The sequence below is a fragment of the Anopheles marshallii genome, chromosome 2 (assembly GCF_943734725.1).
Source record: "Anopheles marshallii chromosome 2, idAnoMarsDA_429_01, whole genome shotgun sequence".
Taxonomy (NCBI): Eukaryota; Metazoa; Arthropoda; class Insecta; order Diptera; family Culicidae; genus Anopheles; species Anopheles marshallii.
This window is the reverse complement of record NC_071326.1, coordinates 85,058,781-85,130,869: the sequence shown is the minus strand read 5'-3', so window position 1 is coordinate 85,130,869 and position 72,089 is coordinate 85,058,781. Positions and strand designations below refer to the sequence as shown.

The window sequence follows — 72,089 nt, the reverse complement described above, 5'->3', positions numbered from 1 at the left end:
TTTGCAAAGTCCATTGCCCATTTCCCGCCGTGTCCCGTAATAGCTCGCCTGACCCCTGATGTGTTTGTGTGTGTGTTTGGTTACGTACGTGACCCATGGGTGCCATTGCCCGACCACCGGGGTTGCTGTGTGTGTGTGTGTGTGCGCGCTGTCGGTGCAAATGACCGGGAGGATAATTGTAATACTCATTATCCACGGCAGGGCATCCATACCAACCGTTACGGCATGAGTGGGAACGTTGTAGGCTGGGAGTGTGAAGCGTATTGGGCGGTGGGGAAACATTGCCGGAAGCTTTCAAGCACCGCCGTTCCATCATAAACGGTGCCTGTTCTGACAGGGTGCTGAAGCATGCGCGGTTTCTGACCGCGACAAAATATAAAAAAAAAAACCCTAAGCCTAGCCGGACCGACCGGCTAAGGGTCAAGTGTGCTTCAGCTCACATTATGATATCATCCTAATGAAATGTATTTTCATTATTATTTTTCACTTTTATGCTGTAAATAAACGTTGGCTATTAATTTTTTCTCGAGTGGACAGTATAGGTGCTGGTGACACTATGGTGAGCGTAAAACTGAACCATTTGAAATAGTTTTTCGAGCGTATCCTTAATATACTCAACGTAATCGCATATTGATGATGACACGGCGGATGACATTAGACCTGGTTTTTGTAAAGGTGTAGAGTTGTAAATGACACAATTATTGTGCTGATAAACGAAAGGTTGGATTCGTTTAATGGCTCACAGTGTTCGATTAAGCTTATTTCTTGCAGTTCGATACAATCCTTCGACTTCATTGGCGTTAAGATCAACGTCTCTAGGAATGTTTTCTTCGAATGTTAAAGCCTTCACGAACCATCTGTGAGTCAACACCAAAGTTTCCTATAAACATCCGGCTTCCTTCCTAGATCGGTATCCAACCTGCCAATATCGGTAGTTGACTCGTCTAAACCATACAGGCAGTACTTCCCTTTTCACCCTCAGTGCTCATAGTTTCCTATTTGAGTGTCCAGGAAAAAATACTTTTCACCGAAATTTAACCGAGCCAGCGTCAGTCGCCCAGTCATGTTGGGTTAGCCGAATCGTTTATTTTTCGCTCGGCAACTAGAAATTGGAATTCTACACGAAATTTGTGATGCATTACTTATCTGGTATGCTTGTTTATCTAAACATTATTTGCTTGCCTTTCACCGAAAGCTTGCGTTTCTTTTCTGCGTTTGTCTGTTAGGAAATCGGAATATAATTGGAACAGATTTCGATCGATTTTTCTGCGATCTTGGTTAGTTTTAACATTTTTCGAAGGAAAATGCTTGCATTGGATGGTACTCCCCACTAAGTTGATGCTAAGTTCACTAAGTATTTGCTTTGCATAGAGTTGCCATTTCCACTCTGTGTTTCTTCATATTTTTAACTCACTATAGAATAAGACTTGCCAGGGCTGGTCATGTCATGAGAATGACACTGGACGGTCCAGCCCGCAAAAAAGATGTTTAGTAGCGAAATCACAGAAAATGTTTCTATAAAAAAACCTGTTATTGTTTTTCTTACATTGCTCAGTGTAAACCATATTTGGGTCAGTGGCATAAATGATAAAGATGATAATGAGACAAGAACGGAACGTTACAAAATCCCATGCGGACCATTACACCATAAGTAGTATTTTTGGTTGATCTATCTCGCTCAATTCACCTTGGAAAAGGCAGAAATGGTGACAGGTCCAACCTGTTTTCAAGGGTTCAGTTGCTAAAAGGTAGTCCAATAATATAGCCCAAAGATGCAAAGATCTACGCTTGGGGGGTAAATGTCAAGAGCACACGGGTGAGTTTGTTGGTAAACAGCAAACATTCAAACCAAATGAGCAGTATAAATGTAATTGCAATCGAGAGGAAAAAGAGAAACAGGGGCAACAGCAGCCGCAGCCACAGCAAACAAAAAACCGCCCCCCAACAGTAATGGAGCCCCAGCGAAAGAAAAAAAAAAAAACCTTGCCGCTTTTATTTCATTAGCATGTAAATCGTTTAATTAATATGTTTCCTTTCGTTTGTGATTTCCAATTGGCACTTCGGCTGTGTTCCCCACACACACACACACACAAACACCCGCCATTTATTGTACGAATATGCTTTATTCTTGCACTTTATTGTTTATTCCTTTTTTGTCCTTTTTTTGTCCTGTTGCAAATGCTTGCGGTTTTAATTTCGTTCGCGTACGAACGCATAAATATCCGCGCACTGGAATCACTTATCTGCTTCCGATGTAAATGCACCCATTGCAGAATGCAATGTGCGGGTGGCAGGGGCATCTGTCCTGTGTGGTGGCGGTGGAACGGTGGCACACTGCCTGAATAAATATGTTTAACCACCAGAAGAAAAACATTTATCAATTCGGATGATGGTGGGGTGGATAAAACAAAACCTTTCCCAGGTAGCGTAACATGGGGTTTAATGAGGTTTTCTGTTTTCTGGCTGCCACCGAAAGCCGTAAGCCTTGTCGCTTAATGCTGTTGTGCTCATTTTATTGCGCTCGGAAGGTACACGTGCCGAGAAATGGCGAGTAAAATTATTGTCCACTCTGATTTGTGAGTGTAATTTCGTGGGGATGGGGGAGCGTATTGCAAATCATGTCGCTAGCCGAATACGCGCGTAACAACATTTTCCGACCGGAAAAAGCAGTCCCCATACTGTTGTGCTGTTCGTTTGAAAGGAACATTCGGCGTACAGCGTGCGACATTCGAAAGTTTTTAATTAAATCTTTTTATCTCGACAAATCAAACAGAAAACTCTTTATTTTTGCGGGATAAATTATGCTAAGCGGTGGAAGGCACCAAACAAATTCGTAACAAAACTCCTGGCCGGTGTCGCGTTCAGGTGTGTGACACACTCACCACGTTGGTAAAGTTGGACGTTTTGGCGAATGTTTTAATCACTCAAATGTGGCCAAAGTGGTTGGATAAGAAAGTAATTTCCGTTCCTTCCCAGCTTCCCAACAAAACCCCGACTGCTCCGACGAGAAACAAGCGAAAGCCATTTTTCCATTCCATAATCCCACGAGTCTTCCCCAGTCGAGACAAAACTTTAGCCTACCCAAAAACCGACAGCTGGTTGGCGGTTGTTCGAAGTCCATCTTCTCACCCAATCGTTTCCTAAACGGTTCACGGAATGTGTTTCGCGCTTCCGGCACCCACTCCCAGGTAGCTGGGCCGATTAGTTGACGGGGTTTTTGGCAGATGAGTGGCGCACAGCTCGCTGTCGCAGCTTAGGCGAGGGTGCACGACACGGAGCGAAAAGAAAACTTCTAGCCCCTAAACGGCACACAAAACGCACAGCCGCACTTCGTTTGCATAACAATCGGTAAATTAACCCAAAAGCCCGGTGACGTTTGTGGGTAGGCATGTTGCTGTAATGTGTGCAGCGACACCAGGAAGGACTGAACTGGGCTACACTGTTGACACTGCTTAAACGGAACGAATGGTTGGATGGTGTTCGAATTTGAATTTTGGTTTCGAGATCGGTGAGATGGTGGATTTAGAAACAATATTTTTATACAAGATTTGTACACTTTGAGTGTTCGAGAGCAGGATTAGGAATTAGATAGCATAATTTGAGGCTTCCAAATCCTGGGGGGGGAAATTTGCAAATTATTACTATGCATAAATTGGTATAGGTTTCTTGCTGAGTTAAAAGCAAACATTTTTTTCTCGAACTTTTAATGTAATATGCGTATTAATTATTGAACCACACTTTATGATACACACTTTAAGTTTTTTTTTTATTTTTTTTTAAACCATAAAGTGTGTCAACAAACATTTTGTTGAAGTCTTCTAGTCTGCAACAAAATGTTGTTTAGGCCAGCACCTCAGTGCTCGGTTAACGTCTCGAATCAAAGAGTCAAGCATCATACAAATGTACAAGGAATGTGTTTGATGAGAAAATGACTAGATTTTCTAACCATATTAAGTTAATTTTCATTTAGAAATTTTAAGACGCATGTTTGTTAAAGCATATTTTATGGAACTCAAACTAAGCTCACTTTTTATGCAAAATGTAACAGGATAAACTTATTGTTCCAAATGATCTTTAAATAAACAAAAAAAAAAACACCACTTAACCACTAAGCCAATTTCTTTCGGGCTCATCTAATGATCATGGCAATCACGATTTCGATCATCGACACCCAAAATTGCCTACCTTATGCACCTATAAAAAGGCCAATACGTGCGTACGGAACCCACCAACAAGCAACAAACAAAAAAAAAACAAAGTGGTAAAAGTTTGGCGCAAAATAATAAATTTCAAACAACATTAAATTGCTCGATACCATCTCGTAAAACGGTACGCAGTAATTATTTCGGGCCCGTTGCAGCCACCCAGCAAATCACCACAAGGACAACAATCTTCTGCACACAGCTGGTTAGTTCTCCCTCCCCACCTCCCTTTCATCCCGTTCACCTACTCCTTTATGGTAACCTCTTTCCCACCCATCCTTCCATCCATTTCCAGCTTATTTATCATCGCTAGATTGAAACAGATAGCAAAGCCATAAAAATACGCAAAACAGGCAGTAAAGTTAATTACTTTACCGAAAACAAAACCAACAACAACTACAACAAAAAAACGAAGAAGACAACTTCCGCCCACTGTCCGTGCCCGGCCCGGGTGCTGGTGACGGTTGGAGTGTATAATTTTTCATAAATATTGCAACCATCCCCAGCTGTGGTGCGGGCAACTGCCGCTTTTCTTCTCGAGTGTTACTTCTTAATTTATTCCTAATTGTAATCACACCGAGCCCGTTTCCTTCCTGCTTTTCTTTGCGTTTCCCCGGCAGCATCTTTCTTGATCGTGCGCGTGCTTCTAATGAAACTTCTCACCCAAAACGGCCCCCCGACTGTCACACAACCCGACGAAACCGTCGGTTTCGCCGTGGGTTGTTGTAAAAACTGGCTCAATTTCGTCGTGGCAGAGGCTCGTGATTGTATCGATGTCTCACTTTTTGTTGATGCTCGTTTGGCTTTTTTTGTGTTGTCGACACACGAGGTATATTCAGTGTGGATGAACGCGCTAGGCAGTTGACAGGAGACCACAAAAAAAGCATCCAAACTCCACAGAAGGAGCTAGAACATCTTAATTCCACTTCCGGTGGAGGGTTCGAACTGGAACGAATAAATGGTGGCAAAAAGTAGGCACACCAGCCAGATATAAATCGGCTGCACAAATCTCGGCACCTCCAGCCCCTTGTTGGTGTAAGACACCTACCCCTACCCCCATCCCCTCCCTCCACCTCATCCGCAAAAACTTCCATATTCTCATCATCATCAACCATTAGCTTCCGAAACGGACCATGCCTTTCCGTGTCACCGTGTCATTTGCCGGAAACGGGTGGCTTCCCATCCGGATGATTTTCCCGCCCTCCGACCATCATCACCATCATCCACCATTTCTTCTTCGGTCTCGCCGCACGGTGAAAGTCTGGCCCGGCGTGAGATGGAAAAACTTTGCCAGATATTGCCACATTTCGTCCTATTCGCTTACCCCGGGTGACGGCACATTGCTTTGATGAATTCATTCGTTTCGCTACCACCTTTAGAACGGTTTGGTGCCGTTTTTCACAGCACATCTTCGGCTGAATTTGTCCCGCATTCGTTCTGCCCCGCACTCTCCCGCTGCGAAAAGGCGAGGATTTTTTCATCCTCATTTTCGCATTACCGAAGCGTCCCTGGAGGAGGAGCATCCCACCGAGTGCACGGAACTGCGACGGAAGGCATAAAGGTGAATTGAAACGAACATTCTTCCGTTGTCTCCCGTTGACGTAAGTTCCAGTCCCATTGCCCGTCCTCTTGCTCTAATCGTACCTAATTCGCTTCCAGCAGAAACCGACAAAAAAAAACGGAGGCGCTAAAGGCGTTTGTCTCTTGTGTGGGAACACGTTGACATCCACACTCCACCGTGGAGCAAGATACAACCAGCTACGTGTAGTATTCTTCTTTCCCGATTGTACACCCTCATCCATCATGCACGAGAGCGCGCTTGAATGTACGAACGCACGCATAAATTGTCCCTGGAACTGCTCCACAAACCGAAGGATCCATCTCAACAAAAAAGGTTTATCTATACGCTTTTATTCAAACACGGGGTAAGGCTAAACGGGAAAAGTAGCAGCATTAGAGCCTCACCGAAAAAAAAAACCAGCAAAAATAACCCAACCGATAACGTACACACCGGGAACGCATCCTTCTTCAGCGTTGGTGTAAAGAATTTTCCCGATAAGGACAGTAAACGCAAGGGCGCGCGCTGGCCCGAAATTCAGATCCACGTGGATTGTTACACGTGCGTGGCACGAAGACGATGAACAAGATAACGAGGGAGAAATGAAGCGACACGGCACACGGATGCAGGAGGTTGCAAGAACATTCATCAAGAAAATGTCACCGTCACACAACCCCGTGTGACATTACCGTTTGTGCGACCCGTTGGTACGGGTACGGGTGGTTGGGCAAATCGAGTGCGCGAGAGGTGTAAGAAGGCATAAATATTAACACACCAACTGTGCGGTGGAATGACGATGGCGGAAACGGCGCAGTTGGAGGATGGTGGAGGTGCACATGTGGAAGTCCAGATGCTGCGCGTCAGTGTGCGACAATAAGGATAATTCTTCTTCCACTCCAAGCTGCGTAGGTGATGTACGTCTTGGGAGAGGCCAGAGTGGGAAAACACTTGAGAGAAACGAGCATTTTCCTTTACGGAATATGCAGCCATTTCTTCGCATCCAAACTGAGCCAAGAAAGAATAAGCATCAGGCAGGTACGGAAGAAACAGGTCATGCTGGTCTTTTTTTGTGCTAAAGTTGGGAAAACAATCTTGCATCGAAAGACAGCGGGGATTAGCGGGGTTTCCACGCTGTACCCAGGAGACTTTGTACGACCGGAGTTTTAAGGTGATAGTGTGACAAAATTTTGCAAATTTCATGCTTTGTTTAGTGCCAGGGCGTGTTAGGGGAAGTTACATCCCAACTTGGATGTGGCAGAAAATGCCACCATGAAGCTAATTGTTATTCATGGTGGATAAAAGCAAATTAATTACCACGTCCTTCAAGCAGTTGGAAAGTAATGTAACGCTTGTAGTAAGCATGCTTGGCGTGATTTTAATGGCAATACGTTGCATACATAGTATACCAAACTATTGATCGCTGTCCAAACCATTTTCTGACGGTTGAAAAGAACTTCTCAAACAACAGCCAGACGCTTAATGTTGATAACTCTTATGCAGTTTGGCATTGGGGGATTCGGAGCAAAACATTCTTGCAATTCCGCAGATAAAAGACATTAAACAATCATTAAAGTCTTGTGAGCTCCATAAGTTTGCTGATGACGCTGTTATGTTTATCTAGCATAAAGACATCAAACGAGCTGATTCTCTCATTACGATTTAGACTTCCAAGTCGAACAACTGAACAAGCTTGAAACTCAACAAGCTTACAGTGAGCAATAAGCGTCCAAGTACAATGGTAATGTCTTTGGGTGGACTGCATAGCCTTTAGTCTACAGTCATTAATTCGCAACAATCCGAGAGAATCAGGTAAAATAAATACCTGGATTTCTTACTGGATGACAAGTTAAATGATAGACTAATAGACTTTGTCATTGGTTGCCAAAAAGTTGGGAGTTCTAAGTGTTTTCTCAACGAATGACTCCGTTTTTGCTATTCTGAAAATTTACCACCATAAATCGATGTTCGGTGGGCAATCTTAATTCTTGGCAGTAGAAGTCAAATGACTAGGCTAGAGAACTTCTCCTGCATTCGGGTTCTCCTGGAGCGGAATGTAGCCCTCTGAGACGTTGTCGAGTGTAAAGAATAAATGGTGGAATTCGGTGGATTTTATAGAATATTTTTTATTTGCACTAAATCTCGAATGTTTAATCGAACATTTCCACATTTATTACGCAACAGTGTGAAATACCTTTCTGATAACTTCGTTTTTTCAAACATGTGGTGGTGTATGAAATTAAACTTATCATCATCGTCATCAGCATTAAGTTACCTGCCAAGCATCTTTCCCATTAAGAGACGCCAAGGTGGCAAATCTATTTAATTTCAAAATTTAATTTAAACACAAACTTCAAAAACACCACATTCACCGTTCTTAATACGCTTCTTTAAACCAGAGTTGTAATCGTGTATTTGACCTCTTTGTTAGGGTTCACCCATTACTTGGAGAGGATGGCATCTTCATCATCCTCCCCTCCTCAGTAATAACAATCACGAGTGGTTAGCAATTTTACGACCTTGGCAAGGTGTAACTCAACGCTGCGGGAACGTGGCGAAAACTAAGAAAGACAAACCCCCTCTCGCATACAGTAACGAAACTAAACCGTTGGTAACGGCGCCAAACGGAAATAAATAGATACCGGGAAAAGCCGTAAATTATGGTTGAAATTTATGCAAATTATAATATTCTCCGAACACCAAACCAAACCCAGGGCAGACCGGATGAGGTGGAAATGGTATGCTGTCTCACTGCCTTACGCTTCACACGCGATAACCGTCCAAACTAGCACAGTTTTTCATCGAATGAAGTGATTTTTTTTCTTCTTTGGATAAAGGATAAAAGGATATAATCATTATGCTTCATGACAGAGTTGAACGATTCGGGAAGTGAATCCAAATCTGTAGTCCAGCGGAACGAATTACAGTGCGGATTTAGTACCGTGAAAAGTTTCATCATCATCACATCTCACCAAGTGAGAATTTCGCAGCTTCTCGCCACAAAACGTAACTACCTAACACCCCCACACATACGAATACATTGATTAACGTTGTCGAGCAGAACGCTTTTGGTCGTGAAACACTGGGCGTCTCCATGGTTACGGTTGCTGCCTTCATCAACACCGCGCGCAATATGATTTAATGCACTCCGCTGATGTTTTTTTTATGACTCAACGCACCGTTCAGACGTTATACATTTTAAACTCGTTATTAACACCTTTAATGAGCTTCGGCATTCCTTTGCCAGCTCGTGGAGATGTGGTACGGATGGAGTTTTGCATAACTTGCCCACAAAACACTTTAGCGCGTGGGCAGAATGGAATAAATATTTTCAAAAAAGCAAAGGAAAACCTCCGAACCATCAGTATCATCATCCGCATAAGTGAAGCTTACGGCAGCAGGACAAAAAATGGTAACGAACATGTGCGAGAGAATATAGAATTTCATTTTTCATTCTTCGCCTTCACCATCGGGCGGGGTTTAACCCACACGCGAATAATAGTTGCAGTTTCATCGCCATTCGCTCATCTGCAGCTGGGTTGGCGCGGGATGGCATTTATTTATCGTCGTTAGGATTCATATAAAATTAATTAAAATACTGTTCCATTATTTATAGCACTGGTGCGAGTGTGATGTTTGCACCTCATCACCGCAATGTGATCCGCTCGCGGGCTCCATATGTATCCGTAGCCAAAGGACCAAAGAGCGCTCCGTGCGATGGAGCGAATGAAAACAGCGGGAAAAGTATGTGTAGCAGAAGGAAGTAGCCACCTTTTGTTGTTGTTGTTATTGTTACTGTGGCGACAGGCCACCACCGTGACGGGTCGATGAGATGCAATGACGAGATGGGCAATAGGATAGCGAATAAAAAGAGAACAAAAAAACAAGCACCACGTAAATATGTGTCCTAAAAAATCCTAAAACCCATCTACGGACACACAGTGAAACCATCAACTTTATGATCCGTGTGAGTCGGATTTGCCCCTCCCGGTACGGTTTCCGTGGATCGTGTCCCGACCGGACGAAGGGCAGGTTGTTTTCATGCACCCAACCACCATCACCTCTTCCCTTTTTGACCCACCCTTTCATCGTCCAATTTTGTTGTCCCTTTTTTAGTTCCTCCTTACAACTAGTAGCTATTTTACTGGTTTATTTTTATGTTCATCTTCTGGATTTTGTTGTTGGACAATTCGGTTCGCTCTTTTGTATATGTGTGTGTGTTGCTGTTTAGGTGCACATACACACATACACGTATGTTCTGAAAAATCCAGTTCATCCTTCCCGTTACAGTGATCTGCACACTTTCGAGGGCTTAACATTCGTGCTAATCCACCCACAACACACACACACCCAACCCGGGGATTTCGCATGGATGCAACAATTTTTATGCTGACAACACTTGGTCACACACTTTATTACAAAGTGTTCGGGATGGGACAACAGCACGGAGAGAAAAGGGGGAAACATACAACCGAGGAAAAAAAACACACACACACATACACAGAAACGGTCGACCCCAAAACAGCTCGGGCTTTTATTGCCCTGACCTGACTACGCACCCTTCAACAACTTGTCCCCTCGCCGAGCCACACACGTACGAACCGATATTTTGCAAACTGTAATAAAGAGAAAAAAAAGGAAGAAGGTTGGCCCCATCCTGCAAAGGAATGTCCACTCACATGGACAGCTTTTTATATGACGTTGTATTATTTTTCGCCGAACGGATGATCTAGTGGCCATATATTCCGGGGGTTTTTGTACGAGCGCCTGTCCAGGACGACCATTAACAGCTGCATTCCGGTGGCCATTCTGTGGCTGACCGTTGTGCGATGGAGGGATGCTCGAGGGGGAAACGGGGGGAAGGCAGACGAGGGGGAAAATAAACTAGTTATAAGATTGATGGTGCACTGCGTTACACGGGTGTAACTCTTTGGTGAACAGCCATCCGTACACCGATGGCATACATTGAAGCACTGGGGGATTTTATGAGCTTTTGCAACGGGTTTTCAATGCGAATGGGATGCGTATTGTGGTTTTTGTGATGTGGATTGAGAAAAAAAGTGTACAACAACATTAAGGGTATTTAAAAAAAAATAGACAACTATCATAAAAATATTTGATTGTTACATTGAAATTTGCATTACACGACAGAACGTTTCAAAATAAATTGAATATTTTTAAAATATTAATTATAATGTTCCACAATTAACAACATAAATAAATAAATAATCTATAAGGACTATGAATGTGTCGGTGGTCTAGGATTGTTATGCAGTAAAATGATTTTGCCGTGCCTATCGGCGTCGTGACGGTTGTTTTTCAAACAAACCACTTTTAACGCCAGATGGCACACAAGTACAATAAATTAGCAACGACGTCTATACAGAAACCTCACGAACTTATTTAAATCCCTAATAGATATAAATGTAGATAAATCATAATTTTTAGAATAGCTTTAAAACTGTATCTTTAAGTAACAACCAACTGGGTCATGGCTGCCATTGTTGGCTTACTAGACTTGTTTTACCACGTGGATAGTTAACCCATGCTACGGTCCTGTCGTCTGTCGTCTGCAATCAAATATACCACGATGCCTGCACAGGTCAGCATTAAATGTGCTAAAAAATATTTAAAAAAAAACCCCTAAAGATTCCCTTCAGTCCATTCTCGCTTGCATTAGAAGTGACCCAACGACAAGTTTGTTTAATTGGACGGTATATTATTCTACATTTTTAATTTTTATTCATCATCGTGTCTGACGCTGTTGAAACCCTCATTATAATTTGACCATTTCGCTGGAGTGGTTAAATTCAATCCCGACTTTAGCGGGTCAAACCCAAAAAAAATACATTTGAACCAAAGAGCGTGGTAAAAAGGGAGTAAAATTCATTTTTTTTTAAATTCGCAACCCGTGGAACAATAAAACTGGAGATGATAAATTTGGAAAAAGAAAAACACAAACATAACGTCAACTCTTATCGTGTCCTGCTGCAACGGACGGAGTTGGGAAAGAAAAAGACGAGCAAAAAGAGAAAAACACGCGTTAGTGCGCTGCGTAACACGATACTCAAACTCAACTGAACTGAATCGCAATTAAATTATAGAAAAATACAGATCAAGTAAAAGTCAAACGATGCGACACCGGACGACAAACCGAAAACACGCCGAGACTAGCTGATGGGATAGCGAGTGCTACACAAGGAAAATCATCCTTCACCCCAACGGGAACGGGAAAAGACAAAAGCTGGAAGAAAAATACTCTTCCCCCGCGCGTTTCCGCCACCTTCCATGTTCGCTCCACACTTTGTTTCGCGTGAAAGTTTGCCAACTGCAGTACGGGTGGAAGAAGTAATTAAAAAACCAAAGCACTACAAATGAGCAGTCGCACCAGGCGCTGTTCTGGCGAAAACATTTGGTGATAAAAAAAGCGCTGAATAAGAACTCGTGGCGCGCGTGTTGACACGGAAACAAGCGGACAGGAGATATGTCCCTGGCGCAACATCTCAAACCAGCCGAACGGGACTACATAAAGGCCACTGTTCGAAGTGGTGTGGTATTGAATAACAACAGCAGCAAACGTACGGGATTGAGTGGAAAAAGTTTCTCACCCGAATCCGGACGAGAGTGTCCTCCCTGTGCGGTGGAAAAAGTTGCCCGGGTTCGGTTTACGTTTCCATAATTCAATTGCACTTCGGTACGTCACGGTGGACAAACGAACGGTTCATTCGAATTGCAGCGAAATTTACGAAACCCTCGAACACTGTTCGTACTCGGGAAATAAATGAAACTGAAAACGAGTAGCAAAAAAAAAACACATTGAAAGTACAAGATGGGAATGTTTCTCCCTCCTCGCTGGTGGACAAAGATAATCGAATACAATTAAGCACAAAACCCGGTAACTAATCCTACTTTTCCTTTGCCCTTCAGTGAGATTTTACTTCAGCACACCAATGCCCGAAGCGTCCTTTTTATTTTGTTTTCGTTTTTGCTGCCCTCATCACGGATTGACGCACCAAAGTTGGTTTAGTAATGCTGATACTGCTCGAACGAATATTTATTTTCGTGTTTAACCCAAGCACGAAAAACTAAACCTAAAGTGTCCCAAACTAAAAGCACGTCAATCAATCGTTTGGTGTGGCGCGGGGCGGGTGAACAGAAAATACGAAATAAAACCCAAGCTGCTGGGGCGATATCTAATTCCACCGTAATCCATCTTCGAATGGTGCTCGAAATGCTCTTTCGGGTGGAAAAATCTCGTTTAAACCGTTCACCGCGAGAACAAAGCCTCAGCAAAAAAGGATTTGGTGTTTTTTTTTTCTTGCTTTCTGCTCCCCGATCATTGAACATTCTTCAAGTTTTTCATCCACAAATGAACCTTCAGCATTTGTAATAAAGCTTCTCTCGCATGCCTTTCGTGAACTTTGCGCCACAGAAATCAACACTTTTCCAACCTAAACGCCTAAACACCCACACCCCCACACACACACACGCGCGCACACACATATTTCACATTGTTTTTCTCTTTTATTTACTTCGCTGCATTCAAAGCTATGCGGAAGCAAAAATCAAGATACCGATCGCCAAAAAGGAAGAATCCTTTCCGTTGTTGGTTGGTGTAGTGTGTGCCTTCGAACAGTCCGTAACGATCGGAGAGAGATAAAATGGTTTCCTGGTCTGGAGCATTTTTTTCCTTATAACCCCATCCTCCCATTTCCGGTGATGTCTTATCGAAATGAAAAGAAATCGAAGGAAAAATCGCTTTTATTTACTGTGAAAATCGGGCCTTTCCCTCAAATTGTGCGTTATCACAATGCCCAATAGTTGCCCTTTTCCGTGTTGGCGGGGTGTTCGTTATTTTATTGCCATGATCATCCTTTCTGCTGCCCGGCAACCAACCCCCTTCCCCGGAGGTCGTAATCCTGCCCAACAGCAAAAGCCTCCCGACGATGCTTTAACGGTGGATTTTACGGGACAGGGACACGGATTGTTCGGATCACAGCTCACGAGATGCGTGCGCGCGATGACACGGAACTCGAGATCGACGGTACACGATACGATAAGAGTGCGGCCATTTTCGCATGCCCGCGGTTTGCTTTGTGGGAAGTAACCAGTCACAGCCCAACAAAGAGCTTTTTTTTGGCAGGAATTGGAGCACTACAGCGTCCGAACTGCGTGCCCGAAAGCTGTCTAGTATTGGGAGTACAGGGCCAGAACCTTGGGCTTACGCTCCTAACGCTCACCCGCCAAAAGCTACTTACACGTGCAACACTCCAATAGCCACGCAAAAAAGGTTCTCTTTGGCAATAAAACAAGTTTGTGATAAGGGCCAACCCGGGGGGCAAGGTCCAAACAGCACAACCGGGGGAGATGGGAATTGAAATGATTTCTTCGTGGTCCCGTAGCGAGGTTGATAATGTTGATAAAGTGGCGTATTTTTTGAAGAATCTCGACTTCTCAGCCCATTCCCGAGCAATCTTTACTACCTATTTGCTGACACTGGGAGGGTATCAACTGCTATCTCTCTCTCTCTCTTTCTCTTTCACTCTCCCTTCTTGCGTAAGTGTAAGATGCCGTGAGCTTTCGTACCCGAACGGGAAGAAAATTTATCGTTCAACCTTTCCCGGCCAGCGTGGACGTGTTTTTGCCGAAGTGGATGGGATTGAATCCGGAAAAAGCGAAATCCCGCCCCGACCGCGGTATAGGCTTTTACCATCTTTCGCTTTCAAATTCCCAAACGAAGGAAATCTGCCTGGAAAAAAGTGGCCCATCAGAGCATCCAGTATGAAGTTCCGAGGATGTTTGGCCACCCACAGCACGCGTCCACCTCCAAAAAAATAAACACTAACGCCTAGACGAAACCGTCCACCGTCCAAATCATGGTGGAGCTGCGACAGTAAGAAGATTGATGATGGGACTCGCTGCGAAAAACCTACGCACGTTTACATCACGTGCCACCACGTGTGTGTGTGTGTGCGCGATCCGGAAGTGATGTGGAGAGCTGAAGGTGAACTGGGTACGATACCTCCCGGCCGTAGTGGGAGGCAACATAAAAATGGAAAAATATTCCAAAAAGGCGGAAAATTTATATCCTACAAATGTAAATCCTGCACACAGGCTGATGGTGATGGCCGCTTTACCAGGGAACGTTTCACGCATTCTCGCAAAACCATCGGCTGCCTGTGGGGCAAAATGTGTCGAGAAACGCAAAAGCAAACGTGTTACGTACTAATTTTTCACCTGCTACTCGGTTCCGGGTCGACCGAATTATTCTAGCACCCGTATCGGTACCTTAATCATTTTCCGTTCGTTTCCTCCCATTTGGGTGGATCGGGAGGAGCCAAGGAAGACCAAGTACCCCACAGGAAGGATGGCAGCCTGTAATGGCTTTAATTTTGGCCACTAAACGAGCCTCGTTTTGTTTGGATGCTTCAGCCTTGGGGTGGTTGCTGTTTGTTTAACCATCTGCTCAACCAAAATGGTGGTCCGTTCGGCATGGTTGGGAAGGGTGGAAGGTTGGTGGTGGTGTTGCGGTGTTGGCATGCCCGTTTCCGGTTTGTTCGATAAATGTAGCAACGCATTTGCCTGAGGCGGTGGATATTCTCCGTTTTAAGAGTGTGTATAGTGTGTGTGTGTGTACAGGCAAAAAGTGTATAATTTCGGACTATGGTATATAAATTTGGAATTGACCTTTGACCGGGTATTTACACTTCACTGGTGAAAGACGATCCCACGTGCGTGGGTGCGCTTGTATAGGTGGATGTCAAGCGAAGAGAGAATAAACGGGATTGACAGTTTGATGTTGAAGGTTATTGTACTTGCCCAGACGATACATGTTTAAGTTTACTCTGTTTGTGTTACACACTTTGCCAAATAATATTTTACTCGTTTTTGGATATATACACCTCTTGGTGCATCCTTCCAAATGCCTTGAATTTATTCATCTGCACGCAGGAAAAGTAGGCTCGAGAGGCAAGCATTTGTTCTGCAAATTGCTTGAATTTATTTCTTTGTACAAAATTAGTGCGACAGACAAGCCTTGCATACAGGAAAATAAGAATCAAATGGGATTTGATACCAGTGGCTGTGTGTGTATGAAGCTCGGCGCTCTTACCCCTCCACCACTGGTTTCCCCGAGCTTAAGATTAAAGCTTAATGCATTAAATAACATGGGCAAACTTTGAACGACGATAAAGAAATATGAAATACAATTGAACAAAATTTAGGTCATTTGAATCCTTAGTTTAAAAAAAAACTTTAGGGAAAATGCTTCTAAACTCTATTGGACGACCAAACGCCAACTGGATGGGACTTTAGGTAACTACATTTTAAAAATGTTAAGATTTTTTATTAGCATTTTGGTTGGCTTGGCTATTAACTATCAGCCGGTGTCGGGGTCAAAGTTATTGGTTTTGGTTCTATGATTTACGCTTGCCAAACAAAACTATATTCACCGTCTCCGAGTGTCATTAAGAAGGTTAGCTATCTACCTGAAAACGTCGTAATTTACTAGTCTTAATGTGTTGTTTTTACAAGTCTTTCTTACTTGAAGATAGCCTGTGATCAGATGCGACTTGTCTTGACAAACACTATCATCCTGTTCAGGCACTTCTTCGCAGTTTAGCCTATTGCTTGAACTTCCAGCGAAAGCAGAGTAGTGTAGAGTTAAAACCCTTTTTTCCGGATTCAGATTAAGTCCGACTTTGATACATTCCCGGATCAACTCCACGATGTTGAATGAGCGGGGAGAGGTAGACGTCGAAAATTTTACCAGATTTAAAGATGACGTGATGACTTTACATGAATTATTGCATGTCTGTCTTCTCCATTAGTAGTACTGCAACCTAGAGAGGGTTCGGGTTGCTGTTTCTGACACTAAGACTTTGTTTGGGTGCTCTGCTTAACTCCGGAATATTTCGGAGTAAGCTCCAAAGTAATCCGGAGTCGGGAGATTTTTGTTTTAGCGGAGTTGCATGCTGTCACAATTAACTAGTTTAACATACTTTTGATTCAAATTAGTGCTCACTGTAACCTTGTTAGGTATTTTAATTTCTTTGGGTTAAGTAGTATAATTTTAATCACATCTTTACAGGACATGTTGCTTAAAATCCTGTTAATAAATTGTTGTTATTGTAAACACGTGCTTCAGACATACCTTAACTTATTACAGTTTTATATAGTTAATATAATATTCATTATATTACACATCTGAATATCTCTGCCATCAAAACCTCACACACAAAGACAAAGAGTTGTCAATGTACATTACCGCTGCATTGACCATTTCCATATGCTATTGTGAAAAGTGGATTAACATATTACCGTCTGACTTCTGGCAGTAGAATGCTCACCATCCTTTCAGCGCGCGTCCAAGAGTTCATCCCTCAAGCACATATTTCATTTTAATTTGTGTACCGTCGTGGTTTTTCGCTATTTGAATTAATTTGTTCCCCATCAGTGCCGGCGACCGGGGGGGGATGGACTACGGTTTGGATCGGAAAGTTTGCCGTTCTTTTCGATTTTTTATTTGTTTATAAATAAAACGAAACGGAAGATGGGATTACTGTGAGTGGACACCGTCGAATAAATGCTTAATAGTGGCTTTACAGATTGTCCAGCAATGTTGTGCGCGTTTGTGTGTGTGTGTGTTTTTTTTTTTGGAAAAGGTTATATATTGTCCCCCCCTATACGAGCTTTTTGATGTGTTGCATTGCGCTTCGACATTATTGGTTGGTTATTATGATTATTGTACCTTCCATTGTTCGGTGTGTCGTTTATTTTTTTTTTTTGTGATGACCGTTTAAATGTCAAAATAGCATATAAATAAAACACGGCCACGGTTCTGTTTTACCCCGAAACAATTGCCAATTGGGTCGAGCTTTTCATTATTTCCTGTATGTGTGTGTGATGATTTCCTTTTCATTTTTTGTTAGCTGAACGCTTAACGTACGATGAGATGCCACTCGCGTGGACAGAAATGTAATTGCTTTAGTTGGGGAAGGGGTGGCGGAGAAAATTGCCACCCCCACAATTTCCCACCTCTTCTCACAGTGTGTGACTGATTTTGCCACTCGAAAAGCCTCATCCAAAAGCCCGAAAACAGAAAGTTGGGCAAAGTGTTCGCATAATAAAAAAAAAAAAAAACATAATACAAACAAATCGCACTACAGAAATGAACGCCAACTTTAGTGGGGCATTATAATAATTTTAAGTTGTTTCTTTTTTTTTATTTCGTACCACTATCAACTCTGCTCCCAGATTGCATTTTCCAAATATAGCAAAAAGGAGCGAAGAGCGAATACAGTCCGAAATTGTAATTTGCAATAAATGCATGCCGGTGTGTACGATTGGTTTTTTTTTCTGCGGGGAAAGCTAAAAGAAAAAAAAACGTACAAACCCAACACAAACGCACCCAAAGCACAATTTACCACAGGCATTGCCCGCCCGTTTGCAATTATGCACCCGTGTGGCACCCCGTTTTGCCGGCGTTGGTTTGGCTCGTTTTGTTACGCCTTTTTGCCGTACTTGGCAGCGGATTGCGTATGGTGTTGATTGTTATATTTGTTGTTCCACTGCTGATGCAAAGAGGGGGGGCCATTGTGGGCCACCGACCGTTTTGGTACCGTCTCCTCGGTCTCCTTGTTTTCCAATCCCTCCGCGTCTGCCACCAATGTTCGCGTGCACACTTCATAAAATCAATTTCCGATTTTATAAATACAGAAATTAATTCCATCAATAATTGATTAACACACTCACGCGTTTGGGCATCGGGAAAATGGCCACGCCACGCGCAGTCGTAAGCGGCACACGAAATGAACTCTGAAGTCCGGTGGTCCGGCAATGTGTGCTGTTTTGTGTTTTTGTTTTATTCAATCGTAAAGCACAGTAACATTGAAATCCCCGCACGCTCACTCTCCCTCTCTAGTTCACGTTGAACATTTATAGTTTAACACCGGTAGAATGAAACGTTAAAAACAGCAAAGCATCAAACAGAAATAAATAAAACAATGCATTCCAAGTACGGGCCACGGTATAAAGGATAAGAGCAAGGGGTATGGGTTGTCTGCTACAAGTAGCTTATTAATGGCTCTGGAGCTTGTGTGCTTTCACTGGCAGCACAAAGCGGTGGTACAATGTGCATAATTTTTCAAGTGCCAGTCGAGCTGTCAGATTGTATTTTAATGATGATGAAACACTTGCTGCAAAAATGATTTGCTTGCCGGAGGACGGAATGCGTGTGTGTGCATATATGAAATGTTTTTTATTTTTATGATTGCTGGTTGCATGTTGAAGGTGAGTTGTTTGTAAAATATGTTTTGAATGCGGCAGTTTAAAAAATCTTACTTGAAAAAACACACATTGCGAAGTGTCACAGTGTAGTGTAGAATTTACCCTACAGGTGCCAATGACAGTATCAACCAGCATTTTTTGTATGCGGTTCTGAAGTAATGAGATTCAAACGCTACTAACTATCCATTTAAATTACAGGGCATCTAACGTATTTAAATTTGGTTATTTCCCAACCAAAACTGAAAGGTTCTTTCTGTTGTTCGACAAATTACAATCACTGCTTTTCTACTTTATTCTACTTTAGTTAATGAGTTTTATATATCTATTCTACAGTACTAGCAAAAAAAAAGCATATTTAAAAATTGTTTATAAAAAAAACATAGATAAAAAGACAAAAAGATCTTAGAAGGTAGTTCTAGTGTTAATCCAACATTAACACCATGATAAGAACGATACAAATTAAAGCAATGGCACAATGGTAAAATCTTATTTTTATAATTTCAAATATTTTCTTCACATTACCCTTGCATTTAACATGTTGAAGAAATTCGCCATATAGTGACTGTATGAACCTGTATATTTTGGAATGAATATTTAATAAAATTTTACATAACTTCCAACCAGCAAATTGTTGCACGTGCAGTCACACACAAGAATTCAATTTCCGACGGCCATCCGAACATAAATCGTACGTCCGAAAGACAACCGTACCATAGCCGTAAAAATGCATTCATTTTGGGCGAACCAATAAAGCCCAAGTGCAATTGACGTGTTGATAATTGTCACTTGCTCGTTTGCGAAATCGACCCCGAAGACCCGGGAAACCGTTACGGTCGTTAGAATTTGGGGCGCATAAAAATAAATAAAACTGCTCGCATTGCTGTCCCGTGTGCATGGGAGCACCATATCACCGTGCAGCGAAAGATGGAACAAAAAAAAATAACATGGTGGGTGGACACGGCTGCTGATGAAAATTAACAGACAGCAACAACAGGCAACACCAGCAGCGAGATGATGCCACTTCCATCTCCCCCCGCCGAAAAATGGTTGTTATTTCACTCTCTTTTGTTTTTGTGCTTTCTTTGGGGTTTTTCGTTTCGCCGCTCCACTTCGGAAGGGGAACCGAATAAAATAAAATAGAAATATGACCCAGAGTTTGGCCGAGACAGTCGTATTACAGTGCGCTCAAGAGCGTCCTGTGCGGGCTGCGAATGTTCCGGTCGAACGGAAATAAGAGATTCCGCTAAAGAACGAGAGCGCCAAACAGAAATACTCTTCCAAAACAAACACTCGCACGATAGAAGAAGAAAAAACACACAGCTCAGTGGGGAAACAAACCCCTGGACCATCGGAATCTCGATTTCCAAACACGACGAAAAGGCCCATATTTTAACCAGCCAGAGGGATGGAAAAGACCGGGGAGAACTTTTTTATATAAACACACACACACACACACACTCAAACACATCCTCCTGACCCAATGAAAAATGTATCGAAAGACATGCGGAAGTTCCAGCAGGATGGGCAAAGGCAACATAAAAATGGAACTACTGTATCGAGTGCACCAAAGAAAAAAAAGCGAAATCTCCGTGGACGGAAGCAGGTCCACTGGAAAAAAGGGGAGCAAAGTAAAGGAAACATAAACAAGAAGGAGGGTAGCTTTCCCGTTACGGTATGCCGAGAGCAAGCATAATATGTGAAGAGCATGTATGAAGAAAAATGTACAACAGTTTCACTCACTTTTAGTTGCGAACGTGACCGTGGCTGCTTCCCGTTCGGTCCTTTCCGGGGCTGGACGCAAACCGATGATGATGATGATGCAGCTGAGCTGCCGATGCTGGTGGTACTGGGGGCACCGAATGCTGATTTTCCACCAGTCTCCAGACTGTTTTGCTGGCCGGCAAACCACAACATCATTCTCGATGACCAAAATCCCTGCGCGCCACCGGAACGGTGGTGCCGCTGGCTGACTTAACCTGGCTGGCAACAAACTCGGCCAAAATCAAGCCTCCACATCCCCAACTACGGGGGAGGGAGGAACGGGCGATGGCGCTCCAGGAATTGGGACGAGAAGTTTAGTCGAGCCTGCATCGCACGCTGCTGCTGCGTTTAAAACGTTCGCAGTAGCAAACGCCCCGAAAAACATGGCATTCGAGACGGCAGTGGCCAAGAGACAGCAGGAAGGAAAACTTCCCTTGTTAAACCACAACACCCGCTTACACTGGCAGGGTGGTGATGGGTCAGGTGGGCCATAAATTCTGCACCGTCCTCCGGGCAGTGCAGGCTCCAGGCTCCACACACTGGCGAGCGACCACCAGCGTTGTAGTGCCTGCGGAAGCGACAAAACACTTCCAGCTTCCAGTGCGGAGTTCTGCGTGAGGTGGCGCGCAGATTTTGACCATGGTGGGGCAACGTGTCCGATGGGCACCGTCGAGACTGTGGGCGCTCATCGTCAGCACCGGGTGTGTGTGTGTCCCTTCGTGTCTGTTTGCTCAGTTAACCATTTGTTTTAATTGTATCGCGGAGATGCTGCTGGGGCACCAATTTTACACCACCAAATTGAACGCGCACCCCGAGAGCGAGAGATATGGAGAGTGTGCGTGATGATAAGAGAGAAAAGTTCGCGCGATTTAAACGAACCAACACGACCGATTGTGCACTTTTGTTTGGTGGGGAGTTCAGCCGCTACTGCTTTAAACTGGCCCTCGTTGGCGTCTATTCGGAATGTTGCAAGAGTCTCGGAATGTATCTTTAATTCAATTTCAACCCTTAACTAGTAGCGTGATGCACAACGTTTAAAATCCCCCGTTAAAAAGGGGAACGTTTCGATATGGAAGGCGATAAGAAAAATGTTTCCACTAGCGGACCTTAAACTAACTCCGGGTTTCACACGCGCGCTCTGTCCGCGCTGCCGTTGTCCCTAGCTCTGAGCAAACTGAGTTGTTGTAACTGTCTGTCTTTGCTATTGCTACCTGCTGGCTGTTGGGATGTAGCCCTGGGAGCCAACCACTAGAAAGCACAACCACTCCGGACTGGGCCAGGCCAATGACTAAATTTGCAGTTGCCAACTCCAGCAGGACCCAGCCGACGGATGGCTACTGCTGGCAGGATCCCGGTCACATTTACTGCTTCGCCACACGCGCACTACCACACTGGCATCCGACAAACAGAAAGCGACACGAGAGATGGTGAGGACTTGAGCGGGAGGGGTGGTGGGGAGAAGGAACGTCACCGAACCGGGTGGAATGCAATCCGCACGCGCTTCCTTCCGTCGGGTCCGGGAAGGACCCGAACATTGCCGAACCGTTCCCGGATATGCACCGGACCGAAGGACTTTCACACCGCCGCACAGCCACACGCACACACCACACCCTAACAGCACGCCGAAACAGGTTGCAACGGGGACGAAACACCCCGAAACAATTTTCCCCCTGGCTTTTCGTTTTCCAACGTGAGCAAACGCGTGGTGAAAAGAGGATGCTACTCCACTCACCACAGCGCTCAGCGATGATCTGAACGAACGAACGAACGCAGTGGAGATGTGCTACACCAGTTCTTCCCGAGCTTGGTTATGAGTTACTCTCGCCGTTCGGGTTTTTCGCTACGATCCGGGGACTTCGTATTCGTGGCTTTACGCGACTACCAACACAGGCAAGGACACGCAATGCCCCGATTGCCAGACAGAAAATAGGAAAACGCACACAGCAGCGATGCGTGCTCGGGTTTCAATAAAAGCGCGTGATAACGATAACGAGAGAAACGAATTCCCCAACAGTGGACGAAAGACCTCACGGTGGGATTAATGCGTACTATAGCGAGGATGATGCTGTGGTTCACGTTTATTCTTTGATTTGATTATTCTATAATAAAATAATACTTAAAACAACAGCTACTGTAGCTGTCTAAAGTCACCACAGATGGAGAGAGGTCGTTTTAACAATGTGATTTAAAATTAAAAATAATTATTTTTATTACAAAATACAAAACTTATAAAAGTTAAGAAATTACTGTTTTGTTGTTCATCTCTAATAAACACTAAGCAGTTTGTTACATTAATTTTGTATCAAAAATACAAACACACATTTTGTTCTCAGTGCACAAGAGTGTCACCCATATTTTGGGTGACACGGAACCTTGGAACCATTTCGCGTCACCCATATTTGGGTGACGTGATAAAGGAACGTGCTAAAAAAACCATTAGCACAATCAATTCGTGTAACATACAATTTTATCCATTGTAATGGATTGGTTTTTCGATAAAGATTGATAAAGACGCTCTTTATTCCACTGTGCGCACGCACGACCCCCGTTTATGTGGGAACTCACGAGCACGAAGGCACGAAGAGAAACACACGAACTGGTCCCATAGTTAGTCACATTCGCTCAATCGCTGGAACATAATGCCCGAATCGTCTATCTGGGTAATAGTGAAGCTTTTACGTCTGTGTATTTCCCATCCGAAGGACATCGGATTTTCCCCACCCGCTGTCAGCTGATTGTTCGAAAAGCTCGATGGAAAAATTTATTCCGCCTGTTTCCAGCCACTCCTCGTTGGCCAGTCTTATGGATGGTTGTACAGTTTAATGGTAACGAAGGACAAAGAAACGCACAGTCTGTCCATCCAGGTATGGGTGGGTGGAGAGGTAGGGATGCAAAAGGAAATTGGTGAGTGTACTGGAAGTTTTTCACCACTTTTCGTGTGGAGCTTTCACCACGGCAGCCGTTATCATTATTCCTTGGTTGGTTTGTAAGTTTTCTTGCATTCATTTACATTACATTGCTTACATAATTTACAGTGAACATATAGTGTTTTACAGAATTTAAATCAAGAAATATAGAGTGTAACAATCAAATATCAAATTTGTTTACAAGAGATCGTTCCTAACTTCAAACTGGCCAAAAAATCAGTAATCGGTATTAACCAGCTTCATGGCTCATGGTAACTGTTCACATGAAGATAGTGCCTACCATTTTGTCCCGCTAATGCCACATACAAATCCCCATCCACGTTTACACCTGCATTCAGTTGCAGAACCTATACGCCCCGCGTTGACAGCCCCCAACCGTGGCAAAAACGGGCGCATCCGATGAAAGCTTGCTGTTGCGAATAGCATTCAAGCCGCCGCACATTTAATGCGACCGAAGCGGAAGACACCAAACCTCGCTTACATGGCACACGCGAAGGACAGTGAAAAAAAGAAACACAGTTAAAAAGAAATCAGAATGACGTATGCAAAAATAGAGCCAAGGCAAAAAGGCACCCATTCAAACACACACTGGGAAATTTCCCGCCCCATTCTCTCATGGGAGTGAGGAAGTATAAATTTGAATAAATTTGGCTCGTCAAATCGAGCAAAAAGAAGTGAAAAGAAGCTCAAAAAAAAAGCGAAGCAAAAAAAAAAAAAACAAACAAACAATCACACAAATCGCAATGCCACGTGTTAGTGAGCTGACGATTCCTTCCATTTTTTTTTTCCATGTTGGTTTGTTTGACTCACTTTATCGCTGAGCGTACTTTCACTGCAACGAAGGGCAAAAATGATGAATTACAAATCGGGATTCATACGAACTTTGATTCGTTTTCGCAAGTGGTAACATTCAGCTGGCGGTTGAAGAGAAGGACACCAGCGTAGGACACTGGTCCGGCTGAGGATGCGGTGATTCCTTTCGGGAGTAATTGGAAAGAGTGAGCATGGGTGATCCTTTGATCTTTTGATGACCCACTTTCCCACGTTCGGGGTGCTCGGGCGGATGAGATATTTTTTTTTTGCACTTATTTTTGGGAGGGAAAAATCAGAATTTCCACCCAAAACGGAAGAATAGCACAACTTTAACAGGGGGTTGAGCTTGGGAGTTTCTCTATGTATATGTGTGTGTGTTACTTTTTACGATCTCTTTTGACAACTTCAGCATCAGTTTTTTTGGCGTGTATCTGCTTCCTGATATACGGTAAGGTAGATCGGTCCATTCGACGCATCCATATTCATGAGCGATGATTTATGATCTAATTAAATGTTCCGCTTATGCTGTCTTTCGGGTCCGACAGACCCTACAAACATACACACACAGACACCGGAACAGGCTGACCGGTTCATGTCTTCAGCTCGTATCCGACAGATGAATATCTCAAACCGCTCCAATCCCACTTGCACGTGCAGCCACAGCATTGCCGGAAGTGGTCCATGTAAACCAATTTGTCAATTAGTTTCGCGGCCTGTTTTCACTTCGTCTGCCGCGCAAAACTGCAAGAATGTGGCAATATTTCCATATCGGAGCTTTCACTTCCTGGTGTGTTTCACGATATCTTTTTTTTCGTTTCGTTTCCTTTTCTCCTTCCATTACGCTGAGTTTGCAGAAAAGTTTAATCTATTTTTCCCCACCCTGTGGGGAGTTTCCTTTGTTCTTCGGTGGGTGAAGGGGGAGATACCATTAGTTTAGCAAAATGACTGATATCAATTTTTGCGTAGAGCAATCAATCAACAAGCGGTAGGTCAGATAATGAAAGCAAGCACAAATACAAACAAACAAAAAAACGATTACAAAAATCTAACACCAAAGATCGTAAATTGTAAGTGAGCTAGTAGAATAAAACGGTAAAGAAAATAGCGGAACCACATAGCTGCAACGATGTCTAAAGTGTGGTGCCAGTGAAAAGTGTGAGAGCATTTAATGCAAGAGATCCAATAAGAAGCGATTTTAGCCCAGAGGTGTGTTGGACCAGAACGTGAAGTACAATATTTTATTAATTTCTATTATTTTCTAGTGCTGGCTTCCATTCTTGCCGGTTGCCACCATTACATGACGATGTGGTCGATCCAGCATTCAGCTACGGTTTTTAAGAACCATTGCCCAAAAGATGCAAAAGCGGCTAGAGTGTGGGCGAGTGTGATGTTAGGTGGAAGTTCCAGCACCAAAACCCGCACCGAAGCCCGGCAAAAACCCGCACGAGAGAAAGTTTTGCATGTCGATACGACATCATTCAACGTGCTGGTTCTCGGTGCTCCATTGCTACACCGCGCTCACCGCGTAACACCCAAGGGCATTTCGAGCCCGAGTTCTGCGCCGGCTTTTATGAGCGGGCATTATTTTCACCCAATTGATTCGCCGAAAAACCCCACCCTCTCCACCCCAAACATGACACAGGGTGGCGTTTTGTATGCAGTGACTGCTTACGCATTCATGAACGCATTCTTATGCACACGGCAAGCGGCAATGGGGAAGGCATTATTATTATGCAAGAGCATAGAACGGTGAATTGTTAACAGTAACGATAATACAAAGAAAAACACTCAACAGTGCCATTTACCTTGCGAATTAAATGTAGTTGCATGCGCTAGATAGTCTTTACTTGTCTTACCTGTAAGAAAATAAATGAGGAACAGAGATGTGAACATTTGTCAAACTTTAATTTAACGATTAGGAATGCAAAAAGTTTAATTAGCTAGATAAACATCAATTAAAGATTTTGAGTTTTGAAATCTTTGAAAATAGGCAATTTTTATAAAGTTAATTCTTAAACTTTCAAAAGTCCATAAATAACATAGCACTTTATACACCAAAACGTTCGTTAGTAAAAAAGTTCAAATATAAAAATAATAAAATATCATCCAAGTGGAGACAAAACATGTAAAACATTACTATGTGCAAGGACATATTGTTTTATAAAGTATACAAAAGACAATAAAAAAGTATCGAATAAAAATTACGACAAACATAGTTGAATATTATAAAACCGAAAAAATAAATTAGTGATAGGATTTATTTCTTCGTTATTATTTTTTATTAAGTTCTTCTAATAAAATATTTTTGAAAATTAGTTGAATATAATTCAATGAAATTGAATTTAATGAATTGAAAAAGGGCGGTCCGGTGGCATGATGCTAGCGGCGCTGGTCTTCACACGAACGGACCGGAACCAAATCCCATCCCCAAATCCACAATCCCATTTTAAACGATCTTGTATTACTTTAACTATCAAATAAATAATTCATAAAACCAAAAACCTTACGACAGCCAAACAATTTCTGATGTGGTTGTAGAAAATACTTAAAGAACTGATAAATAAAAACTATACGACTCCATAAAATAAAATCATTTAAATTCCATTCTGAATGGTTGTTAACTTACGAAGAACAGACTTCCGTCTTTTGTACGTCGCCATGCATTGTGCGCCACCCACATTGCGCACTATTCACTACTTCCTGCTTTTCAATGGAACCCACATCATCCATAATCAACCTGATAAATTTTTAGTCAAGCTAACCTTGCAAACGTGCCCCCATCGTTCCCAAACGCTCCCGCCCGTGGTGATGAAAAGCTGAATCGGTTTTTAGTTTAATTTGCTCACCATACACCATCCGAAGAACGCCGTCCCCACCCGTGAACGGTGAGGTTAAACCTTCGGGGCAAAACTTTAATCATTCCATTCCACCGTTCCTTTTTTCCACCGGTTACCATTCATGCGTGGCATTGAAAAGCGAAGATTGAAAGGAAACTTGATATCGCGGTTTGTATAATGGGTTCCGCCCAGCAATGGAGTCTGCCAATTCTTGGGAGGCCATTCTAGAGCAATTCCTTGGAGGACTAACTTTCTTACCGTTTTGATGACGGAGACATGCACGGCTATGTTGGCCTTTTCCCATTTTTGCTTACTTTTCCAACCGAGCATTTTCTTTCGTGTGCGGTTTTACGCTATTGTTCACGCAACGAACGATCATCTGTGGCCACATTTGTTATGCGAGCAGGCGCGTTCGTTGCGTCGGCCACGAGTGTTTTTTATTTCGACTAACAAGCCTCTCGTGGGGTGCGCTCTTATCGTTTGGTTTGGTTGTGGTTGAACGGTTGTATGTTTTATCCGCCCTTCTACAAATCAAGAACGGATAGGAGGGATCTTCTTGGCGTGCCGCCCGTATCCAGCGGGCATACTCAACCCTCCCCAAACCAACCATCCTCTCCCATCGTGACCGTTTTGCCGGCGGCTCGATACACACATTATCGTCATAATAATCGCATCGCTTGTTGTACAAGCTCATATCTTCCGGCCGGCGGCATCGTCAGCCGTGGCGAACCGGGCGGAAGGTGTCCGGCATTCATCTGTCCACCGGGTTTACTTCCTCCCCGGATACTGTCCCGCATCCGTGACCGTGCGTAAAATGTGGAGGAAGAGCGCAAAAAAAAGGAAATAAAGCACACAAAAAAGCATACCAAACAAAACGGGCGGTTTTATTCCCTTCGGTCGGTTGCATTGTCCTACGCATTCCGTGCACGTTTCGCTATAAATAAACACTTTATGGGCAGCGATAAATCGCCTCATTAATTGGTTTTTAAACATGAAGAGAGATACTGATGATGCTAATGATGATGATCATGTTGGTGCCACTTCCCATGTTGATGTTTCATGTGGCAGCTGATTTTTCGCTAGTGTGCTAACAATGTGGATGAGTTTTACAGTACGATGGGTTCGGATTTGTCTTGGGTTTGATGGCGTGGCAAATTTATAGGAAAGAGAGTGATAGTGCTTATGTTTAAATTTGTTTTTGTTAAACAAAACCAACGGTTAGTTACCAGGCAACAATTTGAAGAAAACATTTAAGGTTGTCTAGGACCTGGTCTTGGACCTAGACATGGGCAGAAAAGCGTCGCTTTAACCATCTCCGTTTGCTAGAGGGGCCCCGAAGTGTATCAATAGTTATGAAATATGTCCAGATCAACCCGTTAAGGATGTTTTCGGGCAGCCCGTTAAGGATGTTATCGGGCAGCCCGTTAAGGATGTTATCGGGCAGCCCGTTAAGGATGTTATCGGGCAGCCCGTTAAGGATGTTATCGGGCAGCCCGTTAAGGATGTTATCGGGCAGCCCGTTAAGGATGTTATCGGGCAGCCCGTTAAGGATGTTATCGGGCAGCCCGTTAAGGATGTTATCGGGCAGCCCGTTAAGGATGTTATCGGGCAGCCCGTTAAGGATGTTATCGGGCAGCCCGTTAAGGATGTTATCGGGCAGCCCGTTAAGGATGTTATCGGGCAGCCCGTTAAGGATGTTATCGGGCAGCCCGTTAAGGATGTTATCGGGCAGCCCGTTAAGGATGTTATCGGGCAGCCCGTTAAGCATGTTATCGGGCAGCCCGTTAAGGATGTTATCGGGCAGCCCGTTAAGGATGTTATCGGGCAGCCCGTAAAGGATGTTATCGGGCAGCCCGTTAAGCATGTTATCGGGCAGCCCATTAAGGATGTTATCGGGCAGCTCGATAAGGATGTTATGTTTTCATTTTTTTTGAATATTTTTTTTACCGAATTATAATTTATGAGTTTCTTTAGTGTATTCCTGAGCAATTTCGGTCGATTATGTTGGGATTTGCAGTGTGCAAAGAATGTTCTATTTGTATTTGTATTAAGCCAATGATGACCAAATGCAAATGATGTCCTAGCCTCCCATTGTTTTACACAATTTGAATTAACGTACCGTTGGAGTGTCTTGAATTGATATTTAATTTATTGCAAAATAAGCTAATTAACCTATAAACCACAAATACCTTCTTGGAAATTCATTCCACAATTCGAATAATTGAATATACAATGCTCGCCTGAACGCCACGTATGTCTTTTGGTATCCCAGCGCAAACACATTCACGTAAACACTGCAGGTGACCATCGCAATGCAGGCAACAGAAGATTCACCAACAGCAATAGCGGAAGTGCTTTTCTGCTCTTAACTATTCCGACGAAACATTTCCCTGATACCGAGCAGTGTCCTGCTGGCCGAGAAGTCCGTAGTAGTCCCCCACACCGATCGGTAACAGGAAAAACCTGTTGAGTTTAATCTGTTCCTTCCCACACAAGCAGCAGAAAAGCAACATGCAGCAGCAAAGAATGTTTGATCGTTTGGGGGGTTGTGTTTTTTTTTTGTGCCCCCCTTTGCATTTAAAGGGACGAGTCGATTGCTTGGTTTTGTCCCGGACCACAGCAAATCGGTACCGAAACACCGGTTAAAAAAGCGAACATTTCGCTTTCGCTGCAGGACAGCTTCCAGCAAACAAGCCAAACCAAACTGGACATCGAGACATACACGAAGCCTGGGGAGTATATGTTTTGCATATTTCTACGTTATGCACTACCGACAAGAACGAAAGGTTGAAGTTTTCTTATGCTAAAGGAAGAATATGTTGCTGCATGATGCGGGAATTCGTTTGATTCTATTCAACCCGTCGGAAATAAATCACCGCTCAAGAGGGTACGAATAACATGCAGCACCATTGTACCGCCAATGGGGTTTCCGCTTTCACAATTTCTGGTGGCTTTCGTTTCCGGTCAGTTCCGGAAAAAAACTCGTTTGCTCCGGGAAATCGCACTATCTGCTAAAGAAATTGCTACGTTTTCCAATTGTTAGCCGTATGTTTCTAGTACCAGGGTCGAATGTTGGGCAGAAGGATGCAACATTGAGCTGCACATCTCCAACTCGCTGTGCAAAATAGTAATTGATCTAAATTTGGCCTCACAATTGATTAAATTTACTAGTAATCACAAACATTTTAATAGAAATAACTAAATTCCACAAATCAAACTAATGTCCACCCATGAATTGAATACCCTCTTAATGTAATGCTTCTGCTACTGCCTCCTAAAATAAGCTGGAAAACGCAGCCACAAACTACCATTGTGGGGTTTCATCCAACGGGTAAGACCCTTTTTATAGCAAACATAACACCACTCCTTTCTAACACTACGCATACGTCACCTTAAACATCCTTACCGAGCTACTTATCCCATCCCAACTGAAGTGGTACCTTTTCACTCGCTCTCTCTCTCGAACACTCACTGGTCGCTATTTACGATTTCGTAATAAAACTAAATACTGTTCATCTATGTAAATCTTCTTAACAAACGATATTCTTCAAATGGGTCGCACCAGAGTTGAAGCTGAGGTAAATATACCCCATCCGGTTTCCGTAGCGTGTGCCTGTGCTGGAGTTATAAATTCGCTACGAAAAGGATCCAAAACCCTCGACCGGACCGGGTCGAGAGTCTTTCTTATACCGTTGCGCCTCAATGTCAATGGTTTAATTACAGCTTCCTCCCATGCTCACACATGTGTTTCTTGATTATGTATTCTTGACGGTTGGGTCGTTTGGGAGGGGGGAGGGGGTGATGTTTTGATAGTGCTTAAGCTAAACAAGCCTGCTTAGAAGAAGCCTCCTGGTAGGTCTGAATCCTTGGTACCGGCAACTATTTTCCGGTGAATTGAGACCTGCTTCCAGTGGACACACGACACATTTCAAGTGTTTGGCAGTAGAGAAATTCCATTCCCCTTTAGCTTGATCTCTATCTCTCGATAGGTGTTTCTAGCTCTGTTTGGATGTTTAGTTTTCACTAGCCAACGTAGCTCTTCTTCCGGTCGCAATCTCCTTCAAACTTCTCACCCCTTCTCCATGGATGCTGAGTATATAGTTTAAAACATTTCATAGACCTGGCCATTAAACAACTGTCCCGTTGCGTTCGGTGCTCAGACGTGCATGCTGTCGACTGTCATGGCTGCTGCTGTTGTTGTTTATTTCAACCCTAAACAATCTTCTAGCGATGCTGCCCCATCATGTGCTCCTGGTTGTGGTTCGAACTCATGCAGATATTTCCATTCGAACCCGGCAATTTGAACGTTTTACGATTGGAAAGTGACTCATCCTTTACCGGCTACCAGCAGCGTGGTATGCGTTCCCATTGCTGATCCGAGCACTCCCAAAAAAGCCAAAATTTTCCTTAAACTTTCCATCGACCCAGATGGGTTGTTTTTAAAGAATTCATAATAATTATGTTTTTTTTTAGGTTAAATGTGACCAACAAATAAATTGATCTATTTGAAAGTAAAATACATCAGCATTATAATGTGCAATTCGCCAGCGCCAGTTACCGCATCGTAAGTGGCCACCCGACCTCAGGAGCTCATAGCTCTGCGAAGCGTTATGTACGACAAGCTCGTTAACATGATTAACATATTATGTGCACTCACCCGGTGCGTACCCGGTGCGTTCGAACGGGATAAAAGTCGAAAAAGTTTAGGCTAAAAACGTTTTAGTTTAGAAAATATCTAGCCAAAACTGTTTAGCGTTGAACAGGGCACAAGCACCCCGAGCAGGTGTGCTCCGGTCGGTGCGTGTGAATGTGTGTTGCGAAACAAAATAATCGATTTCAAAATTCGAGCAGTGGTGACCCTGTCAAAGGGTGCTGGGGAGGAAACGACGCTGGGGGGGAGGGGGACATCCCTCTAAATCGTCCTCTTCCTTGCAAATAGTTTTCCATCCCTTCCAAACACAACATGCTCGTGCCAATGTGTGGTGTTCATCATAGATCTCTTTAGGTATCTCACTCTCTCGCACGTTCCCACCGTACCAGGAACCAGGCGGAGGATTTCCGTTGCCAAACTAGCATAATTCGGCCCGACATACACATAAATTGTTGGATCGTTATCATAAATAGCGTAGTTTTCAGGTTCCTCCTAATGATGTGCTGCCACGCAGACCGACGAAGCCGTAATTCATTTTCTGCCTCGGTCGATGTGCGATCGTGTTTTTTTTTTAACTCCCCCGGGTGAAGGGTTTTATACGGCACGACCCCACGCCCACAAGCTCCCCGCATTGCCGGTAGGATTTGTTTGTTGGCTTGTTCGCTGGCTTGCATTAATCTCACGCCAAGCGCAACAGGTTACAATCGATACCCTGGCAGCGGGTTCATTTTCTTTCCTTTAACTATTTCGACCCTACCGGTGAACAGGAGACCATGCCCCAGTGCTGGGAGAGCCGGAGTTTCTAGTTTTCTCTAAACCGGTTTGCCGACGAGCCGGGGCACGTATTGTATACTACGTGCCGGCGCTGTACATAAAGCTACATTTGCAAACCGGTCTCAGCCTGAGTGTGAGTGTATAGTTTCGTGCTAAGAACCGTACAGCGCTCTCCATTCGGAGCGTTTCCGGGGGCCTCAGTCGGATGAAAATTTTGCTTCCCCCCGCCTTAAACACTGAGTGTATGAAATAAGAGGTGAAAATTCACAACCACCCCGAATTGGGGGAGATAAATGAACAAAAATAAATTTGTTAACACAACTATGAAGCCCAACCCAAGCTGAGTCCACATTTCATGCCCACACACTCGCAAGTTAGGCGTGCGTTTACAGCGATTGCATAACTTACAGGCGCACATCAAATGATATTTTATTCAGCACATATTTATTACCAACGGGTAGTTTTGCCCGGGCGGATTGGGTAACAACGGTTTCGAAGTTCGGCCACGGTCACATAAACAAGAAACACAAACGTTTGTTTGTGCGCTTGTTACACTTTGTAGCGAACGAGGCAAATCCACAGGATGGGGAATGAGTGGATCAATTTATAATGCTTCCGATATCGCTTTTCCGGGCAAATTGTTAGTTGGAGCGCTGTACCAGAAATCATCCCAACAGTCGTCGTCTGAATGATTGAAGAAGCCGTACAACATATTTACACATTGTTTAGAAAGTATCATTCGCATACTCGAGGTTATCCAAGGAAAAACTGACAATGCAAAATAATCATTTGCGTTAGATTTGAATATTATGTTGTTCTGATCAAGGAAATTTTTAAAGTCACTCTTCGACCTATAGGCTAAGCTATTGTGATGAGTGATTTTTCTTGCCGTTTAATCAAACAATGCGTCAACTCCCGGTACCAAAGGAATATACAGCCATCAACCATTCTCTTACCCCATCACTTCAAATCGTTTTCCACGCTTCATTATGATCTTCCCTTCGAAAGGAGGAACAACCACAACCCCCATCGCCGTCGACAGACGGCGGACCAACGTGACGAAAAACTCGGCCGACAACTCCACTCGTAAAGCGTGAAGGATGACGAGTGCCAGGACCCCGACAAACAGTAATAAAATGCGTAACAAGTATTTTGGCGCCACAGCGTCCGGATATGTCCCCGCGTCGCTTACGCCAACCCCCCGCAATGACTTCCCATAACAATTCCTATCCGGAGCCGAAGCATACCACCCGGTCGGTATCTACTTCGTATGTAGATGAGCGATACCAATTACTTGTCAGCATACTCGTTTCAAATACTATTCCGTACATTGTTCGCGCTCGCAGAGCCGAAGGAAGCTATGGTGGGCGAAGCGAACGGGGGTGGGTTCGATGTGGTGAAGGACACTAACGAACATGTTTAAAGCATGACAAACCCACACACACACACGGACGGACGGTGGAAGCACTATCATTTGCATTTTATGAAGCTTTCCAACTGCAGCGCGATTTTCACTCCACCCCCGGGGGGAGGTTTGAGATTCTTCCGGGCAGTAGAAAGACACCGTCCGGGTTCAGGGGATCAAAATGGGCTAGGTACCACTATTTGCATCCTTGATCCATCCGTTTTTTTATAGTTTTCCCCCTAACACTGGTAGAAGTGGTGGACAAATGTGAACGGTGAAGGCGCATTTTTCACTTTCTTTTCATTAAACGCAAAATCAAACAAACGAAGCACGACGCAGTGTCCAGAGCTGGGGCACGATGATGACGCACTTTATGCTTCAACGTGAATAGATAACTTCATTAGTTTGGTCGGGTTTGACGCACGCTACCCATCCGGAGCTATTGCCGAGACGAACGCGGATTGATTGGAAGAGTTTGTGCTGTGGCGATTAAAAATTGTCGCTGTGTTTCTGCTGGCGGAAGACAATTTTTCTCATCGCAACGTTTGATCAAATGTGCTGGCATCGGTGTGATCCATGCATAAGGCGGTGGCTTTTGGTCAGGTGAAAGTAGAACAGGTAGGAAGGATTTTATGGCCAGGATGTCCCATACAATGCAGGGTTCGTTTAATGGTGCTGCGTTTAATTTGGCGCTGTTTTCAAAGATTACCAAGGGAGTTTGGTTTGACTCCCATAGACGGGGCTACACCAGATCTTGTTGCGCATCATGTAGCTGCTTCTGCAATGATGGCGAATGGTACTCGTCCTAATAAATGAATTATTTGCGTACGTACCAACAGAGGAAAACATCATTGCGTTGATCCCTTCGCAAGAATAAAAACTAACAGAAAGGTCCATCCATGCCCATTGTAAGGTGAATATCTCTAACTCTCTCAAAGTGTCTAAGGTGTGATCAACACATTTTTTTGGAACCACGATCAGATAATCTTCGCTAATAACTTTGAAGCAACCGGAGCAAAACTAATTGCTATTTAATACTTTACTCGACAACTGCCACTAACCGGACCATCCATGCTTTTTTCATAGATTAATAAATATAACATTTCATGACAGATTCATGAGACATTCAATTTTCTTATTTTGCGATTGGAAATCTATTTTTAATGCATGTGTTCTGAATGGTTTGATCTGATCCATGACTTATATTATATCTATAATTTAATTAAAAAAATAATAAATTAACTTTAACTGAATGTAAAAATTTCGCTTGTGGCGTTTGATATTTGATTTGATATATGCTTGATTCAAACAACGACAAGATAGTAGCTCATATTGTAACAATATATACGAACTTCAACCAAATAAATGCCAACGATCCACTTTGCTCCAGATGCTCCAAGCTTTTTCTCTACTCTCTAAAGCCAACCTTCGAATGATTTAAAATTTCCTAGAAACCCTGCAAATAAAATCTCTTGCTAGCAAGAACAACAAAAAAATCGAACTAAAAACACATCACAAGCCTCTTTTCTCCCATTCCGACTCGGTATCGGTAGCGTGCTCATGCAGCGAACACAGCCCAGAAGGGGCGTACTCATTATTCGATTACATTCGACCACCTACCGGGATGGCGTCCCAGTGCTTTGCGTTTTATCGACAGGAAACTTTATACGTCGACTACAACGATGGCGACGACCAAGACGGCTTGCTGTGCTGTTCCGTGCCGTAACCATCGCCCGATAAGGAGGGAGGCAAACAACCACTCACAGTCACCCAGCCTCGTCCATATCGTTACTTCACTCGATAGCATACGTACCCCGCAAAAGAATGTGTGTGCGTGTGCTGTCGTTGCGACAAAGGGCAGCGTACGGCGATCCCATATGGGAACCGGTACAGTTCGAACTAAGTAGGCGGAAATGGCGTGCCTACCGATAGCCACTTCCAAAGGCAAATGGTGGTCATTTGATACTTTGGTCTCCGCGCATCATCATTCCCCTTCTTGCGAGATGGATTTCCTCACGTTTTGTCTCGCAAAACAAAGAACCGCTACTAAATTCCTGCCCAGCCGAAGTAAATATTCCGAGAGCCGGAAGTTGTCAATCCATCCATCACGTCGCACGATTCGTGTGTGTGTGTGTGAACCATCCGTCAGGATGAGTTTCCTTACGGATATATATTTTCATCGTGCCTATTAAACACTTCGGTCCACTAATGGCACCATCGCTGCCATCGAAGCGCCCAAATGGATTAAAGTACGACTACCGTTTTTGTACGTTTTGGGTGCAATTCACAGCGGAAGGATAATATTTCATCCGTGGTATGGTTTTTTTTGCGTACTAAAAGGACACGTTCACATGCGATTCGAGACGCTTCGTTCGCTCAAAAGATAATACGAAAAGGCATCTATGCTTTAGAGTTATTTAATTAATAATTAGTGCTCTTAATTAATATAGTCTTAAATTAATTTTAGAAAATGATTTTTCTCCAAATTTTCATACACATTATTTTGTCTAAATAACTTTGAAAAACAAGATTTCGCTCGCTTCGTAACACGAATATTTCTTAAACGGATTGCATAGATTTTGGGCGTAAGAAATATAAGATGTATTTGAATTATGCAAAAAAATGCTAATAAGAACATAAAAAATAAATGTTGATTGTGAAACTTTTACAGGTTTCAAACATTGAAAAGGAAATAGTTTTTAACCCTTCATGCAAAATTTTTTAGTATTCACTTCTAAAATTGTCGCCCATTTATTTGGTGCCTTAGAATTTGTTTCAATAATAATAAATCAACAAGTAGATAATTGAAACCATCACATAATCGTATAAATTTTATTTATATTAAGTGAAAAAGGTGTACTGCGTGCCGTTAATTGTCGTTAATTTAATTGTATCAGTATTGGGCCAATTCTTCCATGTAAATAAAGACTATCAATAACATACAATTAGTGTTAACTAAGCACAATTTACTGCATCCACCTTTAACGGCTATCTTATCATCCATGTTTTTGGCTTCATAAAAATTGACAAGATGGCTGGTGTAAAATGTCTGCTACAACAGAAACTAAATTGTACTGCGCTACCGATAGTAAAACCCGCACTCACACACACACACGCATGTATACACAGCCACAATTAATCATCCTGCCCCGTGGATACGTTTAGGGTGACATACTTTATTTTATTTCCCCACCTATTTCATATCCCCAGACGGTGAGCGTTCACAGCGCAATATCCTTAATTGAGTTGTATCGCACTTGTGTAGTAAATGGAAATGGTCGCCCTCCATACGCCGCTCGGCTCGCACGGCACTTTTATCGCCATTGTTGTGCAAAATTTTTCCTGCCATAATTCTTTAATCCCACCATCTTCACACATACACACCGGAGGACTATCAGGCACCGCAATAGATCATCAACGTTGTGCCCAGGCGTCACTGGGCTATGCGCTTGTTGCTCCAGACGGTTTGGAAAGGCATTTCTTCTGTCCGGTTTTACTTTGCCCGTACTATTTGCTTTCGATAACAAAAGTCAAAAGGCCCACAGTTGTGGGCGGAACAATCACTCTTGGGCCGCACAACAATAATAAAAAAAAAACCTCACAAACACACCATTTGTCTTCAGGTTGATTTTTCATTTTTTGTCCTAACATCGAAGACAGAGAGTGTGTGTTTGTAAATGCAAGGACGTGTGTTTTAGACCCTGCTTCAAACGCTGTCGATATTAATCCTTCCCATATGCGTAGCTCGAAATTGAAATTTATCGCCGGCACTTGAGTTTTCCTGTTTGACCTTTTCCCAACGGTCCCTCCACGCAACGTTTGGATGGAGGTAGGCTGGATGTGGGTCTTTAAAATAATTGTCCCAAAAACCGTAGGAAAAAACCCATAAACAACTATTTGTAATAAAATACGAAGGAGATTTTCCTGGGAACTTCGAATGTATTTTTGTAGTTTAGCACCCCCTCCCCAAAAAGGATTAGCACCTTGATGTGCCATAAATTTTACTTTCCCTCGAGCTGGGGCATGGTAAATGGGTTGGCTTTCTTCTGTCCTCCCGATTCGAAACCGGCGTAGGTAGGCCTGTGGACATGTGTGTTATTGTTGCCGTGTGATACAATGGAAGATAGGCGTCAAGGACTTTTCAGGCTTTCCTCGGTTTGACGAGGGTCACCGAGAAGGGAAAAACCGTTCACAACAAACGCCGGAAAATCAACGTGTCCGATGGAATCGGGGCCGCGATATTGTTGGATACGCCGTAGAGCCGAAGCCTCCTTTCTTAAACCTTTGGGGTGACAGCATTGGCTTTGGATCGAAATATTCCCACCCGCTGTGTGAATGATTTTACATTTTCAAATAAACGTTTTGTCCGGAAAACCCGTGCCCGGTTTGAGATGATTTTTCGTTATAAATATTGTCCTCCGTTACCATTCCCGCTCCTGTCGTTGCCATCTATGCCCATGGATCTGCCAATAGTGATCCCCGTTGACGCGACAGCCAATTGTTCGAATGTCGTGCTAAGGCCTTTTTTATTGGGGCTCATACTCAGTAGCTCCTCAATTATTTATCCTTCTGGGTGTGACACACACAAAAGGTAGGGACATGCAGCAACAAAAAAATTAAACCATCAAGATACATCGCGAGTATATTCCTCAATTCTTTCTCTCACCTCGCTTACAGCACGCTTTCCGCATACGTCCTGCACGTGACAAGATGTCCTGGAATGAGGAAGACATGTTTTGACAGCTAATCCCTCTTCAACCTCGCCATCATTGCATACCTCTCGGGCGCACTTTTTGTAGCGCTACGGAACAACGGAATGTAACGTGTGGTGGAGTTGGGCTTTTTTCCAACTATTTTCCTTTCCACTGCATTTTTATTATTGCCCGCTGTGTGTGTGTGTGTGTGTGCACCCATCACCCCATTTCGCTTGTTTCGCTTCAATCTTCGCGCAGCAATTATTGTCAGCCGCAAAAGAAACATGTCTTCGCTTTCAGCATCCATTCAGGACACATAGGCGTTGGTGGGGTGTGGGCGTGTGTTTCCGTTGGTGGCCTTACCATCTTGACAATTTTTCCATGGAGTGGTTCTCCACCTCCATCAGGTGAGCAACATCCAACCCACCCTGTACCACAAAGTGCCCCATCATTCAAGGACGAATCTTACCAACCAACACAACAATGCTTACCTTGGTTTTTTAATGTGTGTGTGTGTGTAGTAAGTCTTCATTTTTCCAGGATTTTTGCTAGAGTGTCCTTTTTATCCGGACCCAGATGAACAACACATTCGCTCCATGTTCCCCATAGGTTTCATATTTCGGCAGGCTTTTCTTCCCGTTTAAATCCCACCATTGCATGAAACCATACGACGGAAAAATCTTTTCCAAATAAAAACTATTTCGAAACCGGATGGCAAAATGTCACTCGAAATTTCACCATCCAACTTCAGCGAAACCACCAACAAAAACCCACGGAAAGCACTATAACGCAACGGTGGTCCAGTGGTAAATGTTTCCCCCGAAAACAAGAAACAACCAGACAGCCAGAAGGTAAAACTTTACCGCCACTACATGTTCTGCATGTTCAGCAAAAGGTTTTTTTTTCTATTTCGGGTGGGGAGCGGGGGTCTATGTTTCCTTGTTTGAAAGGATGGTGACTACAATTTTCACACCTTTTTCTTCCCAAAAACCAAGTGAGTTGTGTTTCGTCATCACTCAGGCAAAAGGAGTGTGTGTGTGTGTGTGTGTGTCGAAGTTAAGTGCACACGAGTAACTTTTCACCCGTTGAGAAAGGTGACAGGACATGAGATGAAAAAAAAACCGAACCACAAATCATGTGGAGTGCAACTGTGAGTGGTACAATTGAAACTCTCGTAAAGCCGTATTTCCTTAAATGCAGATTTTCTACTCGCTAATGAACTGCTGACGGTGCAGACAATGCTAAATTTCAAGTACGGCTGGATAGTATTGTTTAACGAATACTTGCTTAAATGGATAAACACTTCAGATCAGCAATGTTTTACTGTCGTCTTTTTATTTGTCTTACAAATCCCTTGCATTTACAGCAGTTTGGTCGGTTGAACAATTCATTATCCCTGCGTAACCCGGAAGGCTCCATATTGTTTTATTGCACCAAATCAACTCCACCGTTACCGTGCAGCATCGCTACTCAAGGGTTTTCTTAAATTTAACGACAAAAGACCCAAATCTCTTTGCCCCGGCAATGCCGTGTCGTATGTCGACCTCCTCTACCCCACCAGCATTATCATCTCGAGCCCGGTCGATAATGATGATGATAACGATGAAAATTCTAATGAAATACTTGCCCTCCCGAAAGAGTCATAACGCTAACGGAGCGTTACGAACAGTGTGCGTTGCCCCGGACGCGTATGCCTGCTCGCATCCAGCCATTGCAGCCATTTAGGCGCAAACACAACGATGATAGCCGACCGTTTGAACGCGCCCCGGCGGCAAAGAACGTGGTTGATGCGGGCGAACTTGGTAGTAAATTACAATATGCATATACATATTTCTTGTCATTTCACCCCTCCTCCTTCTCCCCCCCCCCCCCCCTCCACGCCCCATATCATCTTATCGCCCTCCACCGCATCTTATCAACGCTGTTTAACATTATTTTTTATTATTATTTTTTATTACAATCTGTTTTTCACTCTCTAACTAGCGTTCAACCGTTGCCATCTCTAAGCCACACTGTTGTTCAAAAAAAGGTTCCCGTGGTTCGAGAGTGTTTCTTTTCAACTTTACACAAAACACTCACTCTCGACACAGTGGAGACATAATTTTCATCCAATGAAGGAAGCGAACCCATGATCAAAAAGTGGGCGTACGAATGTACCGAAGAATGAATGAATGATTGTTGTCGGTGGTTTTTTTTTTTTTCTTTGCTTCTGCTCCTCAGTAATGTTGTCGATTACAGGGCGGCCAAAGAACGGTGCAATTTGAAGAGATCTGAGCTGATTTTTGCCATGCGGCACTATTGGTGCGCTGGCAACTCCTCGGTTTCAATGACCGCGTAGCAAAATGGTTAAAATCAAAGACGGTTCCTTAATGTAACTATCCCTGCCGCGACACGGAAGATCCGGCTGAGCGACAAAAATACACTTAAGCGCCGTCTCTATCCGTTTGTGATTCATCAACATTCACACGCGCACAGAGATTGGGGCGAGATGCCGGTCGTACCGTGCCGGCACGATAATATGCTCTCTGGCATCATTATCATTAGCGCATGGAGCCTTCGTCTTCGGCTGTTTGTCAGTGTTGCGGTGCGCTGCGAGCCGTGTCTGGCAAAGTAGTGATGACAATGATGACAACAACTTTCCAGCTTCCCGGCCAGCAACATACATACACACCTTCCTTCTAAAAGCAAAGGAAAGATGGTTAAAGGATGCACCACCACGATCAACTACCCTGCCACCAGCTCATCAAACTTACCATTTATGGCGTAGCCTCTCGCACAGAACCAGCAAAGTCGCACGCCAGTTCAGCGATGACGCCGGTATTAATCTTTGCATTCGCTTCGGACGGATCAACGCCCACTAGCAGGCGGGGCGCCATCAAGCTGCGGATCAGCGGTAATGTTTAGCGGCATTAAAACGGCTACAAACGGCGGGCCAGGCATCGTTTGGCTTCGGGTGCGATTTGCATGCTAAAGCGTACCCCACGTTTATGGTGCGAACCACCGTCGCCGTTGCAGCATTTCGTCAGTATGAAGCACCGAACATTTAATGCACATCAGCGCGGTCGCCGGGGTGTATCCAGCATATACAGGAAACTGTACCCATTTGCTCACCCGATCCGATCCGCTGTTTTATTTATTTTGCTCGGAAGGCGGATTTTGATTGCCGCCGAACCCCGGTGTTGTAGCACCATCATCATGTAATGCAAAACCATTATCTGTTTCTTTGAGGTCATGTAAAGTTTCTGCTGGTCCTTGATTATGTACAGTTTTGCATTTATAATTTGCCATTTGCTAACATAATCTCTTCACTCGATATAATATTTAGTTTTAATATAATCACAGCAATGATTGACGGATTAGTTATTTGTTATAATAATAATTCTAATAGTAGATTAAGTTGGTTAAATTATCAAATAATATGAAACACTTGAAATATTTAAAAGCAAATTGCTACCTACTTATATTCTTTTACCCGTATCTGCTTTGTTTTGTAATTTATTCCAAAGATACGGAATTGGTTAGTATGAAAGTTTCGTTGTTGAAATTAAAGAAAGAGATTTTACTACACTTTTGACGAATTATAACACGATTTTATCTCGAAACATTGAAAAATATCTATATCACTTGGCTTCACACAAATCGAATGCAATTTTTTTTAAATGATGGCAATTTTATATATTTCTTGTATTTCCTGGTTTTTTAATTATTAGATAGTTTATTGGAAAAATTAGGTCCAGTCCAGGTCTTCTAATATAACAACTATTGCCTTATTAAAACAGTTTTTTTGTAAATCAATGTTATTTGTTATATTATCTGACCTATTAACAATTTTCCGCAATGAACACTTTAAGCGCATATTAATCAATAAACTGTTTGTAATTGCCGTAAACTTTTCTAAAATGTTTTTTCCGTATAATCACGTCTTTGTTTAGATCGGAGCTCGAAGCAAAGCGTCCGGAACGATTTTGTTTTAATTCGTTAACCCGTTGCATCCCAGCACATTAAATTTTCTACGCTGTAATGGTTCTAATAATGAAAAATGCTGTGCAATGACAGCGGTCAAGTTGCGCCGATCGAAACTTTCATTACGAAAAAACAATAAACCCGTCTTTCAAGCGAGTCAAATGTCAAATATATAGAATAGGATGGTTCTGATGAAAATGTTGGTTATAAATAAACCGTAAATACAATAAAAATTGCCGCAAGAAAGTCCCTTAAATCATGAGAAAAGCAATAAACAAATGTTCAATAAAGAAAATAAAGTAAAGCAAATAAATAAAATAAATAAAGTAAATAAATATAGGAATTGATTAGTAAATAGTAAACACCAAACGAGATGTTACCAGGCAAATAGATCAATTGAATACAAAAAAAAATACAGAAAATAAAAATACAATGACAAGAAGAAACTAAAAAAGGTCAACCAAATAGATAATTTATGATATTACAAGAGAGCTTTACCAACAATAGTGACATTTATTTGTCATGTCATGTTAACTCCTGTCGTATGGGAAAAAAATAGCTTCAGTGGTTAGATTACTTTCTACCTTCTTATAATGAGCTGTGCTTCCAAAAAGGTTAAGCATACCATGCAGCAAAGTAAATAAAATGATTTTGTGATGCCTAAATGCGGCTAAACATGCGAGTTAACAGCAATTTACACTCGAAATAGGGCCAAATAAGAACCCGAAAAAAAAAACGTGCGAATCTTTTACCTCGCTTAATGGGGACGCCTGGTGGTTAAGTTCAGTACCACGCGTTCGAATTGCACCGTAAATGGTCTCGTTGATTTTAACCACCATCTACCGATGTGTGTTTGTAACATTATCTTTGCTACCCGGTACTCGGTGCCAAAAAGCTAACACCTTCTGCAGCTGCTAATGGTTTTTTCGTCCCGTCAGCCTTCCAACGCTTCGAAGTCGGACACGGAACGTTCTGCTGCAATCGGTCGTTTGATTTTTATTTTTCTCCAGTTTCCTGGTAACTCGTGTACGTTTTCCACTAAAAGGGCACAAACCCCCCTTTACCGCCACCCAGTGTACGGGGGGGGACGGGACCGGTAAATGAAACCGACCGAGTAATGGTATCACGTCTGGAAGATTAATAAAAGCAAAACAACATACCGACGCGATACAACTACTTCGTGGATGGGTCGAAAGCTTTCGGTGCGTTTCGACGGGTGTGGGAGAGGTGTGGTCAATGAAACAAAACAACAACAAAAAACCGTACCAGGCAAAGTGTCCTGTAGGCACCCAGCATCGAACGGCAATGGATAGTTTACCCACCCGGAAAACCATGCTCACACACAGGCAAATTGTGTGTGCTTAAAGGAAATCAAACTGCTAAAAGTCTGCCTGGGGTTTTGCGAGTTGCAACAGCCACGGCACACACACACACACACAGTTCTTTTGCGTCTTTTTTTCGCCTGGTGTGGTGTGCCCACGATTGATGGGATAAGAACTCTGTACAAACAAACGGTTTTGGTTTCCTTTTGCTTGCTTTACACACCACTTACAGGGGAACTCTTTGTGATGAAGGAAAACACGACAACAATGGCAAAGTGTGTGATGAAATTAAAAGGATTGACATTTGCCATTAGGGGACCGAGGGAGGTCCAAGCAGCGGGGAGACGGGGTTGAAGTTTAGAAAAAGGGTGGTCAGTGTGAAACTTGTACACAATCGTAAAAGATATAAATTTTACCACCCTTCGGCAGCGAGTGACTGCGACACACGCAGGAGACACACGGGATATCCTTTACAGTGCCGGTGCGGGTGATGGTAACACCGACACCGACAGAGCAATGAGGAAAATGTGTTTAAATTATCCACCCTCTAAACACGTGGAAAATGGAGCAAAACAGAAAGGTTAATTGTACGCCCCAGGAAGCGTTGGGCGCGACCTCACAACGTGTGCGGGGACCGTATCGTAGGGACCCATAAATCCTGCACTCTTGTCATCGCTGGGATGTGTGCTCGTGCTTCGGAGGATTTTTTACCACCTACTATCCCACTCTTCCCCGAAACGGACAATCACGCGTCCGTACCATTTTCCACAAAATCTAATAAAATGAAAATCCATCTAATGCCTCCCGGAATGGGTTAGGTCATCGGGAGCACAACTCTCACACACCCACGGCACGGTTTGACAGTGTCAACCGCACAAGCCGGAAAATGTCACCCCATCGAACGACATGCTTTTCTTTCCGATTTCCGACCTTAGCCAGGGCAACCCCCAGCCCCGTTCGGTTGCCATTTTCCATTCCCACCTGTTGCGTTTGCTTTCTTGATTGAAAATGGGGTGGATGGTCGCGGTGGGAGATAAGGGTCACCCCGGTGACTGTGGGGATCCATCGATCCATTAGGCCACTCATCAACCATTTTGTTCAAGGTGAGTAACGTTTTGGTGTAAGCGGAAGAGTGAAGAGTGCGTGGTTCGGTTCGTCGTTTTGGACTTGGGGGGTTTTAATGTGGGAGAGGTTATCCATTTTTTTTACGATTCATTGCCTTGTTTGTTGCGTTTATATAAAATGCGATGCAGGCGTACGCGAAATCGTGTGCTATGCCACGTTTCTGCTGAGCCGAGTTTGGGATGACCACAAATTTAACCTGCGTTTGACATTGATTGGATTAGAAATGGGGCGCTTGTTGTTCAACAAGTTGTAGCAACACTATTAGATTTTAATCAATGTCCAATCGATTGGATTTATGCGGTATAAGTATAGACGTAGCTGATATTTAACTCCACGATGGTGTATTGGTAGTGGCGGCGGTCTTTTACACGACAGGACCAGTAACCAGTAGTACCACAAAAGTGTGAAATTCGAACTACACATATCAATTCATATTAATGGAATTAAAAAATATTACATGTGCAAGGATATTATGCTTAAACAGAGCCTAAAGAAAGCCAAAAAAATTCCGTTTAATTATTACATTTGGAAAATAAAATCAAATTTGATGACTATTACCGTCCAGATACAAATCGTGAACATTAAATTTCAGATATTCACAGAATTAAAGGTAGTTCGCGATCATAGCCGTCCGATACACAAATATCACCAGGGGGTGTGCCCCACAGCTGTCCAAGAAGTGCGTCCCCAAAAATTGACACCCCTCTAACCTGTAAGGGGTATGTCCGCAGAGGACGGCCGAGGATGTAAGCAAGTTTCAATGAGGCAGCAAAATGCTTTCAACGAATGCTACGGAAAGCAATTAAAGCATTTTCCCAGGGGCAGCTCCCTGGACACGCCCGAGCGCCAGACCACTAGATCCACCCTGGCCCCAGCCTGCATCAATATAGGAAGGTCGAATCCCATCATTCTCGGTTTCCTGCGTTTGCCAAGCGGCTGCTACCAGAGATTGGTCCCACGAGAGCAATGCTAAACCCTGCCAGAGTCGGCGAAGAAAAGCGACAAAGATGGCAACTGCAACAGCCAAGGTGGCAACCTAGTGCACGACTTTCACTGCAAGGGAAACCACCTGACGGGTGGCACAGGGAAAAGTCCTCCGACAAGATGATAATATTACATTATATATTAATTATTGTTATTAGTAGCAAATTGCTTCGGTCGGTTCGGTCGCATCGGGGCACGGAGGAAACACCGAGCCTGCTCCAAAAAGCCGGCATACCGGTGACGTTGCGACCAGTTCTAGGTATGTATGGGTGTGTGTGTGCCTTAATGGAAAATATGCTTATAGCAGAAGATTTTCGCCCCCGAAATCTAATTACAGTCGATATGGAACGCGCAGAAATTAAAATTCGATTTCAACGTTAACGCTGCCACCGTTGGCGAACAGACAGGGACAGGGGCTCTCGATGAGCACGGCAGATATGTGCGAGTGAGGACGGAAGGGTATATGCAGCGGCACTCAAAATGGTTTAGTTTCAACCCAATGTAGGACAAACCCACAATCATTTCGAGTGGAAAATTTTAATGTTTATACCGATTATTAAAATAATATTCGAGGAAAGCATTGGCAATTATTGTTCACCCTGGTGTGGTCAAATACGATACTGGTATTAAAGAATAATGGGATCGAACATTCAAAGAACCGGGTATTCAAAAAGGGTATGTGCTGTAATTGGGTGTACTTGCGGCAATAAGGTTTCATTATAATTTCTATTGCATGAATTTTATTTTTCAAAAAGTAAATAAAATGTAACCATCAAACATATTTTGCCATAAGCCAATTGTGCTAACCTTTTGTTTAAACCAAAATATGAATAACTATACAAAAAATACAAATCGACCGTCTAAACTAGAATTGAGTGAATCTTATTCAGATGAATCATGGATCATGGATCTGAATGGTTCATTGAACTGAATGAATGAATTACAATAAGCAAATTTCAATTATTGACATTGCTGCTTCACCTTCAATATTGCTAATATTAGACACTGGTCGCAAACACCTCATTCAGATAATGTCCCAAAATATTTTTTTCTACTAGTACATCGTAAAGGTAAAGACTGTACATTCACTTTTAAACAGCGTTCTATGTAATATCTAGTGTAACTACCTATTTGGGACACATTTTTTCAATGGTTCTTCAACACACTTTTTACTTTATGTTCAGATTGTTTTAAATTAAAAATATCCGTTCAATGCCCAAAAATGTCACTGTTATTTCACTCACTCAGAACTCATAAATCACCGATGAGATTTAAATGCAGTTATAATTTGTGGAAAATTATAACAATTATAGCAATTCAGTATTTTGTTTTCAATGCTTATTATTAGTTTATTAACTTTATTTAAAAACTAAACATCGTTTCAAAAATCAAACCATTTCTTTCACCATTCAACAGTTTCAGTAAGGTATAGCGAAAAAAATTATGAGCTTCAACATAAATTAAATAAAACTCAAACAATTCGATGGAAAAGCACTGCGCAAAGGAAGCCATTTAACCAATATGCCATACAGTTACAGAAATGCAAAACAATACAAGGCCAACGAAAGCAAGAAGAAAAAAATAGGCGAAACAAAACCAAGCACAAAACAATCATAACATTTCCAAACAATTACGCAAAACGCAACCCACAACGGTAGCGAAAACTTTTCCACCTTTGGAAAAACGGCTGCATTTGCAAATGTTTACCACACCGGCAGCGTAAGTGGCGGTCCTTCGGATGCTTATAATACAGTAAAGAAAACACTTGTACTCGAAACGGCAAAGTTTTGACCTTTTTTATCATCCACCCGTCCTGAAGTCCCCGTCCAGCCGACTGACCCATGCATTAGTTACTACATCCCCTAGCTGAAATTCATAAACTTAAACCTCCGTTCAAACCGCCGTTAAGTTGTCACATTTTTCAGTTGGAGGTTTTCGAGTAAATCCTTTGGAGCGCCGAGAGGAACACACGATATGGAGATGTGCAACGGGTAGAAATCGGTTTGTGTTGCCAGAAACAATTGCCGTTCCCTGTCCGCTGTGGTGAACCATCGCCTTACCTGCCAAACAAACTTCCACCTCACTTGGTTATGATGGTTTGTTTTGCTTTAAAGAAAAAAATACCACAAACTATGTCAAACCCACACCGACCAGTCTGAATCGGACGTATCTTACGGCCCGATGAATCCCCAGCGGCGCACACACGCACAAAACGTACATACGGGCACGTGGCGCCACGTGACGTGGTTCCTTCCACTGCGCGTGATGTAAATGGAAAATGGCGCAAATAAGGGCTGGGGCTGGAAAAGCGTTCCGTTCCAGCTGTTGCATGGATTCACGGGTTTGGAAAGCCTTCCAGCACTGATAGTCTTCCGCACGAAACGTGAGCCCATCCGTTTAGACCGTGCCAGTGTGCTTAGAGAAGGCAAGGAGTAGACAAAACAATGTCCGTGTATGAACCTTCCCCCTGCCCGAGCAAACCTCGAACAGGCCACGTAACCCCCAAATGCACCACAAATCCAACAGGTGGTTGACCAAGTTGCACAAAAAGGCGGCTGCCTGAGCATTGAGTTTGGAGATTCAGAAAGTCCAACCATTCAGCAGAGCGCCCAACCGCTCCGGCGAGGTAGAAAAGGAAAGAGAATAACCGCCAGGAAACTTGCTGACCAAAGAAAGGAGAAAAACAACAGTAAAACCATCGAAAGGAGTTCGGGACTTTCTTTTAAAGTTTTGGTACAAAACCCCCAAACGGGAAGAATATGCTTCTCCTCATGGCGTTGGAAAGTATACTCCGTTGTTCCCATTTGGTTCCCTTTCTAGACCGTGCTTCTTTTCGGCAGTTTGAGATGGTCTCCGGTTTCCATCCGGAATGGCAAGCAGATGGTCTCCGGTTTCCGGTTCAGCCATCCGAAAGTGGATGTCAATTATCCGTACTTCATTAAGCGCACAATTAGCAACGGAAGACGCAGAGGACGCGCCTGCCTCGGCACAAACAGAATCACTCAACTTGTCAATTTGATTTAGTTGTCTCGAGGCTGGTCGTCCCACACCCGACAGAGGACCAGGTCCACGGGGGAAAAAAAGGGTTCTTCCCTTGATAGGGGGTGAGATTCATTTTCCTTTGCAGTTCAATTACACCGCACCGCACCCAGGGAAAGTGCATTGGGTCGTGTACCTACCCAACTATCGCTCCGTTCCTACCGAAATGTTAAGCAAACAGATGAAAAGCTGAAACCCTTTTCCCTTTCCCTGTACATCTTGACAAGTACCCCTCTTCCCCCCCAACAGCCGGAACAGAAGATGTTTGCCAATTTGTTCCTGTCAAGCGAGATGACGTCGGGAAGGTGCCACTTTTCCAAATCAGTTGCGAGGTTGATTGTGTTTTAATTTAATTAAGTAATGAATTGAGTATCGACGCGCACGCGACGCACTGGCGCGCTTGATCGGAAAAATAGGGAGGTAATTGTTTCTTGCGGGTGCTTACCTCCAAGTGATGATGGGATTGTGCCACTTCTGGCCCTGGATGATGTACCGGCGGACCCGGGGACGCACGCGTATGTCAATCGATGGCAGGAAATCTAACGAATCGGACACGTCCGGTGCACCACAGCGTGGTTTTTGCATCAGCTCGTATGTCGGTTCGTCGATTGTTCCCGTCGGATTGAGACCACCAAATGACTGGTATTGTATAGAAAAAAAGATAAATTAATGCCGCTTATTAGATTAACTTAAAAATTAAAACTATAGAGAAATAACTCACCTGCAGCATTTTCACAGCAGCCTCTAGTTCGTCGATTGTTCGCAGATTGCCCGTTTCGATGTTCGATTTTTCCAAATATCCATAGCGCATCAAATAGTTTTGCTGCCAAAGGTAAGAAAAAAGCGAAAAAATAAAGATATTAAACAGTTAAGAAACAAATTTCATTAGAATGAAAAAAAATGTGTATGAAAAAAAACTTTCATCACGATCCTGCCAGGAGTCGAACCTGGAATCTTCTGATCCGTAGTCAGACGCGTTATCCATTGCGCCACAGGACCCGCTTGCACACGTGTTGTTTACAACGCTACAGGTTCTGCGCAACAACTCTTTGCACTTCGTTGCGTAGTTACCTCCATGAATCACGAAGAATCGCTGCGTTATAGCAGAGCGTTACGCGACAAACTAGTTATGTAGTGCGTCAAAGCACCTCTGTTGCGCGACAACCAACGAGCGAATTTTCAATCGAATGGCTCAACCGTTTTGTTTTTTTTTATTTAGCTTCAAGCATTGGAAAATAATAAATAGACACACTTGTGAAGAAGTTAGGCACAAGATTAAACAAAGTAATTATTTGAAACCCATTAGTAAAAATTGAAGAAATGGTCGGGAATCATTTGAAATTAGATACATTATACTGCAAAAATTATAAATTAATAATCTAATTGGATCCTAAACCCTTTTTTAAATCAAATAAAATCCTTAAAGACATAACAGAAATATTATTATTTTCCAACGACACAGTCAATTTTTGCCAATAACAAGCTAAACTGTACCGAGCAAACCCGGGATATTTTGCACATAACTGGGAGAGACAGCCCAGCTTTGTTTAATTTAGAAAAACTCTGTCGACCATACAGATTTGTGGTTGTCATAATGGAACAAAATATAAAGAAAAAGATGAAACTGACCTTGATTTGTGAATAGTTCTGATCCCTGATAGAACAAATACACATGAAATTGGAAGATCAAAGTACTTAAACACAGTAGAACGCTTATTATCCGGGACCTGATTAACCGGCGGGCGGATTATCTGTCAGATGCAAAAATGACAGCTAGTAGAATAGTTTATTATTTTTAATCGGTTGACCCGTGAGCTACTTGAGAGTTTTCTTTAAAGAGTTTACCTGATTCAACTGTCTGGTAAATGTTCCATATTGTTGAAAACAATAACTTCTAATGTTATAAACATATTAATTCCTTTAACGTTGACCAGACATCTTCATGTTCATTTATTGCAGCTGGTTGATCTGTTATCCGTGGAAATCGATGAGCCGGCAAGCGGTCGGTCCGAAGTTACCCAAATAATCGTATGTAGTAATGTAGTACAGTTTCTAATTCATCTCGATTCAATTTGACCTCGTATGAAACAGCTTATGCAAAGATGGTGCAAATCTTTGTCGATTGATGGGACTTGTCGATGGTATCAAATAGTGTTGTATGGCAAAAGAGGATGTGAACACTATGCAAAAAAGTCATATAATTCTGAATAACGGTCATAAAATATTTCCGACACGGTACAATACTATTAAACGAAAAAGAGGATATAATGATATTTAACGTAGGAACGGGAGGGAACATAATTTTTTGCATTATACGAGTATGAATCCATATCAATACATCAGATTAGTACAAACAGATTAGTAAAAAATAGTAATTTCCATTGACTTCTTTTGCTTTGAAATTACGCACTTCTATCATCACAAGTACCAATTGTAACAAGTACCAATTGTACATTATAAGATTCTTACTAACACGCATAACACATACGAAAAACATATGGAGATGGTTTGTATTGATACAGCTATATAAATATAGGACTTGCTATTAAGCGGCATTGCACAACCACGAAAGTCTAAGTTGAATGTCTTTCCAAAAGTATACCTCACCACAAACCATAAACTGAAATATGTCAGAAGTGGGGTTCGAACCCACGCTCCCTTACGGGAACCAGAGCTTAAATCTGGCGCCTTAGACCGCTCGGCCATTCTGACTTGGCGTACGCATAAGGGAAATTTAAAACTTTCCAGCAAGCATTTTATTAAACCATGTAGTGCTATCCATATTTTATCAACAGAACAATGGAATCCATTTATTGAAACGATCATTTTCGTCTTGGATCATTTCCCGGCTAAATGGATTTCATACAAGCAAACATATCAACAAGTTTTTAAACGAAAGAGAGAGCTTGTTTTCTTGCTAGCGATGTGCACCAGTCACAATGACCAATGGCAAGAGTTATTGCTTCTCACAACGCGGAAGAACATCGCGTAATGAAGTGCACAATAACTGTCAATTTGGCGATGAAAACAACCCCAATCGGTGCCAAAGCAGTGCAAAGTAAAGTCCAAAATTACTTACTGTTTTGCACTCGATTGCAAGGTAGCGAGGACGAAAAGTCCTGCGATGCCAATCGGTAAAGTGTCTAGTCGTCCCGATTCGCCACCATGGGAATTGACCTTCTTCGGTGTCCGTTCAGCCCAGAAGGGACACCCAACCATTATCGATGGGGACAACACCCGTTTGCCGTCTGTCTCCACCGTACACAACCACCAAACGAGGAATCAATTCTTTCGCAATTGAATTATGACCAGCAGTCTCTTCACAAGTTAGTGCTCCGTGTGCAAGGGGCAGCGAAAACATACCAAGAACAAGGACTTGCGCCGGTTGAGGTTGACAAAAAAAAACCGCTCTGTCCTTTCACCAATCCAAACACACACTCTTTACGGCACGAGCGTCCCCGGGTTCCGGCTGGATAAATTGGCAACCATGGCAAAGCACACAACCAGTTGCTTTACCATCCTCATTTTGCATCCTTTTTTTCCCTGTGCTGCCCATGCCCTACCATCGTGTCAATTACTTTCACAACTTGCCACACTGGTGCGAGCGCATCCCGAGAAATAAGTCCTTCTGGGCCGGGGCCGGGTTACATTTTTCCTTCCTTCTGTTTTCGCGTGCACACTTGCGGTCTTAATTGAATTGTCTCTCGATGCCAGCTCATGAATCGACCGAACTCCCCTCCCCAACTCTTGGGTGCGAATGGCGCCAGGTTTCTTCATTGGGCCAACCCGGGCCCAAAAGGGAGGCCCTCACCGACAGCACAATTAAATGCAGCCCCGGAACTGCACGCAGTTTTAATTGATTCGTTTAAGTGAGCTAATAAATTTTCCTACCCAGTCGGCCGCAGGGCCAAGAAATGATTGGAAGCGATTAAATTATCGAGTTATTGTTATTCCTGTGCGTTGTAATCTTGTGTTGGTGAGTTTGGTAGCGCATCTTCCTTGGAAAGCAAACCGTGCAAGTGTCGTTTTTTTTTAAATGTCAGTTCCTTTACTAGCGATGCCACACCGCCACAATCGCTCCTGCGCCGACACATCCGGTGGCACAACTCTCGGCTCAGGCTTCCATTCCCGGAATTTAGCGGAAATCACATCATAAAAGCTTTCAGCAACAATTTCCGCCGTTCGTTCGACTGCCGGGTTTTTCGCCTAAAGTGGCGGATGTACGATGACTAGAAATGAGAAGAATTCGGAACAAAACGATACCTCAGTAAGCGGAACGACGACGGTTTTTTAGTCTACCATCTCGTTATAAAAAGTCGCAACGAAGGTAGGTATTTCTACCGACACTCGATTAGCGGTAGAGAAACCAATGCCAATATGCCTGTCCCCGATACTCTTAGTTCGATTGAACAATCTAAAAGTTCGATCAGGATGGAATGGTCCAAGAAGGGGTGAAACAACCCACATCCGAATGGTCCAAAAGGACACTAAAACGAACGAAAGCATTCACCGACGATAGCCAATATAGTTTTGCCGAGCGTATAAAGCGCAGCAATTGGAAGTCGGGAACAATGCTAAACCACTATTAAAACAGTGCCCAGGGATTTGCCAAACATTAGACGGGCGGGTGTTAACGGTCAAATCACCAAATCCAACGATCTCCACCCTTGACAATCATCCCTTTTTTCTTTCCTAGCGAATCATCAAATCACCGAAAGAAGAAAAAAAAAACCGATAAATTCGATGCCCCGTACAACCGATTTGCATATCCTTCGCACGCTTGATCCGATCACTTCGGATCTTCGGACTCCATTCCACAAAACTGTGGAAACTTCCAATGCGGGGCAGGAAAAACTAACGAATCAACACAAAAAGTAACTGCATGCGGAGCTTGCGAAATGGGGACGAGTTTGGATGGCTTCGCCTGGCCACTTGCCGCCGCTACGGTGCCCTTTCGAGAGTTTGATCGTAAAAATCAACGACCTGAGTCTACCGTTCGGGGTCTGTTTTGTGGTCCCATTTAGTTGTTTTGTGTCTGAGTTGTGCGGGACTGCTGAAGCTATCGGTATTGTTTGATGGAAACATTTCGACCAAATACACAACCACTGCTCCCCGGTGGAGCAACTAGCAGATGGAGCGCCGATCGTGGAAGTTCAGCGGAGGTTCAAAAAGCAATTCTACCGTCTCATGTTCGACAGGGTGCCCTTTCGGTTGGTTGATGAGATTCGGGGAAGAGTTTGAATACGTAGAGTAGTCGGGATAGGGATCGAGTCCCATGAATCATGCAGCACGTCAACATGTCTATTATTCTATTCAATTCAATGCTTTGACATTGCTCAACCAGGAACTCCCAGAAAAGGACACTAATCGTCCTTGTCTTATGCGGTTTTATTAGGGATTATTCATTAAGCTCACAATTGAAAGCAATTGTCACCTTTATAAACACATCGCTTTGCGATGTTTTCACCTCAAAACGGCCCAACAAGCAACTATGATTCCCCCATTTATGTGGCTTGACCAGAGTTGTCCACGGCTCAGAGAATGGGAATTGCTATAAATAACCCTTAAGCCTAAGAGCTGACGCTGTAACCCACGGGGCCCAGGGTTCTCGGTGGATGTCCCCCCTCATGCCTTGATGTTCGCTTTGATAAAATGTGTTCCGGGCACCAATAACCGTCGATAAGGATTATCGAGTAAAATGCCCTGGGCCGGGGTATTCTCGCTGGCAGAAGTAGAATACGCAACGGTCGGTGTTGCGCAGGTGTTGGAAACGCGTCGGTAAAAGACACAACTAATAGTTGTCACATCGGTCAATAATCGACGGTGCTTTCAAGTGCTCTTGACGATCAAATTCTAAGCGAACGGGCTTTATATCCTGAAGCACACACATACCTGCTGTCCACAGCAAACGATGATGACTTTGTGAGCGTTAGTTAAAATAATGCAACCACCCAGGTTGAGGCCTTGAGTGCCTGTATGAGGGACACCATAGCATGTGTACATACATACCTGAAGCACGCCTGAAGTTGGCACCATTCCATGGGTCAACGTTGGAAGGCTTTTTACAGGACTGTCTCTCTGCCTCTCTCTCTCTACCAACCACAGCCTCCCATTTAAAAGGGACGATAGAAAATCGAAATTGGCCTGATTGAGATTGATTTCAAGTGGATAAAGTTCGCAGGCAAGTGTGTGTATGGGGGGGGTTCTGTTGAATAGACCTGCCAGAACCGGACATTGCCACACGGCCACGACCTATCGGGTGGATATCGATGCGAACGATATGGATTTTATTTTATATTGTTAACTGCATACACACTCCCAGCACGACCGGCCCGGTCTATTATGTTGGTCCTTTGGAGCAGGACTGCGCATTGATATCGGCATCACCCACAACAACCGCTCTCGAGTCGCTCTCAAGTGCGGCTTTTTAGACGACGGCCTAGTCGATCGTCGAACGTTTTGGGCATCCGTCCAATCCATTCGTCCCCGGCGAAAGGCTAGGCTGCACGGCAGGACACTCGGCCGCCCGTATTGATTGACACACTCGAAAGGCGTACCGGGGGGCGGGGGGGTAGATACCGAGAGAGCATAAATAGAATTGTTTCCAACCATTTGCACACCGGTCCTGACCGCAGCAAAATGCAACCCCAACACAGCATAACAAAATCCCAAACACCGATCCGGGTCAACGGAAGGCCTGCAAGTGACAATGATTCCAATCGCCGGTAAGTGATGAATGCTTCGGCGGTGGGTTAACTCACCCCGGCTGCCAGGCGAAACAAATGACAGTTGCGCACAGTTTGTAAAACAATGTACACTATTTTTTCTTTAGCACCCATCACCGGCATGCCGCTTTCTATTCATGTCAGGTCTGTTATTTTTTTTATGGTTCGTTTCGAATGACTAATTACGACTTCCGATGGGGGTAACTTTCCCATTGAATGGGTTGGTGTTTCACCCCTCTGTATCACTTCGTAATGCGAATGGTTAATCCGCACACGTGCATAAAGTGCATAAAGCTGAAGCCATGACTTCGCGCTGGTACGTGGTTTTAATAACGTTCGACGAAGCATTGAACGTGTGTTGTTTGTCTATACTTGTTTCAATGAATTGGTCATAACGTTAGCACTTTTGCATTTATGAAACAATATTTCAAAGAAATTCTGATAAAAAACACGGTTTGTTTCGAGAATTTACTCTTGGCCACATCTAATTGCACCACGGATTAATAATTGCCTAGGTAACCGATCGTTTTCACACTTTTAGACAACGAGATATAAGCTGTTAGAAAGCTTTTTGTATTTTTATTTTAATCAACTTTAATGTCACAACCATATGTTCGCCCATTATTCAACTCATCGTGTTCCGTTCAACTGTACCGAACTCACTGTTTCTTCATGTCTGCCCAATATTTGACCTCTTTGGGATTTTTCTGTAGAATGCGCCTCATATTTGTCTAGCATTGGGGCGGATCATACTCTAAGTTAGAAAGCTTAAGCTTTTAGCCTGTATCTGTCAAATAATACAGGTACCAGGCTGTATTATTCTGTACAGATTCGTAAAAAACTTAACATTTTGACATAAAGACATGACAAACAAGGGATCATTTTTTGTAAAATTACAATTTGAGAAAAATCGATTAAAGTTAAGAAATTTAAATTTAATTTCAATTCATTTGAAGTAATATATAAGTCTGATTGTTAAAATAATCCTTTTTTAGTTGTTTTGTGAAAAAAAAATTGTTTACATTTTCACACTCGGAAAACATGGCCTAACCTGGTTCAAACCAGCTAGCAAAATTCTTTGTTTCGACATTTGTCGAGCTTGGGCTAGCTACGTTCATTGGGAAACCAATCTAATCCTTCTTTCCTAGGCTTAACTTGGCTTGCCAATTGTATGGCGAGCTGGAAGCGGATAAGCCTGGAAACGTCAAAACGCATACAAAAAAAACTGACTTAGAGTATGATTCCGTCCATTATTCTATGGGTCTTAGTTCCAATACGTTGGAGGGATTCTCATGTCCTTTCGTACCATAAGTAACCGATTTCGTATCACTCCGAGAAAAACTCAAGATCAGGCTAGAAGATCGTCTGCATCAACGAGGTAGCCTCTGTTGACGCCGGGTTGAAATAAAAAATGTCAAAATAAACATTCAAAAAGTCTAAAGAGGTTTAAATGAGAAAATGATTAAAGACAACCTTAAGTAAATATTGGTGTATAAAATTCATGGAAAATATAGAAGAAACTAAGTTTTATTTGTTAGGTATCACGACCTCAGAAGTTGTCTAAATGAAGATGTCTGAAGTTAAAGATGTTCTTTTCGTATGTTTTCGATGTTTGAAGATTTCGTACACCTGCAACATAATGGAGTAATATGGTATTTTTACATAAAATGGCTAGTGTTTTAACTATTTTATTTATTAACAATCGTTATTCTAGTGGTTGGAGCTAAAAACAAGTATACAAAAATATCACGACTTACCCATCAAGAGCAGACATTACATTAAAAATAACCTTTCTCTTACTTCATCGCCACAACGGTTAGAAAAATAGAATGTGGTGCAGGCACGTCAGAAAAATCCGTCACGTCCTGTTTGCGATCGATTTTGTGCCGCATCCAGTTGTGCGCCGCTCAAACATCCCCGCTGAGCGGTGGATTGCACCGACATCTTGACGTCAACGATGATGCACTCAGGCCCCATGGTCTTGTTCGTCTAATGGCCCGGGAAGGAGCTTCCGGGACCGATGGGCAACAATAATGGTAACATTGGCAATGCGGTGCCCTCACTTCAACGGAATGTGCACCCTACCTCCCACCTGGACCGTGGCCCTGCCACCGTAAATGCATCACAAAAATGCACGTTCGCGGCTTTAAAAACAAAGTTCCTTTCGATACAAAGAGCGAGAGGGCGACTTCTGGTCGCCAGGCAAACACACACACACACACACTCCCGCACCATCCTTAACCCATTTTCTTCTGGCGGAAGGCGGGAAACGACGAGTTAGAATGATTCAATTAATGCTCCACGCTATTGATAATCAATTTACGCCCCCCGGTTTCCGGTTCCGGCCCTCGCTTTTCCTGGTTGCCACTCCTTGCTGATAAGGGCGGAAAGTGCAATGGGGAGACCACTGCTTGGGTCGCCTGCCGGCACACCATTTTTCAAACGAAAACACTGACGATCGTCTTTCCAGCGCCGGGTTGGCAACGTACCGGGTTCCGAACAACCTCGCGAACGGCTGGGAAGTTGCATGTTGCTACATAGTAATGTTCGGTTAACAAGATGCCGCCACGATGGCAAAAGGGTCGGGCGCGAACGCGGAAGGGCTCGCCATACGACACTCTCGAAGAAAGCAATAAGAAACTATGGCCCTGTGTTTATCCAATAACGATTATTGTACCATAAAAGTAATGCCGCGCACTATTGATTTTCTTACGGATCCTTTTCCTTCGTCGGGACAACGGTGCGGGAGGCTAAGCATCCAAAAGGTTCCAAACCCGATGTTCACGGGACAATTTTCCACTCCCCCCGTTCTGTGACAATAAGAAACAAGACGAAAGAAAAGAACCACCCCAGAAAGTATTGTCCATCACCGAGCTGTTTTCCGCGCGTTTATAGGGAAATTTTACGACATCGAATCGCTTTTATGTGATTTTCCCACCCTTTTTCCCATCGACACAACGCACGGTGTAACGGTTGTTGTGGGCAGGGAAAAATGCTTGCCAATTTTTTCTTTCTTCCCTATGGCTTTCGGGACAAAACTTCAGCGCAGAACTTATGCAGCTAACGAGCCATCGCACCCACACACACAAAAAAAACCCTTACATGTGTTCTTCTGCCTCATTTGCGCCCGGAGTTTTGGCCGGATGCGAACTATGCAACGCGGTGGAAAATCGAGGAACCGCACCGCACCGCATGTTCGATTTTCCGCTTTTCCGCTCGGTGCGTTTTACGACGCGCGCATTTTTAATGGTTGGTCAGCAAAGCGCATAAGAAGAAAGTGTCTGCAAACAAGTGCAATACAGTTTTATAGCTTCGCTTTGGGACAATTTGCATAACAATATTCGATTGCAAAGGAATTTTAAGCTAATGATAAGCAACCAACGTGCCGTGTAATTTTCAGGAGAATAACATTGTTCCAAGACAATTTGTAGTTAAGGAAAGTTTTTTTTTGTAATTGATTATCTACATTTTTATAAAAAATAATGTATCATCTCACATGTGAATAACTCCTGTCTACTTCAGTTGTCACGGTTAGGAATCGTTTGCCGTATAACATCACCAAAGAATGTGGATAAAACAAAATGTTCCCAGAGGTTCACATCATCTAAACATGTGTCACGCTCTGATGCACTTGGAATGATATATTCATTTACATGTTTGATACGGAATCAACACAACAACATCCTTAATGTAAATTATTTCATATCAGTGATGTTGTTGGACAGATTTTAACAAAAAAAAAATCAGTTTTTCGTTTGTCCAAGTTTTTTTCTGTTATCCATATTATTGATTTAGTTTTTGAGTGATTCGATTGATTGTTCTATTTCTCTTTTTATTTATTCAACGATTTTATCAGATATTTAAAAAGTCTGAAGTTTCGTTTGATTGTATAGCGAATACTTGTTTTTATTTGCTTATTTTTTGTCAATTGTTTATACTTTCATAATTTGTGCGAAAAATTTTATGTTTTTTTTCTTTCCAACGTAATTGGAAACAATTTTTAAAAACTTTCCAGTAAAAAAACGTTTATTGAATTAAATCACCTAAAAAAAATAATTACAATGTGTGTGTTTAAGTAAAACAGTTTTCTAACTAAATTTAATTGTTTCTAAACAACTTTGCTAGGGGTCTACTTACATTTCAATACTGAAAATTATTAACGGACCAGATTATGTAATTAGTTATTAGGTTGTGGAATGCTATTTTTGTTACACTCTGCAAATTGTACTTGCATCCTCAGACTAACAGAGTGATGGAAATGCACACAAATCATTCAAATAATCACTTCTAAAAATTTCCTTTAGCTGCAATCAACACCACATCCCGAATTAAATTCCCCGAGCAAGACTACATCTCACTTGAAGAAGGAAATAAAACTAACCCCCAAAAAAGGTTAGAGCGGAAGTCAAAAACAACGTTTTTCCATTCGACTTGCACCGCACAATAGTGGATTCGCTTTGCCCGGGCGATGCTTGAGGCGATTTGTTCTTTGCGGGTTTTATTTCCTTCCTATCGAGTGCAAAACAATACTTTCACTGCATGCCTGCAGCTGGTTCGGTTGAACAGAATGCCAAAAAGGGAAGCATTAACAACAACAACAAAAAAAAACCACATCGCCCAAAAGTGACTTCACTTTCGTCCTAACTCCATCAAGAACCAATCTGCCCGAAATAAGCCATTCCCACTTGGCGCAAGGTGGCAGCATTCTTTCGCTGCTTGCGCGCCAAATGCCGGGCAGATTTGCCACGGATTTGGGGTTGGGAAATCTTTATCAACTTTGTCGTTGAACATTTTTCGATTGCAGGGTTGCAGCTGGCGGAGGAAAAAACAGCACACCATACAAACTCCAACCAACCAACATTATGCTGGAATGGTGCGAAAAGTGTCGTTTCGGTGTCGCCAAGATGTGGTCCGTGAAACAACTATTCCTTCCACTCCCCAAAACAAGCATCATACATTGTGCTTCGCGTTGCAGTAAAAGAACTATTTCGCACCGAAGGCGATAAGAAGATTGCACTTTTTATCGTCCTAAGAGCAGCGCGCGACCGACATTGCTGCTACCGAAAAGCAAACAAAACCTTCACCTTCACCACTCCTGTCCGACAACGGGTAACATTCTATGGTCTGATCTGTTCGTTAAATGTTACCATGTTTTCGCAAAACCCCGTCCCCGATGACCACTGTGGAGGGGTATGGCCGTCCCTTGGGGTGTGGGGGGGAAGGTGTTTTCTCTTTGTACGGTCCGACAATATCATTTATTGCTTTTCAACTAACTTGCAAGCAAATGTTTTTTTTCTTTGTTTGACCGGGGGAAATGTTTTTCTTCTTTTTTATTTCACGGCCACCGGAGTGAGGGAGGACTCCTGGAGCGTTTCCCGATGCGTTGCTGTTCTTGCAATCGAACAACTTTCGAAAACCCCTAAAGTTATGCAATTTACAATACATTGTTGATTTGATCAAATTTACAAGATATTTTAATTAAAAAAAAAAACAAAAAAACTTTAATGATTAATGATGTTCAAATTCTAAATATTAACTAATGAAACCTAAATATTTTTTTTCCATAAACAGGCGTTAAATTGGACAGCATTTATAAATTTTTCAATCGAATAACTTTGAAATTTATCATAAATTAATTTTTAGGGAAGAAGGTCACAAGGTAATACTAACACCACAAACAAACACCAAAGTCATCGTCACCATCTAAACGGGTGCCATTGATAAAAAGATAAGACGATCGTAGGAAGCAACCGTTGATTCACAAAAGCAAAAGTAAAATCTTGCACCAAGACTGTGCACATAGCTCGGAAGGAAAATTCTTTCCAATGAAGAAGATATCGGTTAGACAGTTTCTTTTTCTTTCGCATTTTCTCCTCAAAAACCCCCAAATGAAGGAAAGGTGACAGCAGCTCGGTCGGTTGGCCGATTTTCATCTTCACTCACAGGCGACGACATCGTCAGCGTCATCAGCGATGTGTGCAGGGCGATAAATATTTATGTGCCTTTGTGTGATTTCATGGGGCAGCAGCACAGTCGGCTACGCGTCCGTTTGATGGTTTGGGAAAAAAAGGACCGTAGCACACGGAGAGGACGGATCTGGGTCTGTGGCTACATCGGAAAGTGATTCGATCGAATCGCGAAACGAGGATGCATTTTCGAATACGACGGGAAAAGCGTTTCTTAGCACCGTCATTAACGGACGAACATTCGCTCGCTTACTTGCAAGCGGAAGGAAAGTCGGGTTGGTTAAGAAACAAACAAGAAAACCCCTAACCAACGTCAGTTTCACGCGGGGAGGAAAGAGTAAAAAAAAAAGGTAAAGCGTTCCGTTTTTATTACTTCCAGCGAATAATGGTTTATTACGCTATTGCGACTTTTCCCAGCCAGTGATTTTCTTTCGACACTATTTTTTGTGTCTCGTTTTTCCCTACCATTGCAAGATGCAAGAAAAATGCGTCTTTATTGACACGTACACAAACACCCACTCACACACACACACACACACACTCATTGGTTTCCTTTACGTATGCATCGCACAAATCTAACGATATTCCTGAATCGATTCCCACCCAATGCCACCGGGTGGAATAGAGGGAACCACCGAAAGCAGTGTCAATTTGATTGCGAATTTATTTGGTTATTGAACCCGAAGGGTCACCCTTGACTACCCGCGAGGAAAAGGGCTCTCAGTGGCCCGGTACGATAACGATTATCCGGTCTCGTCGTGTGGTTGAAAGCAAAATAAAAAAAAAGAACCCCAAAAACACACGACTGAAGTAGTGCTTCTTACCGCGTGCGACGAAAGCAACTCCTCCACATGCGCCAGCATGATGTTCCTTAATCCATCCAATCCGACAAACATTATCCCTTTCGGTAACAAAAAAGGAGAAAACGGCGTCCCGATCCCTTACGCACCCCGTCCACCCACCGTAGCCGGGGTGTGTTTTGTACGAAGTTTATGCATTTCTTTGTTCTCACCTAAATCAGGTTTTATGCGACAAACTTGTTTATTCCCTTTTACGCCACCGCCCGCGGACAGCAGCCTCCTTACGGGGTTGCCAGGGAGGCTGTGCTGGCGCCACCAGCCAGGCGGGATTATGAAGGAAACGGATTCAGCGCTTTCTTCCAATCCTTTGGGGGGCATTTAACGATAGTTTTGCGTTTTGTTTGTGCTTACTTTTGTGACTTGCTCCGTTGTTGCATTTGCTTCCCCCGGCTGAGGTGTATCGTTTTTCCATTTTGAATATTGAGGAGCTCTCTGTAACAGGCAGTCGAGGGAATTTTAACGTATTTCACCCATCCTTAAGTGTAACGATTGTCATAAGAATGCTGCTATAAAGTGTGATACGCTGAAGTACGTGATAATGATTAACGAATGCGTAGATTGAATCGTTCATGAAAGGAATTCATCCTAAGCAAACAAAGAGTGGGGACCCATGACTAGGTGTGAGTTTATTTACAATCATCTCTAAGAATGCAAAAATAATAAATTACATAATAATAATAACAGATACATAAACACTGAGAAAAGTATGAAAATAAATAATAATTTCAAATAAGTAATAACATCATAACTAGCGAAAAACAAATAATTTTAAACAGTCGAACAACTGGACTAATCATTTTGCCTGGCGCTATTTTTTATCTCATCACGTATCATTTTAATATATCTAATTAGAAGAATGAACAAACAAAAGTAAATATAATGAATAATGCAGGAATTTGAAATCGTTTAAAAACAACCGTCAGTTTAAAAAAAAACGACGTTTGAAACGCTTGGTAGTTCTAGTTTTAATTAGAAATTATATAGGGATAGGTAAATAAATAATTAAATGGTGTCCCAAAATGGTAGCCTCACATAAGGGTTTTTTAGAAGATTATATACATGGAGCAGATTAAAGCAGATTAAAAAAAAGCATTAATCGATAAAAACAGGATGATTTAATGATCATTGAGTCCTGCTTGGTAATTTACTGCTCAAAAAAATGGTTGGGAGACACAAAAATGGTTGGGATAATACATGTACAAACTTTTATTGTTGACCATCGTTACCTCTATCATGGTGGCCATCGTTATATATAAGCGTTGTTATGGTGGAAAATAAACCAGCCTTAGAAAAAGAAAATTGAAAAATATTTCTTCAAAGCACTAAAATATAGATTAAAATATTGAACAATGTTTGACGCTTCATCTTAGCTCCTGACAAAAAAAAACCAACTGAGACTATCATTTCAGGACACATAGAAACAGTAACTATCCGAAATCAAGTAATTATTCATAAAATCTTTACAGACATTCAGTAAAAACCAACCACAAAGATTCTATTCCTGTTCTAGCACACACGCACCACACAAACCAGAACGCGCACAACAATCACCGATGGCCGCAATTGACGGTTTGCTGCTATTCGGAAAGCTTTATCGGCAATTAACCGCCATAAAAAGCCGGTAATTACCGTTAACATTACGCACGTTTACGGTTTACCTACTTCAGTCTTTCTGGTGTAAAGCAGCTGAGCAAATGAACCACTTACACACGTAGAAATACATTCACCCCCCCACACACACACACATAAAAACATGGTTCCTTAATTGACGATACGCAAGCAAGTGCGCTTTCCGGCCCACCTTCACCTTCACCTGCATGATTAATGATCATAAACGCAACGAAAACGTTGGCTGGAATTGAGCTGGAACAGGCCATACGGTTCCTGTACTGTTGCCTCCATAATATGTCGCAAATAGAAGTCCCACCCTCCGAAGGGGACAGATTCTCCTACTCCTTCCAGGGGTGAGCAAGCGACAAACTGTTGCCCAAATTTTCATTAACACAATCCCACCCGCACACGCCAGCCGTTTGCATAATTAATCATCACCCAAAATTACCTCCGGTACGTGTGGTATCAATAGGGACGCTGTTCCTTTTATGCACAATAACAGTAGAATAAAGGTGCATCAACCCGTTGCACGGGAATTTCATCGCGATGCGATAACTTTACTGCTGTTTGAAAACTACTTACCCTTGACTCTAGCAGCTTTGGCAAAAAAAAAATAACGAAGAACTTTACAATCCTTCCCCACGCGTTATAAAACCGGGTTCCACTCAGCAATGCATTACGTGTGTTCGACGTGCATGCAGGCAAGACTATCCCCGCACCCGGGCGGCGGCGGCAACTTAAATGAGATCCCACATCGGATATTACGAATGCAGCCCGGTGCCCATACACCGGCGCAGATATTGAAAGCTGCCGCCACCATTTTGTGCCACCGCGAGGCAAGCAGACGCTCGCAGTGGCAGCGACATGCAGATTTTCCGTTGCCACGGGCAATAATAAAGACGACCGCAAGATGCATACCGCGAGCAATGGTGAAACCGTTCCCCGACGTACCTTAGGCACGGGTGGAAAGAAAAGTTTTCCGAAACAAGCAAATCAACTTTTCTCATTTTCCCGACTCAACGAGCATTGTCAACGTGCTTGCGAAAGTGCCGACAATAGGCGAACAAGTTGTTTGGCTGATAACTTCCGGCTGAAAGCGGGTGTTTGGGAGTCAAAATAGATTGTAAGTAACGTCAACAAATGAACCGGCTAATATGATGTCAGGTTGAACAACGTTACATGCAACCCATTCAATTGAAAACATAATTAAATTGTTACGAGAGCGGAATAAAATAGATCTTGTTTATAGTACCCATTTTGAAATGTAATGTCTGATACAAGCGAACGTTAAAAATGGAATAAAAATAACTCAAAACCACAGATCAACAAACGCATGCTGACAGCATGACGAAAACGATATAGCTCACTGCTGTCGATCAAGGGGGCGATGGTATGCTGTTGTATTATAGCGCTTTGGACTCACAGCCAGCACAAGTCAGGATGGCCGAGCGGTCTAAGGCGCCAGATTTAAGCTCTGGTTCCCGTAAGGGAGCGTGGGTTCGAACCCCACTTCTGACATCCTCTTTTTGCTGCCATCACAGCGCCACCACGGCGTTACGCACCGCGTGTCGCGTGGTTCCGTACCGCTCACGATGCGACCACGCTACACCACTGCGTGACTGTCACGTGACGTAAGCGATTACAAATGAGAGAGAGAGGGTTCTGTTGTTGCGTTACTAACGAGAGCGCTCTCTCGCTGTTCTTTGCGAAAACGATGTTTACGTTTGTTTACAGTGCGTCTCAGATATTAGCGACACATGAGAATTTATTTTTCTTATTTTATTAATTACTTATTATTTTTTATTATTTTTTTAGTTTTTGTTTCTATCATTTTTATTTCATTGTTGATCATTGTTGTATTATTTCACAAACGAGGATCAGGGTCCTGATGACTTTAATTAAGAACATAATAATCAAGAACATTTACATATCAGCAAATGGGTAAAAACCAGAAAAAACGCAAACTAAAATTGTAGGAGTAATGGTAAACTCGCACAACATGACCCACTTTAATGTCCCTTCAACATTCATTGTCCATTACCAAATAATAAGTGATGCGAATTGAGTTATCGCTCTTACCAAGATTTGAACGTTGGAGCCACCGTTCAGTCTATGATAAGATAAACATACCTCCACACATAGAAATAACCCATTGATGCTGTGAATTTGGAGTCTCTTCTTCATCTCCTTTTCAATGGATAGACGGAATCTCCCCACTACTACCGGATTGCTAAAAATAATTTCCATTCACGACCATTTGAAGGGACGTTTTCTCGCTCTCGCGCTAATGAGCATCATCCACACATGCACCATCGGGGCATCAAGTACCATCCCGGTGCCATATGTTTACCATAGACCGTCTCGAGATAAAAATATCATCTCGTGCACTTCGAGATCGGTCCCGCACAGGAAAAGATCACCCAAAACGCTACACCGAGATAGCAGGCGGCTAGCTTCGGTGGGAAGCGCGAACTCAAACCAACGGTACATCACGGATTTTTCACTGTGAAAAATACTTTTCCGTGATCGAATCTCAGCCCGAACCGAGCAATGAATGTTTCGGTTTCGTATGGCGCACCGTTTTTACGCCCATTGCGACCTGCCGGTAATTCCTCTGATGTGCTTGGGCCAACAGTGGGCAATGCAAGCACCATCATTAGTACCGGCAGAAATTATCTTCCCTTTCTTCGATTTACTAGACCTCCGGTTTTAGCCTTCACGCGACGGATGGTTTTTCCATCGATGGAACAGTTCATCAGATGTTCTTTTTATCAAACCTTTGAACGCAAGCTCATGCACCACAGCACGGGAATGGATTTTATCAAGAAGTTACCATCGGACCGGATCTGATTGACAGGTTCATGCCCATCAACCAGCCCGGTGGGCGGCATTGTGTGTTCGATGGCCGATAAACGAATGGGGAATCCACTGCCGAAGGACGTGGCCGTTAATCGTTAATCTACTTCGACCCATTGGCCAGAACCCAGCCGTAAATGGGCGTTCGATTTGGACAGTTCCTGCCTTGCACTGCTAGCTAGCTGTCATTCTTTCACCCAACGTTTTACGGTTCTCATCCTTTGGGTCGCTTCGGGCGTTATTGAACAAATTTCATGCTCTGCTTACCGTGTGGAGGGAACAAAAACCACCAGATAAGGATTTGATTGGAAGTACTCGATCGATCAGACTTGAAAGAACGTTTCCTTCATTTTCGATCGCACCAAGGACGGCGTAGACAGATCGCGATAAGGACACAACGTCTGGTCGGCGGACAATGTCCCTATATGTACAATGGAGGTCGTCTGGCAAGCTACTCGGTTCTCATCTCATTCCTCAAACTAGCTGGCGTCTGTTCTAATCCTGCTACCGCGTCCACGGGCTCATATTACACACGACAGTTCCTCCCATTGGCTCTCACCGCCCGAACACCAGGAGCTAGACACACTTATTCAAAACCAGACACCCGACCCAACCATTACATCCAATATTTATTCGATTAACGAAAGGGGAAAAAAACATGACACAAAGTGCGCGAAGCGTGCAGTATTTTGCACAATTTTATTGTACGATAAATTCGCGCTAATCGAAAATTTATGACTCCATCTTCACGCACACACACCGGACACCGGAGTCCGAGTGAGTGTCTGGACATACGGAATGGGCATTCGATCCGATTGGATCGGATTAAGGATACACTCCGTCCGTCGGATGTCCATCATCAATTAGAGCGCACCAGCCAAACCGGGCTTCACAATCGAGATCTACTTTCGTCTGCAGGACCTTCTGCATCAGACGTGTTGGGAATGTGCAGACGCCACCAAACAGCAAGCTGCAACGCGAGTTGATTAAATGACTTCTCATCATTAAAACCACATCACACCACATTGCTGGACTTCGTCAATGGAATAGCAATTACTCGTTAACTTTGTCATTTCATTGCGTACCGTTCGTGAAAGAATTCATTCTATGCTAGCCTAGATTGGATTGGAACACCACGCATATACGTTGCATGCAGGATTCGTTTCTTTTCTCACACTCTTGCTTCACATTGCAGTGTCAAGCGACATTAGCATCATCGGCTGAATGACAAACTCCAGAAGTCGCATCGCACGAGAATGAAAGGATCAGTGGGGATCTGGTTGGGAATGGAATTTCAGTTTCGGTTAATGCGTACGCATTTCTTCTGTATCAACAGCCACCATTAATGCCTAATTATTAGCTCTCAGTCCGCAGACAGACGTAGCCATACAAGTGCAAGATTATAATGAATCTTAGCAGATAGAGCTTCATTCGATAGGCATGAAAACCGCTTGGACCACAATCAGTTGGAACATGTGGCACAATGAAAGCTGACACCTTTCAAGTGGATAAAAGAAGTCTAATACGCAATGAGGAATATTATTTATGTGGCTAGAAAGACTACAATCGTTGCCTTCTTTACTGAAATCTAATTGAGTAAACTCTTTTCAGTTAAAAATTTTAAAAGATTCCATTTTGAAGTCGGCATTCCTTCAAGTTTATTTGCTACATTTGCTAAATTGAGTCTTAGAGTTTAAGAGTTTAGAAAACACCATAAACAAAGCGTCAATTCACTAGAGGAAGCTTACCAAACAATCATCCTGGTGAACAACAAAGCTGGTTGCGTTAAAATATGTAATATTAACACACATTTTATAATTAAATTATGAAACGTTCGCCAAATTAATTACGGTAGTAATTTAGCCGTTAAAATAATTAACGACATTTCATAGATTCAATGCCTCTCAAGCGAGCTACATTCCGCACAATCACCATTCGCTGCGATTCCAGTGGAAACAAACAATTAACTGACTCACCTGCGTTGGATGGATGGGTAATTTCGCATTAAGGAAACCTGTCCGGTTTGTTTGGACTGAACCACCCAAACGCGAACGCGCGAATGGGCCGTGTGTCACTATGAGATTGTTTGCCATTAGCGCAATGGTCAGACACCAAGTGGCAATCGTTGAGCAAACACACTTGACACCGACGCATGCAGCAACACACGGTTAGGAATTTGAAGGCGGAATAAACATTTTCGGAATATTTTCACACAATTACCCATCGAAGGAGGCTACCCATTGCATTAGGCAAATATGTAGAGAGAGAGAGCGTTGACTCATCTGCGAAATGATTAATCAAGATGAACGGTTTGTCTGCGGAAGGAATCCGCCCATCGGTAGATGGTTTAACACCTTTCGGGGATTTCGCCGTGATCAAGCAACGAACCCCTCGAACAAAAGATTGGAATCCACTGATGACTACGAACACGAACGGCCCGATGCGCGAGCGTTTGCATCGATCACTAGCGGATGTGTAATGCACGAGATGGTCATTACCGGGAAATCCGCCACATTCCTGTACATGAGGCCGGATCGTGTCGGTCGGGCAACGCACAGAGGAAAGCATTTCAATTACTTCGATTTCAATCTTGCATCATGGGCGGCATTTACAGAGTGCGCTGTCATAGATCACATTCTACTTTCAGTCATGCTCTCATATTTCCAACAGATCCGGGACTAGCACACATCGAGTGGGTCACATACGAAAACATGCGCCTTTTTTTTAATATACACTATACACATCCTAAAGAAGCTGATGCTCTTGTGAGCTGCTCTTGACAATCTCCAACCAGAAGGAAACCCATTGTAATGGTTGGTGTGAATTTCTTCAGCATTAGATGATCACCGCACCAAGATCATGATCGCCAATGAATGCACACTATTATGTGCTGCACAAGGCTGACATAATGAGTTTCTTCAACCCCACGCATAGCACCGCCAGTGCAACGAAACAGCGCACCATAAATTGTTTCAACACGCTCATAGTTCTTTCTTCGGCACAAGTGCAGGTTCAGTAGTGCATCAACATCGATCACCGGATCGTTACAAAAAAAAAAGGGCGAGCAAACGTGACATTCTACAGCGGTAATAGTAGTAATAATCGTTTTATTTCTCCTACTAACGATGCGAGTGCATTCGTGGGTAGGTTATTGTGCGTACGGCACCACGACGATTAATTCGAAAAACTGTCAAACAAATTATCGAAGGGTACGATCGTAGAATACCGATCGGTGGTGGAAAACGGCAACAAGATGCATAAACCATACCAGCGACGAAGATCGATGAACTGTTGTGTGCGATGTGGAGTGCAAAATGAGGAAAACTGTAGGGCAAAAAATAAACTAATCAGCCGTGCGGTAATGGGAGTAAGATTTATGGACCCGATCATGCGCCGCATTGCCCCTTTTTTGTGCCATATGTAGATTGAAACCCGTGATTCGAACGATGCAACAGTACGTTCAATCTAGAAACCACTTTGAAATGAACGGTTGAGTGGTGAATGACTGTCATTCGGCTATAAATAAATAGATGCATAACATCTGATGCATTGCATTTAACTGAAATTGATGTTTTTTTGTATTTTATTGTATATGGAGCGATTCACGAAAGCCCAAAAGATTATTCATTGTATAAAACTACAAGTAATGAAACTGATTCGTATCTGATTCTACAGTTAAGTCTTCGTTAAGACTAGATCTTCACTATGCGGAAGATGGCCTTGAAGGAGATCGCTGAGCAACAGCTCCAAACTTCAAAGGTAACAAAGGATGTTTTAACAACATTGATATCCTAAACAAATATTATCAGTCTAACCAGCATCACTTACATGGCGAAGAAGGTTCGAACATTTTAGATTTGATGTGCGATATCAATCGTCATATCGCATCTTTGAGCATGCTTTGCGACTTGAGTCATCGACAAGTCCATGTAATGTGGACAGAATTACAAAATTGCTCGCTGTCCTGTTGAACCGATGCAGTATTTTACACCTAAGTCTAATACACACACATTTCGAATACTATTTTAGCGTCATACTTAGGCCAAATGATGATATCTTAGTTGAAGATTGTTCATTAAATGGTCGATTACTTCGGCATGTTTAACATGTGTTTACTGTAATAACTTTTCCATTCAAACGGTGAACATTATAACAAGAACGGAACAAACAAGGGTAACCCATAATTCATATCAAACTCAAAATCCTGTTCCTGTATCGGTTCAGCAATTCTTCTAATTCATCCAGCTCTGCTTTCAATAGGACAAGAAGACGTTTTAGTTCTAGAATATCGTATAGGCAGGTACATGGCCGGCTACCAGTAGTATTGGGTGTCCACTTTTCTTCCATCATACCCTTCAAAAGACGGTCCAGTTTAGCGTTCATTGCAGCATGGTAACAGCGGATTGACACTATTCTGCGCAAAACGGTACTTGGATCGGTGAGGAAGTTTAAAGTCCAAGCTGCTGTATATGCATCTGTACGTAAATTGTCTGTCACGGCCACTGTAATAAAAGTAGTATGGGGAACAATTGAAATTAGCTTCACACATATATCACCTCACCTTTGTAACATACCATCTTCTTGAATCGAGTTGCTGGTTGGTGGCGGCACAGACTCTAAATGCGATTCGACACTGGTCGCTGCAACAAAATAATTACAATAATATTCCTTCCAATGCATTTTTTACCCTCATGTCTTTCATACCGTTCCAAGAAGAAACACGCGGTGATCG

The 72,089-nt window shown here is 43.0% G+C and overlaps 1 protein-coding gene and 3 non-coding genes across 4 annotated transcripts; 1 reads left to right on the top strand and 3 right to left on the bottom strand.

Annotated features, from left to right (window-relative positions):
- Positions 1 to 49,780: 49,780 nt before the first annotated feature.
- Positions 49,781 to 50,416, bottom strand: LOC128718731 (matrix metalloproteinase-2-like). Its single transcript, XM_053812352.1, has 3 exons — positions 50,411 to 50,416; positions 50,061 to 50,162; positions 49,781 to 49,978 (listed from the first exon to the last, which is right to left on the bottom strand). Exons 1-3 carry the CDS (start codon positions 50,414 to 50,416, stop codon positions 49,781 to 49,783), a joined length of 306 nt encoding a protein of 101 aa, XP_053668327.1.
- Trnar-acg (transfer RNA arginine (anticodon ACG)) lies at positions 50,266 to 50,338 on the bottom strand. The gene has a single exon. It is a non-coding gene; the product is annotated as a tRNA-Arg (tRNA).
- A 1,551-nt stretch (positions 50,417 to 51,967) lies between the features above and the next one.
- Trnal-uaa (transfer RNA leucine (anticodon UAA)) lies at positions 51,968 to 52,051 on the bottom strand. The gene has a single exon. It is a non-coding gene; the product is annotated as a tRNA-Leu (tRNA).
- A 13,884-nt stretch (positions 52,052 to 65,935) lies between these two features.
- On the top strand, positions 65,936 to 66,019 carry Trnal-uaa (transfer RNA leucine (anticodon UAA)). The gene has a single exon. It is a non-coding gene; the product is annotated as a tRNA-Leu (tRNA).
- Positions 66,020 to 72,089: the final 6,070 nt, after the last annotated feature.

What these genes read in the sequence shown, in the direction of transcription:
- LOC128718731 (XM_053812352.1), bottom strand. An exon ending in CTGCTGTGAAAATGCTGCAG is followed by an intron (nt 49,979 to 50,060) that starts GTGAGTTATTTC and finishes ATACAATACCAG; the next exon opens with TCATTTGGTGGTCTCAATCC.